The sequence below is a fragment of the Dermacentor variabilis genome, chromosome 11, assembly GCF_050947875.1.
Source record: "Dermacentor variabilis isolate Ectoservices chromosome 11, ASM5094787v1, whole genome shotgun sequence".
Classification (NCBI taxonomy): Eukaryota; Metazoa; Arthropoda; class Arachnida; order Ixodida; family Ixodidae; genus Dermacentor; species Dermacentor variabilis.
In genome coordinates this window covers 97,067,093-97,120,623 of record NC_134578.1, presented here as the reverse complement: position 1 = coordinate 97,120,623, position 53,531 = coordinate 97,067,093, and the positions used below count along the sequence as shown (strand labels likewise).

Genomic DNA, 53,531 nt, shown 5'->3' with positions numbered 1-53,531 from the left:
AGTGCGGGAAATTTACCGCAATGGTCGTAGTAGCGTTTATGATATGGTGCGGCGAAGCTTTAGTTGTGAATGTTTCAGAAAAGTAATTAATGTTTCATATTCATGTTTCAACTCAAGTTTATTCATGTTTTATATTCATGTTTCAGTTCATATATTGAAATTATGCATTTCGTTCCCCCCCTTTTTTTACGTTTGCTGTAACACGCTTGATGAATTGCGCACTTATTTATGCGCCATGCGCTTTTTGTGTTATCGTGTACTTTTAAACTATGTGCCATATTTCCTCTCGTTATTTCCGCATTTCGTAGTCCCCTCTTCTTTACTGCTGTTATGTGCCAAAACTTTATTTACCATGTATTGTACTTTTTTCTTCTGGTTGTGTATGCACAGTTGGGATATTTCGCCCCCCCCCCCTTACACAATGCTCTACGGGCCTGTAAGGTACCTGAACTAAATAAATAAATAAATAATATGTAATTAAACGCTATACTAATAATTTAACTCAAACAACATTTGATGATTTCGAATAATCATGAACAGCATTTTGATGAATAATAAAGCATACATATAATGAGAAATATGTTACCTAAAAGAGCACTAAAGAGCAGAACTAATTCTGCTTAGCCGGACTAGGCCTTCTCTCAAAAGTATTTTTTTTAATTCTTGGTAAAAGTTGAATTATTGCAAGCAAGAATGAAGGTCCAAATTTCACGCCGAAAGCCCAGCGTCAATACGTCAGTGTGACGTCATGAATTTCCAAGTATTTTCTTTTGTATTTGGGTCGGTAGTGGGTGCACGCTAAACGCTCTTGAAGTTTGCCAGGTTCACTCTTTTGGCTCTTGCAGAATACAATACTGTCCGTTTTTGGCGACAGGAAATTAACTACGCCCGAGCAGTCACCGCCAAAATCTCTGAGGTCACTGCCAGCTGGTGCGGGAACATCAAAGCGGCATCGCCCGCCATATTTCCTTCTTGAGTCTCTTCTGGTTTACTTAACCTCCTCTAACGCTTAGAGTTAATTGCTCTTTTGGTATCTTAGAACGGTAATGCACTCAAACGGCTACACATTCTTTTTTCAGCGCCCCTTTATTAGGCGCAATGCTGATATCGCCGTGTGTTGTCGGTTCGCAGGAATCGGAAGGCTTGCAGAGGGGCAACGCCGAGCTGCGCCGGGAGCTGCAGAGGCTACGTCTGGAGGTTCAGCATCTGACGTCACTCCTTCGACTACACGTCTGCATCGCCTCACCGGCAGTGTCGTCGGCGACAGAGGCCTTCCTCGGAGGTGGAGCAACCTGCCGTTGACGTCACCGAAAGCTTCGCTGCGCGTCGGCTGCTTCCGCGCCAATCAGCGTAGCGCGTTCGAGTCTCAATTCCCTAGGAATTTTGCTTACACTGGAAGATCGTTGTAAACGGTGCCGTGGGTGTTCTGCCAGATCAGGTGCTTCATTGACAGTGTACCGAGGCGGACTTCGAAAGGAACTGTTTCCGCATTATTAAGAGACCATACGTTTTTTGTTTTATTTTTGGTATGGCATGTCGGAGAACACTGTGAAAAACAACGTCTGACTTTTTCGAGTAGGCTTGACGGCCGCTTTTGTCCTACAGCTCAGCCCTGCACCAATATTCTGCAAGTGGAGACGCCATGGAGAGCAAGAGTCCGCTTTTGATGGCGTTGGCAACGAGTTGAGCATGAACTTTCGGCATTGCTCTGGTTTCACTCGTCTGGGTAACAGCTGCATGTGAGCTACGGTGGAACTCGCATAAGGGTGACTGTGTAATTGAAGTGGAGTAGGGCGCCACGTACAGTGCCGCTATATCAGAAATGCCGACATTGTCACATGTGTTTACTGTGTGATTTCATAACGTTGTAGCGGAAATAACTTTGTCGACGAATCCGCCTGGCTGCGGACTCCAAAACAAATTTGCCACTTGCCCCCACTTGAGCTCCTGCCCTGTACTTTGAAAAGATTATCTGATTCCTTGGAATGCCATTGCTCGGCTTTACGTGTGCATTGCTGCCAGCGCAAGGCTTCGCCTGGGCCTTACATTCCGTTTGAGGGATGTTCGTCTGTGCACTGAGCAAACAAAACTGAAAGTGAGCTTCCGGCGCTTAGTCCTTAGCTAGAATGAAATCCTGTCACCATCATCATTATAGTGCCTTCACGTGCCATCGCCATTATGGTTAGTCATACTGGCGGTGATACTAGCTCTACTCGCTTTTACAGGGGAGATTAAGGAGCGAATGCGTGACAGCGCCGATGATATTTCACCAAAAAAGAATGAGTATGCGAGCTAATTTCTGCAGCTACGTCATGAAAAAGTGTGCTTTTTCGGACAGAGGATGTTCAAGGGTGCAGGGTGACGATAGCGTACACGTGCCAGAATTAGTATCTCGCCACTTGTACTTCAGCAGAAGCCTACATGCACAGTACACCCTCTTTAGTGTCATCACTGACACTGTAGTGCCACTCCTGAGCTTTTGATTGCTATATGTATTTTAGACTTTCGGGTTAAGAAACGAGCTGAAAGATATGAAGAAAAAAATGCTGAGGGGAAGTTCGTACTGATTTGTGTACTACGAGTCTGTACGGTTGTGAAACGCAATGAACCAATTAAAATTGGATGACGGTATACGACTTCGCACCCCAGATTTTTCTGATCATCATTTGTATTGGCCGCTATCAGTAATCCTGGCCTCTGAAGTTGATAGATTGATTATACTGAATATCCGCTTCACTAGAGGTGGTCCACGCTGCTGATTACATCTGAGCTTTCGCTTGGCCATTCTAGGCGACGTCCGTTGGCTTGAATAAACACAGTGAAAATGATTGCTTTGAAACCTAGCAGATCAAGTATATTTGTGCAAATGAGAATGTCTCAGTTTCTTTGATATTCGAACCAGATTCTGCAGCAGTTGAAATATAGCAAATATAGCCTAACACCCAACACGTGCTAAAGAAAAGTTGTACAACTTCATAATCAGACAAGCCGATGCAACCTTAGCTTAAAATAGCAGGAATCTCTTTTTCACTCATAGCCATATCTAACTCAAAATCATAAAGACATAATTCAGAACGAGAGTGGTTGTTAAGTGCTAAGTAAAAGCTGTTAGCTCATACTTTTTTAGGAGTTACAGTTATTGAACACTTAAACCTGTGCGTACAGGCTTCACAGCTAGCGCAGTAGTAGGATGCTTGCAGTATCGCGAACACTAAAGTGAACTTATTCCTGCGAATGAAACCGAACGCACGCTATTCGATGCCATTTTAAGTGTGTTCTACAGGGCGTGGACAGAACCTACCACGCAATCCCATAGCGCACAAAAAGGCATAAAATACGGATTGCTAAATACATGAATTTAATTTCGAGCAAGTGGCGAAGTTTGGGACTCTGGTACTGAATTCGGTATGCATGGTTTCCAAGTTTCACCACAGAAGGTCAATTAGTAGCTATCGTTAAGTTCATCACATGAGACAAACATTTTGAGATACCATATTAACACAACATTCTTATCATGATGCGAGTCATCGGTACGCAAGTTTTGCCCTAAAAGTGGTCGGGGATAAGGGCATTATGGGCAGGAAGAGGGGAGGGGGCTCAATAATTTTAGAGGACACTCGAAATACACATTTCAATGCACCAAAAGAGTTAAATGCTGTTTCACATATTTATCTGGCTGCTTGAAATGCTGTTACTCAGTGGGGTTTCAATTAGAGTGAAACGGGAACAGAACCTTGAGATTAACTGAGTGCAGCAGACGAACACGATCCTAATTTGACCAAGTTGGATATCTTATTCTGTGTATGTGAAACAGCGTTTATTCACGAGGAAATCTTCACCTTCCTTCAATTTGACAGGAAGAAATGTGGAGACGTCGCGTCAGGAACTGCAGCTGCGGATCCTACAGCGTTCTTCTAAAGCGAGGCAGCCGCAGTGGCATGCTGTGAAACACTGTCACCTATAACCTGGAAAATGCTCGTGCTTTCTTTCTCAAGCACAAATTCTAGAAGCGTGAAGATGGGTAAAGACAGGTTTTTGCCGATCATGTGTACTGAGAAAATGGGCATATCGTACCGTTGGCATGTCGTATCGCTAGTAGTTGCAAGGCGCATAAAGAAACATAGCGGAGGTGGTCGTTTGCATTGTTCTTATTAGGAAACTGAAAAGACAATATGCCAGTGTTTTGGGTTTTTACAGAAGTGCCTTAAAACTGTGGTATGGTTAATAAATAATCCGGCTCAAGCGGGGTGCTTTTTACACCGCAAGCATTTACCTTTCAAGTTCATGTGCATGCGTGAACATTCATCAACTGTTACAGAGGCAAAACATTTAGTGTGATTGTTTCCTAAGCTTATGCCATTGATAATGTTGTTACAATGGAAAGCCACTTTTCTACTGTTTCTCCTGTTTTTTATTCGGAGATGCCTTTGCGCGCTATATGGACCGTTGTAGCCGTTAACTGTTCCTGTCAATTGTAGTCAATACTTATGTTTCTCTACAACGAAATGCTCAAATCACTGTTCAGTGCATGCCCATGCTTAAGATTTCGGGTGGCAAAAGAGAGATGCTCAATATCACAAAAGTTCTTGCACAAAAGTTCTTGCTGAAGGCCACTGCGTTTCACGCACCATCCTTTGACTACTTGTCCTTATTGCTCAAAACGCTGTTACAGTTTTCGACAAGGACACTTGTATAAAAAGCCTATTTCGTCGTAAGCTAGCACAAGAAAAACTTATTTAGTCATAACGGGCACTGCCACCCTGACTGTAAAGCATGATCCGAGACATGAGTAGACCAAGAAGTTGTATGTGATGCGGGTGTTCACATTTGGTTACCCCTTCCCTAAACTGTGTCTTGCTGGGCTGCGAGAAACAATAAGTTGCGCACTTTTGGCACATAAGCAGGTTGATGCTAAAGCTACGGTGTGTTTACTGCATTCTACTTAAATGCGTGTCTGTGAATCTTCTTTTCGAATCTCTCAAGACGTGATAATAACTTGTCGTATCTTCATTTCACTCCTCTTGTGTCCTCGAATCTCGTGCTAATGTCTTTCGCGCCTGAATTTATGTCGCCATTATTATTTTGTGCAGCTCAAGAATCCGATTGTTACACGAAATGAAGGCATCTTGCATAACTAGCGCGTGCAGCGCATCACAAGGCCTAGCAAGGTTTCAAGAGTAATTGCTCTTTTTTTATATACATCAATTTGGGATGTGTATCGGCCGCGCGCTGTACGAAGACCTCAATTTCTCTTACGCGCATGGCAAGATGTCACTTGTTATTATGTCAAAGTGTACCCTTCTTGTGCTTGTTATGTTTCAAATGTGCGACGTGAGGAAAAGCTGCGAATGTGAGAGTGTCTGTGGAACGAGCGGCATTCACACAGTTGCTGAGATTTGTATCTGCAAAGTTACTGTGATGTTTTAGCCCGAGGACTGTAGAGTGTGAATAGCATGAGCTCAAGTATTGATGAGAAATCAACATTCCAAAAGCCACTTTGTGATACAGTGCCACATGATGAAATATGTAAGAATTTAACATGTATTTATTTTGTGCTGTGTGCTATGTCCAGGCGTGTTTCCTTACACTGATGTTGAAGATGAAAGCGAGGCACAGAACATGTTCGAGAAACATTTGGTGGTGCAAGTCGTGCTGCTCAGTTTACACATGGACACTGACAACATAATACCAAATGGCTTGCTGACCACCTTCATAACTTTTGACGTGATGCTTGCACATAGGTCACAATTTCTTTTGGTAAGCCTAAGATTGTTTCGATTCTCTCAGCCAGGTGAAGAGGTAAGAGGACTTTTGGTGAACTCTTTCAGAAGTACTTTGAATCAGAGGTCTGTGTGAGCTTTGTGTTTATGTGTCTGCGTGTGTTATTGAGCTGCGAAACGTATCACTTCTAAACGTTAAGAAACAAGAATGCAAGCATGAAAGTGTGCTCATGTAAGCGTGATAAACTCTCAGTATAGATGATAGTTTCAAGATGTACGGTCGGTGAGAAAGGTGAATGAGCACGCAAGTAGCTCAAAACTGGTTGAAGATCCCGTTATGTTAGAGCAAAAAGCGGTTCTCCCAGCCCAATGTTGATCCCTCTCTCCGACTTTTCTTTTCAATATGTTATCCTTGTTTCATTGTGCTACAGTCGGAAGTCATGTGAATAAAGCTGTCGCTTGTGGTTTTGTGTATAAATTGGTGCGCTCGCTTTCAGAATATACATATATATATATTGAGCTTGCTGAGCAGTTAACCAAGACCTATAAAGTCATTAATGTGGGCTGTCGTGTTCTCCTTCCTTGTGCAGCCACATTGAAGGCCATTTTGAAGCGAAGCTTTAGGTTGTTAAACATAGTAATATAAATGCCCACCGTGATACTTATTATCAAGGCGGGCATTTTTCGTTGCTAAGATTGACAACCTTAACTGAGCTTCAGAATGGCTTAGAACAATGAATTTACGGCACACTATGTACATTCAGTATCAATGGCCTGTACTCTACCGAGAAAGTGGCCGTTAATAAACAAAGAACGTCCTGTACTGGCTATCGTAAAAATACTTGTCATGAGGGAAATAATTGCATTTCAGAAATCGTCTGGTAAAACTAAAATAACTGCAAACTTTATTCAATTTGTTTAGGAAAATAAAAAAGTAAGTTTTAGTGTATCGTCTCCCCTTAAAAAAACCCGGCGAAATAGCTTTATTAATAATGCCACATTTTCAGTGCCCAGCATGGCTGGGATTGGTCGTCCGGGTCACCAATTTGTTGGAGGCGGCGTGAAGAGCTAGCTGCCGTAGCCACGGTTTATTTCGGCAGGCCAACCGCGTGGTGCAGCGGGATCTCGGGAGCGGCCAACGCCATGGCCGCTCAGGTTGAGCGCGCAAGCATGTTCTAGGCCCAAACAACGAAACCTTCCTTTCCTTCAAGAGCTTCCGAACCTTACGCGAGGCCTCCTTACAGCGAAGGACCCGTGGAGGACGTAAGCGTACTCTGAAAGCTTCGTTCGCCCGTCCTCATGTTAGGAACACTTGCCGTACACCTGGGTTCGAGAGCATCTCGTAAGCTTTGCGTGAACACCTTTATTCAATAAAAGGAAAGTTGCAGGGTCACATAATCGTTAAATTGAATTGCTAATGTGGAGACGCGTGGACGCTTTCTTCCAGTTTTGTTTACGTGAGAAACCACCGCAGTCGAGCGCGAAGCTTGACATGTTCCCGCAAGACTAGCACGGCGGCGTTGCGAGACGCCACTGATGCCGAAAGTGCGACTGAAACGAACGGTCACGTCTGGCATCGTGCTCACGCTTCTCCGCAGGCGGGCGACAGCGCGCATGCGCAAGCAAACACCACGTGGGCCAGCAGTGAGGTGAAGGGCTCATTTAGGGCTAAGAGCAGCGTAAGGACGCATGAAGGTAGCTTCTGAGCAACCTTCGGCTGAGGAAGCGCCAAGGAAGCCTTCACCGCGGGCCCCCAGTAAGGAAGCTTTCAGAGTGACATAAGGTGGCCTCACAGCAGTGAAGGTTCCCTCACTGAGGTAAGGAGGATTTCATATTTTGGGCCCTATCACGTGAGCTCATCTACTTCTTCGCCTGCTTCGAGGGCGATAGTTGCGCCGCTACACTTCTATTCGCATTGAGTAAGAGTCTACAGAAGAAAGAAGTCGGAGCCACCTTTCATGGCGATGTCGACATGGACTCGCTGCCAAACACGAGCTAGATAATTCCATGGATGCAGTGGTCCTGACGCCTTTGCAGGCATGGTCGTTTTACACACTTTGGCGACAATGGCTTCAATGCCCTTGTCAATCAACGGCCTTCAAACAAACGACTTTGCGAGCATCCTCATTCTTTGCATTCCTGGGCGCCGTTCTTGCAGCAATATTAGCACTGCTGCTCGAAGTTCATCCGGGATGACTCGCAGGCCGCACGTGACGCAGCCTTGCAAGTACGATGGTTCGTTTCGACGAACGAAATCGCTCATCGTAGTGCGTCGGCCAGCCAGATGCGGTGAACTGCTCGACTTTGGAAATAATGCTGTCCCTTTTAGTCGCACCAGTCCCCTGGCTGTCGGTGAGAAGCGTTGAATCAAAAACTGCAAAGCATTCTACAGTGTCGTCATTATGCTCGACTAAATGTGGCAGCCTTGAAGGTGCATCGGCAACTTTCATGTTCTTACCGTTTCTGTACCCCAGTGCGTTCTGATGAGCTGCTAACGTGATGGTCCAACGCTAAATCCTTGCTACAGCCCGAGAAGGAATTGGTTTATCCGATGCCAAGATGACCAATAGTGGTTGGCGGTCTGTATGCATCGTGAATTTGTATCTATGAAGCCTGCTTAGACCGAAAGTTATGGCCAGGGCTTCCTTCTCGCCTTGCGCGTAGTTGCGCTCCGCTGTGCTCAATCTTCTGGAGGCGAAGGCGATGAGCCTTTCTGAACTGTCGGGATGACTGGAAAAACTTACGGCAGCGACACCGTAGGCGGACGACTCGCAGCTTAAGCCGATTGGCATTTTTACGTCGGAAAAAACTCGGGACTTGACCGTTGATGAGGCGTTGCTTGGATTCCACGAAAGTTCTTGAACATGCGTCCGTCCACAGCCAACTATTGCCCCTCTCGAGCAGGTCGTACATTTGTGCAGCAACTGTAGCCAGGTCTTTGATCAGTTCCCACCGTAGTTGCTTAGCGGCTTTGGTGTTGCGCTGCTAAGCACGAGGTTGCGGGACGGAAACCCGGCCACGGCGGTTGCATTTCCATGGGGCGCGAAACGCAAGAGACGCCCGTGTACCGTATATTGGGTGCACGTCAAAGAACCACAGGTGTCCAAAATTAATCTTGAGCCTCCAACTAGGGCGTGCCTTATAATCAGATCGTGGTCTTGGTACGTGAAACCCGCTAATTCAATTAAGGAAGAAGCTTCGATGGATCTTGAGTAGAAGTTCAAGAGGCTCAAGAAGGCTCGCAACTCAGTTAAGTTGCTTGGCTGAGGTGCTTCCATGATGGCGTTTACCTTTGTCGCGGTTAGAAAAAGTGCCATCGGCTGTCACTTGGTGCCCAAGATACATGGCATAGCTTGAAGATTTGACGCTTCTGTTCTTTTATGGTGATATTATTATTTGCAAGTCGTTGAAGCACTTATTCCACGGTTTCTACGTATAGTCACCTACGACGATGCCGTCATCAATATAGGAACCTAGTTTTGTAATCGTTTTGAAGACTTCGTCTATTAATGACTGAAAGATAGCGGGAGCTTAGAGATACCGCGAGGAAGCCGCTGAAAGTGAAATAATCCGAAATGCATATCCACCGTTAACGACGATTTGCTTTCTTCAGCAAGTGGAACCTGTTGATAGGCCCCAGGTGAAAATATCCCAAGTGGTCCCACTTGGTTCCAAACTGGTCCCTGTTGAACTGTCTTATGGTGAAACTCCCAATTGGTTGTGGTTCCAGCTGGAACCAGTTCAGCTGGAACCAGTGGGCAGTGAGATACAGCAACGTCATACATTCAAGGTGCGCGTTGGCAGTCGTGCTTGCAGAGCTGCTACTAAACAAGGGCAATTAGGCGACTTCATTATTAACGTCCTACGGACCGACCTTGTTTTCCATTCCTTTGGATAGCGCCAGTCGCTTGTGAGACTTCCTCACGTCGTGGATTTTCTCCGACAGGAGTTTTGTTATTGAGGTCGCAGTTGCAGTGATGTCTTTTTCCTATGTAAACAAATGTAAACATAGTTAAGCAGAAATGAAAAGCACGCTGGAATCAAAATGCAGACGACAGCAGGTTAAAGGAATTGAGCGCGTCTGCTACAAAATCAAGATTTACTAGTTATATGTTAGAGAACACATATGCATGTCAAAAGGTCAAGGATAGCTGCCTTTTGTTAATCTTAATAAAAAAATCTGGCCTCAGGAAACACGTCTGCATCCGCGAACTAACGCTAACCGCGCGCGCGCGCGGCAGCGAACATAGACTGCTGCTGTCTCCAAATGTCAGCTTTCGGCGTCCTACGATTTAAGCCTGAGATGCTTTTAGCTCCCGTTGACGGTGCGCCGCGGGTGACTTCGGCGCCAGTACGAAGGGAGAACACCGAACTGAACCTAACCGAAATTTGCCGAATTTTCTGCCTGCCGCATGGCGCCTATACATGGCAGTTCGCTCGGACCCTTACTGCCCAAATTGTCCCTGCTCCAACGCCAACGTAGAACATATCCTCTTCTGTTACCCCACAGCCACCACAGCCATCCGTTCCCTATACAACCCCACCCCCTCCTGTATTTGCTATCATTACCCGTATCAAATGCCGCCGTCGAATGAGTGTTCAGCCAGGTCTCGCTCATTAAAACCGACCTTCGAAATGTAATGTCGAACGAGACATTGGTAGCGCTCCTTCACGTGAAGTTTGGCCTGGCCAGAAACGGAGGCTACTGCAAGGATTTTAAACCGGGCCAAGAATTTTTGTCCCGTTCCAGCTCTGAGATTTTGTATGGACCAAGCAGCTCCACTTCGCAATAAGCTCGTGATGCTTAATCATAGCATATTTTTTTGTGTCTACATGTCGTACTACATTTTGTACCAACCGCCATCTATTGTGTTAGACTTTTGGCGCTATAACGTAAAACTATGCCAAGCTTTTCTATTGCAATTCTGCAATCAGCCCACCGCGATTGGTCAAAAACTTTTTTAGACCACCCCCACTTCACCTGTCTGTCACGCAACGTCACGAAAACCGCGATAGCTCCCCATTTGATATGACGTGTACACACTGATTACGCAGAATTTGACCGAACAAAAGAAAAAAAGTTATTTCTGATTCGACGCTTTTCGCCATTACCCCTTGGCTATTGGTCAAGTGTTTTCGGACTGCACCCACTTCACCTGCCTGTCACGCAACGTCACAAAACCGCGAAAGCTCACCGCGTCAAAGTGACGTGTACGCATTAACGATGCATTAATGTGCTGACCAAAACTGAATTTCCTTCTGAATAGCCGCTGGCTGCCCCGTTCCGAAAGGAATAAAAGATGGCTGCCACCAATCGCTCCGGCACCGGCTACTCGCACTTGCCGGAGAGCGTGGGTTTATTTGCGTGTAATGAAGCTTCTTGCGTGGCCGCGTAACGTTTTTGAGCACTTCCGGTACGTTTGCGCCCTCGTTCTAGTAACTCTTCTTTGCTGAGGATCCGTTTTAGCATCATTCTTAAGCTTCCGTTGCATGCCGCCGCGATTGTCGACGAGCCACCGCAAGCTAAGCAAGAGAAAGCGGACCAATAGCAGACGCCGGCACCACCCTCTTCATCCGGTTATCGATATTCAGTGCAGTGGCACGGCCCCATCGAATCGCTCTCGAGTTGACCATGCTCCTCGCCTCTTGTGAGCCAATTAGATAAGACAAGTCGCTCAGTGCAGACAATGTTATTCGTTTTTCAAGCAAACAAAAGTTACCTCCTATGAACGAGGGTGGCATTCCATTGGTTTGTTCAGACAACCCTGCGGGTGACCGCCCGATGCTTGCGTCGGTGGTTACGCAAATATGACGTTGGGAGATTGGAATAAAAACATGTTGGAATAGTTTTACGTTATACAGACCTTTGTCTTGCAATTTCTTGTAGTTTTCCGTTTAGTGCATTGTGTGGTGTTAGCGAAATTATCATGAGCTGTAAGTAATAATACTGAACGCCTGAATGCATGCCATTGCTTGGTGTGTTTAGTGCGCAGTGCTATTTTCGTATTGTTCTTCTCGTGATTTGTTGGTGCTCTGGGAAAAATAAAACAGTGCATTTGCACTGAAGACCGCATTTGCCTTATCATGAATTTGCCTGCACGCCTGCGTTTCTGCACATCTTGCGCTTGTGCAGCATCTGTTTGCCGTGCCGCATGGCTTCCGTGACGATGCGCGCGGAGGTCATGCGTGGTCAAGCGTGAGAAAACTAATATGTAGGTATTCTTGCTGAAAATCAATTCAATGTGCTTAAGAAATGACTTCACAAAAGGACAAAGCTTTTGGGCTACTTTTAGACTACCCAAAAAGTTTCGCTTTTGCCTACATTTTGGCTACTGCGGAGGCCAGTTTGGCTACCTGTGGTTGGAGCGATCTGGCAACCCTGCGCCTGACACCCGTGCCTCGCGCGATACTTGAGAGGGCGCACTTCCGGCCGGCCTTCCTCGCGAGATAGAGCCGCGTTCGACGGCTCATCCCCGCACACTTTCACTCGCACATACAGCATACGGCGTGCGGCGATGATTTTATTGCCCTTGGACTTTATATGGAACCGCACGGCGACGCCGACGCCAGAAGTGCACCTGGAGTGCGCAGATAATTGCTATCGCGATAAAAGTAACAGAGGCATGCCACTTTAAAAAAAAGCCGCGAAATGGCGCAAGAGCTCTTTTTTTTTTTAGGATTAAAATTTTCAGCAGAAAGAAAGGGAAAAGCATAAGACAAAATTGGAATTTGGAGACGTCGTTGTGGAAGCAAACCGAAACAGTTACAAATTCAATGCAGGTGTTTTGCGTGGCAAAACCACAATCTGATTATGAGAATTGCTGTAGTGGGGGATGCCGGAACGATTTTGATTGCCTGCGTTTTTCTAACGTGAACCTAAGTTTAAGTGCAGGAGGGTGTCTGGATTTTCATTCCATTGAAATGCAGCCGCTGCGGCCGGTATGAAACCTGCGACCTCGAGTATACAGCAGCGCAACGCGACATACAGCTGGCTACCACAGCGTGTAGAAAAAAAATTAAGAAAGAAAGGAGCCAGAAATGGACAAGCAATGCATTACAGAATCAGTGCCTTCACAATAAAACAGAATAGCAAGTGTGTTTCACAGCCACATAATGTATGCGGAATAGAAACCTTTTATATGGCCGGCGCTTCGGCGTCTAGGCCACAGGACCCGGTCCATGCACGGTCAGTGACCAGGCTTCATCTCGCTTTTCTTCTCCCTTCCACGGCGTCGATGTACTCACGCGCACAAAACCGTTTGCGGTGTGCAAGTCGGACATCGCGCGTCGGTGGTATAGTGGTTAGCATAGCTGCCTTCCAAGCAGTTGACCCGGGTTCGATTCCCGGCCGACGCAGATTTTTTTCTCGTTTTTCTTTTCTTATGAACATTTATTGGATGCGCATTTAAAGCGACCGTGGGCCCGAAGATTGATCATTAGGATTTTATTCAATGTCAGCGTAGCAATTGCCTTTGCGGTGCTGCTGCTCATATGGAAGCACAGATGTGGATTTGTATTTCTGTCTGCGCCAAGGAATGCACACTGATCGCCGATTGCAGCAGCACATCGTTGCAGTTCTTGGACAGTGCTTGCGACGCTACAGTGCTGTAAACTCTAGTTCGTTCACAACGCACTTGGTAACTTTTCGTTGTGCGCGTCGGGTAATGATGTCCCGAAGGATTTCTCGATAGCTCGCTATGTAAACATCTCCTCTTTCACCTACCCAGTTACCTCTGCTAGGCCGATGAGCCGACATTTTATTTAACATTTACCATCACCGCAACTAAGCCACTATCGCTGGCCCCATCTCCATCCTCCTCATCGTAATCATACGCGAAGAGCAAAAACAGAAAACAAATTAGCCCCATGTTGACAGCCTTTAATGCGATTAGCATTCTTATAACAATTCACGCAATTCCCGGTGCCAGTCTGCATCCAACTGTTCTCCCGCCACCTCGTGCTAGTGGGTATTCCATGGTCTTATGGCTACAGCATCGGGCTCTCGTGCCGAGGGAACCGGCTTCAAAACCATTCATCGGGTCAACGCGGGCTAGTGGGTATACACAGCGTTGACACCGAGTTAGGTGACTTGGTGTATGCCGCTCTTCAGTGAACCTGTTTGACAGCAACATGGGTCACTGAGTATGTGCCACTGAGTACGCCAATCGTATTAACCTCGACACTCATCTTGAGATAGGTTCTGTGAGAACTTCCATGTCTCTCACGGTTTTGCCGCCACCCGGGTCACTCAGTAGTCCATGGTCTAATGGGTCGAACATCTGACTGCTGCGCTGAGGGAACGAGGCGGAAAACCAACCGTCGGGCATGCTAGGCTTATGTGTATATGACATTGGGTCTGTCATTAGGTATGTGCAACTTGGCGTGTGTCTCTTTTAGATTAATTTCTTCACCCCCCAGCTTGGGTCACTGAATATGCGCGATCAGATATGTGCCACACATCAATGAACGTCTTTCACAACAACTTGGGATTACTGAGTTTGTACAGCTTTTCAATGAAATGCTTTGACGCCAACTTCGGTGACTGTGTACAGGCCACTATGTGCCACTGGGTGTGCACTGGTCTTCAATGAACCGGTTTGATACTAACTTTGGTCACTGGGTATGTCCCACTCTTCGAAATGAATTGCTTTGGCACCAAAATAGCTCATTGTCTATGCGCCGTTCTTCAATGAACCTCTTCGACGCCGACTTGAGCAATTGGGTATGCGTCGCTGCCTACGTTCACCTCTTGAACGGCAAAAAATAATTACAGATTTACCCTGTAATGGACAGAATTGAGCCCGTAGCACATAAGTTCCGACAATCTGGTCGGAACTTATGTGCTACGCCGGTGCGCCGGTCGTCGCTGAAGCTATATTTAAAGCTATTTAAATGCCGTTACTAATAAAATTAGATTATCATCTAGCCTCATAATGTCTTATACTACTCATCCCTGAACGAGAAGAAAGGGGGTTAACCGAGGGGCCCGATTTTATCCACGCGACAGAGACGCCTAGTTGCATTCAAGCGTCAAACAATTACGGGTTTTGGCGGGGGCAACACGGTGTTTCGCCACATTCTTAGGATGCTAATCGCATCAACATCGACATTAATCGTGTGATGGGTTCTACCGGAATTATTTCAGTCTAGAATACAAGCCTTATACACATGCTTCGTATAGTAAAAAAATTGTCTGTTCAAAGATTCAAATAAAATATCGTATTTTCTAAAAGCTCATTGTGCCAGAGTTTGCGACCACTGAGATCAGTGCTCGGCAGACTGCCTTGCTGTTCACAAAGACTACCTGACGACATTCAACACATCCTCTCATCACGCCGTCCCTCCCATCTCATGCTGCGATGTCAGTGCTCCTCAAGGAAAGGCAAGTGCTCGTAAATAATCTGTAGCCGTCCACTGCAGCTCGTCGGAGAGTTTGGGTGTTGCCTGTTATTCGGAAGTTAGCTTGAAAGACTGCACTTACCTTGAGGTGCTGTTGCATACTTGTACGTTTCTAATATATAACTATGTTGCGTGTTTATTATTTACTGTAGTTAAATTGTCCCTTCTTTGCAATGCTTAAAGGCCAAGTATGACTCCATTGAACTTCATTTATGACTCCAATAGCCTAGTTTCCGATAGTTTATAAGCGTATCATCTCCCATGCAATTTTTTTTAATAAAGGACGAGCGGATTCGATGCGAGACACTCTCAAAAGTCAAAGAAAGCTGAAAACAAGAAAGAAAACCGATGCTATCGCCTATAACTAAGAATGACGCAGTACACAGAACGTTGAGAATCAGCGCAGTACTTTGGCATGACCACCAAGATACGGCGGTGCGCGCATTGCGCTAAATGTCTCAGAGGCGACATGCTGGGATTTGCGCCATATCTTCTGAACTACTAGGTGTGCCGGTTGTCGCTGAAACTATATTTAAAGCTATTTAAGTGCCGTTACTAATAAAATTATATTATCTTCTAGCCTCACTATGTCTTATACTACTCATCCCTCAACGAGAAGAAAGGAGGTTAACCGAGGGGCCCGATTTTATTAGTCATATCATGAGAAACCAACAAACACTGACACCAAGGACAACATAGGGGAAATTACTTGTGTTTAATAAATAAAATAAAGAAACGATAAATTAATGGAAATTAAAGTGGATGAAAAAACAACTTGCCGCAGGTGGGGAACGATCTCACAACCTTCGCATAACGAGGGTCTCGAATTCGGCAGCATTGATGCCTTCAGGTAGCATGTGTGGGTTTATTGACCGGTTGCCTTCACCCAAAAAAGATCACGTACTCGTGACGCATGCGGCAGAAAGGATGTTCCACATCCGACGCCAAGGTCTCTGAGTGGTGGCGCTGGCTAACACTCCCAGCGTTTTACTAGGACACACAAATACAAAAAAAAAGTGGATGGGGAAACAGCGCCGTGGTAGCTCAATTGGTAGAGCATCGCACGCGAAATGCGAAGGTTGTGGGTTCGGTTCCCACCTGCGGCAAGTTGTTTTTTCATCCACTTTAACTTCCATTAATTCATCGTTTCTTTATTTCATTTATTAAGCACAAGTAATTTCCCCTATGTTGTCCTTGGTGTCAGTGTTTGTTGGCTTCTCATGATATTACTCCATCCCTCGCAATTTAGCTAAACTAAAATTTTGTCGCAGTTGGCGTGTATGCCACGAAGTTAATTATTTTCACATTACATCACTTCCAGCACATACCATAGTTCTACACTTACTTCAGTCTCTTGAACAAGCTTCCTTACACAATCTGTGAATATACAAATTAAGAAAATTGCAGCTGACAACTTGGCAGTTAGAACATCCTTATGTTGGATAACTGAAACACATTAAAGATGAAATAGAAGGAAATGATGCCTTGGAATATCCCTCTCATTTGATTCAATGTGCCGTTTCCTTGCTTTTCTAGCTCATATTTTCGCATCGATGGCCATAGCAAATTATTAGACAGGTATACTAGTCTTATCTGCCATATAAGCTTGTAAACTTTCGCTTACTAACTAAATTAATGAACATGGTGTCAGGAACGCACAGGCAAATATGAACACATTTCATTCGATGAGCGCGGGCACTCGCTGTCAGATCGCTGGCATGAAGAAGTGCGGCAGGAGCAGCGAGCGAATTTACCTTCGTGCTGCCTCTCGCTTCAACGCGAACTAAGCGGCGAGAACACAACGCACGTGAAGCTACCAGAACTCTGCGCACTCGGTCGCCATCCCAGATCGCTTTCAAGATGCATTGCCTCATGATGAATGTCGATGTTGATGCGATTAGCATTCAAGACGCATGGCGAAACACCGTGTTGCCCCCGCCAAAATGCGCCATGCTTGAGGCGTGAATGCAACTAGGCTCCTCGGTCGCGCTTCCTTCAGGACACGCTGTGCCATCTAGCGATGCCGTCATGAAGTCTGTGGGTGGCGCGTTGTGAATATATATTCCGACCAGATTCTATGATCTTGTGTGCTGTGAATTCGATTCCGTCCTGCACATAATAAATCTTAAATTATCCCTTGTCATTCAAGAGGTGAACATATGCAGCAGCACATGCCTAGTTACCCAAGTTTGCGTCAAGGAGGTTTCATTTAAGAACGCTGCATATCCTGGGGCACATACACAGTGACCAAATTTGGTGTCAAAGAGGTTCAAAGATTCCTTAATTTGGGCGAGTTGGTTCATTTTGAGTTTTCATAAAGAAGCGCTAAAGACGAAGTCGAAGGAACACATACAACAGGACTGGCACTACTTTCAACTGGCGTTTATTACAAACGGTCATCTATTTATGCTCTGCGCATAATATATCTATAGATGCGCATATATCTAGGCACTTTAACTGATTGACCAAACAATTGTGTCTATGATATGATCCATTTCAACCTTTGTGTGTACGATAATGAGTGCATGATGTACCTGATGCGGAGAAATATATAGATGACTGTTTGTAATAAACGCCAGTTGGGAGTAGCGCCAGTCCTGTCGTATGTGTCCCTTCGACTGCATATTCGTCGTTAGCGCTTTTTTATGAAAACTGTCAGCCTAAAAGAATGCTAATCGCATTAAAGGCTGTCAACGTTATGCAAATTTGTTTTGTTTTTGCTTCTCACGTATGATTATTATGATGATGATGATGTTGGCGGTAGTGGCAGTGCTGGTGACGGCGGTGTGGATTGGTTGCGGTGGTGGTAAAGGGTAGATAAAATGTGATTGGCTCATCAGCACACGCAGCAGGAATAAATCGGTAAGAGAAACAGGAGATGTTGACAGTGCGACCTACCGGGAAATGCTTCTGGACACGATTACCGCATGCGTGTAACGAAAGTTAACGCAAACTGCATTGGAAACCAATCAGACTTCATAGCCCCGTCACGTCGCAAGCACTAACGAAGAATTGACGCAATCGGGGGGCGAGCAGTGTGCATTCCCTCGCGCACCGCCAGAGCCACTGCTATTGCGACAGCGAATAAAATCTTAATTATAGGTCTTTGGGCCCACGGTCATCTTATATGGGTATCAAATAAATGTCCACAATTCAGTCTTCGGGCCCAAGGTCGCTTTAAGAGGAAGCTTTAGCTCGGTTCTCCTATCTAAATATATGTAAAACGAGAATTCGTCCTTCTCGGCGACCACAGCACCGAATTTGACGAGGTTTGTTGCATTTAAAAGAAAAGCTTAAACTCTAGTGACTGTTGGTTTCGAATTTTTGATTTAGGTGGTCATTTCTTTTTTAAAATGTGGAAGAAATATAACATTTTCAGAAAACAAAACTATTGAGTTTACAACTCTCTAACTAAACAAGGAAAAATGATATCACAATTCCGTAAATTGCATCTGATACTACCTCTAAAGCGGACAAAATTGATTTGTTACACATGAATCTAAAATGTAATCTGTAATGTAGAAATACAACTTTTGCATAACCCTTGTAGACAACCTAACAAATTCACGTAAGATGTAATTAACATATCGAATTTACCCGCTTTGAATGATCCAGTGCATGCCGTTTACAGAACTGCGATATCTGTTCTTGATGCAGAGCTATTAAATTATAAACTTCGTGCATCGATATTCTTCAAACATTCGAACTTTTCAAAACTCTTATTACAATATTCAAACCGTAAATAGAAATTCCGCTTGAAACAGTTACTAGAATTTAAATTTCTCTTTGAAATGAAACAAATTTTATTAAAACCGGTCCAAGGGTTATCTCAACAAAGCATTTCAGCTTTTTACACATATTTTAATAGGACGCGTCGGAATTGGGCCCGAGCTAAAACTTCCTCTTAAACGCGAATCTAATAAATGTCAGAAGAAAAAAACGTGCGTCGGCCGGGAATCGAACCCGGGTCAACTGCTTGGAAGGCAGCTATGCTAACCACTATACCACCGACGCGAGATGTTCGAGACAATCACCGCAAAGCCTTTTGTCCGCATCAGTACATCGACGGCGTGGAAGGGAGCTGGAAAGCGAGATGTAGCCGGGTCACTGACCCTGCGTGACCCGGCTCCCGTGGCTTAGACGTTGAAGTACTGGGTATGTAAATAATTTCCTTTTCGCATACATTGTGTGGCTTCTAAAACATATTTGTAATTATGTAGCATTGTGAGGGCATTGACATTCTTTATGCACTGCTTGTCCATTACTGACTTAATTTTTTTTTTTACCCGCGGCGGTAGCCCATTGTCTATGGCGTTGAGCTGCTTGCTGTACTCGAAGTCGCAGGTTTTGCAGCAGTTGCGACAGCTGCATTTCAATAGGTCCGAAATCCAAAAACGCTCGTTCACTTGTGTTTAGGTTAACGCTAAAGGTCCCCAGGCAATAAAAATTATTTCTGCATCCCCCACGACGGCAAGCCTCTAATTCAGACAGTGGTTTTGCACGTAAAACTCCCAAATATAATTTTAGCTGTTCTTGGCCTAATTCGACAACCATGCAGCTCCCCAAGTTGCAATTTTCTTTAAGGGTTTTCTCTTTCTTTTTGCTGACAACCTTAATCCTAAAAAAAGACTCTAACATTTGGCAGGTTCTTTATTGCGGCCTGCCTCTGTTAGTTATTGTCAGGGTAAACGCCGAAGCGGGTCGATTCGTTAACAGGTTGTGTGACCCAGCAAGCAAAGCCCTAGCAATACTGTTTATGAGAAAATGCGATCTGTGGTGAGCAGGAAGGAAACGTAATCTGTATATAATTTTGCGGCGATAAGCTTTGTAGAGTAGCGAGAAGTTCATTTCACGTAAGTGGGTCGCACGCTTCATAACGTTACTTTAGTGCAACAGGAATTGTTCTGAAAGACAGCAACATATGCTATCGCAGTTTTAACACTACAACATTCTTCAATGGCGCAGGAGTCGTCGTAACCACAAACGTTTAAGACAATAACACGACCACAGTTTCTTTTCTTAGATTTAAGAAATTAAGGCCGTCGAAACCTGCGTTACATATATATGGGGAAAACTTATCAATCTTTACGATGTTATCGTGGGGACTCGATTACTGATGCCTACATTTTTACAATTTTCCAGCTTTTGCGTTTAAAATTCGCGAATGCCATCAGTGTTCCCAAACTTTTGCACCTCGCCTATTCGTTGCGTCATGCTGGCAACACTGGATGCGCTGTCTTGGGGCTCTAGAGCTCTATTCACGATACGCATGGCGGCTTCACGGCCGCCATTATCCGCCATATTGAACATCTGATGAGCTGTCGAAAGCTCACGTGCACGCGTTGAAATTTGTGCCGGGAAACAGAAGTTCTGCAACATGCCATTTCACGTTTTCATCAAGATGACGAAACGTGTCGTGGAACTGCAAATTTTATCGACTAATAGATTTTTCTGGTCCTTGGCAGCTGTGTTGCGACGTTAGCGCTTCAAAAAGAAAGTGAGTGGTAGCGTGCAGAAGCCAGTGCATATGCATTTGCAATTTCGCGAATACGTGGTGGCGATCGAAGATAGCCGCCATGTCAGCTTGCTGTCTGGCTGAAGGAATATGCCGTGAGTAGCGCTCCAGAAAGAGCCGTTGCGTAACGATTTGAAGTTGCGTGACGTTGCGCTAGGTCGCCATTGCAGAAATTTAGCGCCACAATTTATGGTGCGACGAGCCGCGCGAATTATGCTAATGCGGGGTCATATGCGATTGCCTTCGAGAGGGATGCCTATCGCCGCATTCCCCCAGTCGTTTGTGGCCGGGAAAAACTTTTGTTCATAACGCATACTTATAGCATTTGCATCGCTCTCGCGTGGTGGTGGCATTTCCGCTTTTGGGCCATCATATTTCTTTAAAGACGCGTTTATTTGCAATAATATTGGTTGAACATTACAATACTTCTACAAGTTTTTCGCATGTTTCTCTGATGCGGTCGTATCCTAAACAAAATTAATGAGCTTTTGATCATCAGAGGTTATGACAACGGCGGATTTTTTTATTTAGAAAATAAAGTCGCAGTTTCGCACGCAAGGCAAATGATCGATTGCGATAGCCAATTAGTGGAAAGCTATACGAAATAAGGATAGCAGTTCTATCGGCCTTATAAACTTGTAAACGTACACATACTAACTAAATTAGCAAGCATGGTGTCACGCGCGCACAAGCAAACATAAACGCATCTCACTCGATCACCGCGAAAACTGACTGTCACAACGCTGGCGTGAGGATACGCGGCAGCAGCAGCGGGCGAAGCGACATTCGAGCTGTCTATAGCCTCAACGCAATGTGAGCGCCGAGAACAGACAGCACGCACAATGCTACGAGCCACCGACGCACCGAGACTCTGCCCCTAAAGCAAATCGCTCTCAAGACGCCGCCACGTGACCGTGCGCAACCGCCACATGCGCAGTTGCAGCCGGAGTAGAACCAGGCCCTGCACTCTCAAATTCCAGCGATCGCCACAGGGGGCGAAAGATCACCCGCGGCGCGGTTGATTTTTGGAGCTACTGGAGTGGAGTGGAGTGAAGCTACTGCAATTCGGTCGTGTACTTTAATTCGTAAGTTGTCTGCTAGGGGCGCTCAATGCGGCTAAATATTCGGCCTATAAATGTACATATAGTAACCGACTTAGTTAACATGTCATTGGTTTACAAAATAATGACAGCATTGTTTTATTGGACTTGTGTTATTAAAGTAGAGGCTGTATTACTTGAATAAAGGTTTTGAGACCTCACTGATGGGTGATAAGCAGCCGCCCCCTGGTATCGATTGCAGTCCTTACCGTTTATCGATTAAAATTGTACGGCGGTACTATTTGCGAATGGAGTAGTCATTTCCTTTGAGAAGCGTCACGCAGGTTTGTTTTAATTTGATAACAATAAAATTTCAACCAGTTTTTACGTCCAGCATTCGATAGCCGCCACCAAGCGAAACGGTTTAAAGGCGGTGAACTTCATCAGGTGGCGGGGGGGGGGGGCGGTGTTTTACTGGCATAACGGCTGCACGGCTTCCGTAGTTAGTGATCTGCCGCGTCTGGTAGCGTAATGACGTCTTGCTTTAAAGAATATGTGCTAGCCAGCGCGAAAATTCATCGCTGGAACCAAGTACAGTCTGCTTGGAGACTGCTCACGAATGTGTATTAACCTTTCGGCCTCTGGGCTTGTGCACTGGTGAGCAAAAAAGCATTGCTTCGCATTCTCAACTTTGAATTCCTTGGCGTGCGAGGCGGATAAAACAGATTGCTGTAGTCATTTCGTAAAAGTGGGAAATAATAATTAGTTATCGCTCTTCAAAGGCGACTCAAATGAGGCTCTTCTTATTTTGTCACGTTGCTAAAATTCCTAACACGGAGTATACAACATAAATAAGAAATAGTTTTGGCTGTTTCTGCATAAATGATACACTGCGATATGTTCACTACACATTAGTGGCAAGCGCGCTTCCTGTGATACAGTTGGATTAATTGCATTTGAGACATAATAAAATCACTAGTGTTTATTACCTAGTACCTGGCAGAAGGAAATGTCATCTAATCGAGGCTTCACTAAGCACAGCCCATACAAAGACGCCACTGAAAGAAATGCACACGCAAAACAGTGTTGTGTGTGTGCGCCTGTTTGCTTTGCTGTCTCGGAGCGTTTTGTGCCCTGTTCTTAGTGATACATGGGTCACAAGCTCACTCATACATACGCCAAATTAATTGAGTGTCTTTTTTCTTTCGACTCCAGCCTCCCAGACGCTGTTCACACTTGTTCACGCCTCTGGACTCTATTGTCTCTGGACGTACGAGTCAAAATTGAACCTGTCACCAGTGGCAGTAACATCAAGGGCCAAAATTCTCACAAGGTATGTTTCTGAACACGAACTAGAACCGTGATTTGTTCATTTATTGGACTAACGTTTGTTTCACCATATGTTTATCATGGCTTCATCATTTCTCTTTTCAGGAAGACGAACAAAAGAGAGATTATTGGTCTGCAAGATGCCCACGCCAAACCATAAGAAGCTCAACGGTCACTATAATGACAACAGGTCCTCTTGAACTATGTGCCTCACCATGAAACGTTAGCAAGTCTACCAGAGAGAGGAGCGTGAGCCCTATCAGGAAAGCAACAGTCTACAGTTTTGTATCGTACCGAGCGGGAACGCTAAAATTTTCCTCGCAAGTTTACTTGCCTTTAGGGGCGTTTTATGACAAACGGAGAAGTAACATGTTCAGCCCCAAGTTGTTCCTTTTCTAGTCATTATAGCCATGACGACGAGAACAAAAACAATATAGCAAGCTCGTACTTGCTTATGCACAAACTCTGTCATCTGCTCTTTGCAAATCAGCTTGATGGGCGTTAACACCAAGTACCACATGCTCCCTCACAACAATAATTTGTTACATGAAAATGCAAAGAATTTTAAAACAGTATGACGCGCTCAATGCAATCTTGAGGAAGTGATATTTTATGCTGACTGAAACTCTGGCAGTCACTGTCATTTTCTAATTTTATTTTTATTTGAAATATCCTTTTGGTCATATGGCATTAAAGAGGCAAATGGTTACAATGTGGTAAAGCCTACAAACAAACAAGTGCGGTGAGTTCTCGTAATTTAATAATTCTCCTGATTATACAATGTTAGCTAATGTTTGCGAAACAGTTTGTTATCAGTGATGGCAACGATACTTGAGAAAAGGCAGTTCCATTCTTGAGATGTTGGAGGATGGTGGGCAGATTGTTCTAGAGAAACTGGCCACCCTGTATACGCAATGCCTCATGACTTCGAGCGTACCAGAATCTTGGAAAAACGCTAACATAATCCTAATCCATAAGAAAGGGGACGCCAAAGACTTGAAAAATTATAGACCGATCAGTTTACTGTCCGTTGCCTAGAAAGTATTTACTAAGGTAATTGCAAATAGAATCAGGAACACCTTAGACTTCCGTCAACCAAAGGACCAGGCAGGATTCCGTAAAGGCTACTCAACAATAGACCATATTCACACTATCAATCAGGTGATAGAAAAATGTGCAGAATATAACCAACCTTTATATATAGCTTTCATTGATTACGAGAAAGCGTTTGATTCAGTCGAAAACTCAGCAGTCATAGAGACATTGCGCAATCAGGGTGTAGACGAGCCGTATGTAAAAATACTGCAAGATATCTATAGCGGGTCCACAGCCACCGTAGTTCTCCATAAAGAAAGCAACAAAATCCCCATAAAGAAAGGTGTCAGGCAGGGAGATACGATCTCTCCAATGCTGTTCACAGCGTGTTTACAGGAGGTATTCAGAGACCTGGATTGGGAAGAATTGGGGATAAGAGTTAAAAGAGAATACCTTAATAACTTGCGATTCGCTGATGATATTGCCTTGCTTAGTAACTCACGGAACCAAGTGCAATGCATGCTCACTGACCTGGAGAGGCAAAGCCGAAGGGTGGGTCTAAAAATTAATCTGCAGAAAACTAAAGTAATGTTTAACAGTCTTGGAAGAGAACAGCAGTTTACAATAGGTAGTGAGGCACTGAAAGTGGTAAAGGAATACATCTACTTAGGACAGGTAGTGACCGCGGATCCGGATCATGAGACTGAAATAATCAGAAGAATAAGAATGGGCTGGGGTGCGTTTGGGAGGCATTTTCAGTTCATGAACAGCAGGTTGCCGTTATCCCTCAAGAGAAAAGTATACAATAGCTGTGTCTTACCAGTACTCACCTACGGGGCAGAAACCTGGAGGCTTACGAAAAGGGTTCTACTCAAATTGAGGACGACACAACGAGCTATGGAAAGAAGAATGATAGGTGTAACATTAAGGGATAAGAAAAGAGCAGATTGGGTGAGGGAACAAACGCGAGGTAATGATATCTTAGTTGAAATCAAGAAAAATAAATGGGGCATGGGCAGGACACGTAATGAGGAGGGAAAATAACCGATGGTCATTAAGAGTTACGGAATGGATCCCAAGGGAAGGGAAGCGTAGCAGAGGGCGGCAGAAAGTTAGGTGGGCGGATGAGATTAAGAAGTTTGCAGGTATAACATGGCCACAATTAGTACATGACCGGGGTAGTTGGAGAAGTATGGGAGAGGCCTTTGCCCTGCAGTGGGCATAACCAGGCTGAGGATGATGAGATATACGGTGGATCAAAGGTTGAACGAAAGACGTCTTAGGGGGGGGGGGGGGGGGCTAACATGAAGCAATTCCTACCTTACTGCGATGATTGAGACGTTTTGAAATGTACTGAGGCCGCGGTATGAAGTCAAAAACCTTGTCGCGTACCTCGTCGGAGCACAGGATGGTTGAAGTTGTCAGGTAAGTTGATGACTATTTAGTTCTTTTCGAACCAGACGCGTGTTTCGACTGTAGGCAAGTTTTACGAAGTTTTGTCTGCAGGCCTTAGCCCACTTACTCTCACGCTAGAAGAGCCGACTGATAACATGCTGCGTTTCTTAGATATTCACCTCCAGTTCATGGAACGGCACACGTGTTGCGAGTATAAACCCAGGGCTAATAAGCCCGTGTGGCCGTATCGGTCCGCCCACTCGAAGCTCGTCAAGAGGAGCATTGCGGACTTGTGCTTTGGAAATGCATTAAAGAAATCTTGCCACCATGATGTCTATACGAGTCTTATGGATCAGTCGGGAAGGTTATCAGCAGCAGGGTTTCCGGAGTCAGTTCAGGTTTCGGTCGTAGACGGGCTGCTAAAAAGATGCGGGTCAGACAGCACAACTTGGGCGACAGATCAACGGACGGAACGTAGATGGAAGGTAGTACGTGGTAGTGCCTTATCTGCATAGAGCAGCATACAGTCTTAAGAAAGTGGCTAGCCGGGTGGACACAAAAGTGGTATTTTCAGCGCCAGAAAAACTTGCGAAAATATGTCAGTTAACGGAGGCGTATACATAGTGGGTTGCGTAGAAGCTGTTGTTTATGAGCTTCCACCGTCCTGTGGAAAAAAAAATCGCCGTACAGACCGGAAGGTGTCGTAATGACCGGTTACGAGAACAAAGTGTAAACGTAAGAAATAAGCAATACTGTCATCTGTCAACTCACTGTCAGGAATGCGGCTGTGCGCCGGTGTATGGGTCATGCCGGGTTCTTGCGAAGCACAAAGATAAAGATGTGCAAGAGATTATTGAGGCTCAGGATATCTGTCGGAATAGTGATAAGTGTGTTAGTGCCCCTTCGGTTGACTTGTTAGATAAGGAAACAGCTTTTTTCGATGGTTAAAATTTGGATGAGGTGGCGCCACTACGCCATTGTTTGGGTTTTATGTTAATTTGAGAATTTTTACTTTTTTTTCGTCAGAACCTAAACCACAGAAGGCGGAGAATCCCCTCGAGTTGCTCACACTGTGCAGTGGTAATCGTGATCGGGTGTAGCGGCGGCGAGGTTCTGTGCGACTAAACAACGTGTACTGCAAGGACAAAAATGTGCAGAAGCATGATAGTGGTTGTTATTAATCTGTTATCAGACGCGACGCACGCAGCTGATCGGCCGCCTAGAGAAATTACGGAAGCTGTGGATCTAGAAATGCTGGGTTAATCTTGTCAGCACGGCCTCCGTTAGAAATGGATGCATTTTCTGTCAGGAAACGCACTTGAATTTTTGCTTCTCCTTTTTGTGTATGTTCAGTCTATTGCTTGTGAGCGAGCATTTACTCGGTGTGTACATTAAACTTTTGGTTGTTAGATCATCTCGGTTTTCTTGTTTGTCCTATGTTTCTCTGGTGCCATTTGCAGCCAGGCTATTCGCTTCTTTTTAGACTACAACAAGTCACTTTAATGGCCCTCATGATACCTTATAAAATTTTTTATTTGGCCAATGTAGCAAGAATGTACAGTGTGAAGCAGTAAGAACAGGGTATGCTAATTTCTAATTAAAAGGTTTATTGTGAAAATGCAGTGATCTATAAAGTTACCACAAAGTAGTACAGCAATAAAACCTGATAAAGACTAGTGCTTAATGAAACCAAACATAAAAGCAGGAAAGGGAGAAAATACGTATATATACAAGTCCAGGGAAGAAAACATTGTGATCACCAAGTGTGCATGTGGCTACCTTCCAGGAAATTCATTTTTTCCCCAATGGCATGGAACTGGAAGAATGTGCTTGCACAAGCAAGCTGTCAGTCTGTCTATTGGAATAACAACAGTGTTTCTTGAAAGGTGCTGGCATGCAGGATTCGCAATTGTAGTGATTTTTTCCTGCACTTGGAATTTCTCTCTATTTTCTTTCTGTAGCATTTTTATTTATGTTTGGCTGCATCAAACACTAATTTTCATCTATCCTTCAAAGATGTCTTTCCTTTTCTGGGGAAAACTCGGGGAAGGCAGGAGATGGAAATTCCAGACGATGAGCAACATGAGGACAAGGTGAAAGTAGGAGCCAACGTTTCCACACGTGGACCTTGAAGAAGACAAGTCCACTTGTCGAAACGTTGGCTCCTGCTTTCACCTTGTTCTCGTTTTGCTCATCGTCCTTTTTTTTTCTGGTAATTTATATAACTCGCCATATTTTTTACAAGTGAACCTCAGTTGAAAGTTAGTGCTCATCCATATCTAGTGTCATCCTGTTGATACTGCTTCATGGTATGCACTCTTGGAGCATTTGTGTCTGTGTGTGTTTGCATACGCGTGGATTTGGATGTGAGATCGGGCCCTTGGGCAGAGGTATCATTCTTCTCCTGTCCAGCCTTATGAATTAATTAATTATAGTGCAACAGAAATGCGATGGACAGGAACGAAGTAAACACACAGAGCGCTTCGTTCTTGTCTGTTGTCTATCTGTTGTCTGTTGTCTATCGACGGAAAATCGCAGCAATTGGTGCGACAGTGCGATTGTGCGACCAACCGGTTGGTCGCAGCCGAAAATCGCGGGGTCGGCACTGCGACTGCGATTTTCATCGCAAACGACGGAAATCGCACTTCCGGTGCGACGAAAATCGCATCATGTGACACAGGCTATAGAGCCGCGTTCGCCGGCTCATCCCCGCACACTTTCACTCGCACATACAGCATATGGCGTGCGTCGAGGATTTTATTGCCCTTGGACTTTATATGGAACCGCACGGCGACGCCGACGCCAGAAATGCACCTGGAGTGCGCAGATAATTGCTATTGCGATAAAAGTAACATAGGCAGGCCACATAAAAAACAGCCACGAAATGGCGCAAGAACTCTTTCTTTTTTTAGGATTAGAATTTTCAGCAGAAAGAAAGGGAAAAGCATAAGACAAAATTGGAATTTGGAGACGTCGTTGTGGAAGCAAACCGAAACAGTTAAAAATTCAATGCAAGTGTTTTGCGTGGCAAAACCACAATCTAATTATGAGAATTGCTGTAGTGGGGCATGCCGGAATAATTTTGATTGCCTGCGTTTTTCTAACGTGAACCTAAGTTTAAGTGCAGGAGGGTGTCTGCATTTTCATTCCATTGAAATGCAGCCGCCGCGGCGGTATGAAACCTGCGACCTCGATAAAGCAGCGCAACGCGACATACCACAGCGTGGTATGTCGCGTCCCAGGTAGCACAAAAGAGATACGTAACGTTTTTGTAGCGTTTATCCAAGACGATAAAAACGGCTTAAAGAAGACACGAATGAGAGAACTTCGGCGGGAAAACGTCGTATATCTCTGCTAATGTCCGGCTTAATTACTTTCTTGAGACGATCTAGAACAGGTCTGCAAGACGTATTCGAATAGCTGGTCTAGAAGTAGGATTGGGAAAGACACAAGTAATCCCTTTGCCAAAACTATTCGTAACCAATTTCTAAACGTTTTTAGGACGTTATCAAAAAGCTGGTCTAGAAGCAGTCTTGAAAGGTTTACGATCATCTGAAGCTAATTTTCGCGGGTGACGGGCGCGATCAGACATCGTTGTTCAAAAGACGCGTTTAGTTTCGCCTCACGCGAAACAAACCTCATTGGCCTAGGCCGTTGGCACGGCCTAGGCCAATCGTGTGAGGTGAAACTGATCGGGCGTTTCGAATAACGATCTCCAATCGCGCCCCCGATGAGTAGAAGCGTCGGTGTTGACTGTAAGAGCCATGGCGCAGTGCCAAGCACTGTTCCCCGCATGACCGGCGCATCCTTTACCAAGTTGCACGAAAATGAGCCTGTTAGGAATAATGAATCCTTAATACCGCCTTTAGTAAGCTACGATGCTTACAACCACAATGGGAATGACATCCTGCAATGAACAACTGGCCACGTCTTGGCAGGTGGCCAGACCAAGCCCTTCATGCCAAGAGTGCATGAAATGAGAACATTGTGACAAAGCAAAAACACTTTATTAAAATGTAATGCTTATGCAAGGTTCGAACAAACTGTGTGAGAAATGCAAATAGAAGTAAAAGTACATCAACAATGACAAAAGTCGCAGAAAGGATTCGTAATGAACTCGAAAGTGAACATTCACTAGCACATAAACAAACTTCCAAGTACACATACAAAAATGAACAGAAAAACCTGGAGTGTAATAAAGTTCCTAATTTATTATAGTAAAGTGCACGTGCTATTAGATGGACTAGAGTAATGCAGAAGTGACATCGGAGCGAATGGAAGAAGTAGATTGAAAAATGCAAGAGTATGAATCGGATGGTAACTGCCTCCAAGGAATGTTACCAATCAGCTAGAAGCTTTAAAAGAGCACAAAAAGCTATACCACCGCATACCGTCATAAAACAATCCTGTGGCAGAAATAAAAAAATGGGAACAATGCGAAATTGGAAATAATGCCTTTAGGATATATCAAAGAAGGTAATGGCGAGAAAAAATAACCATACATTATAAAGCAATAAAGTGAAATTAGTGCAGAATACTTAAACGTGTAACAAGCGTAACAAGTGAACACTACTGTAGTACAGCGAACGATGAGACAGTAATGCTGCATCTTGCCACTCCAGAACGTGAGAAATGAATATGCAAGCCTCATATTAGAAACTTACGTAAACATGGAAATAAACTGGAATGCACTGGAAGCTGCATTTGTGTAACAAAGGAAGCAATGGTCATAATAAATCGTAAGTGTTTTATCTAAAAAGCCCTTTACAAGAGGCAAAGTTGTACCTCTCTGGCAAAAACAAAGTTGCAACGATTAATTTGCAAACCAGCAAATACATTAATTAGCATACTGACATGTCACACTTTGAGCACATCTCCAGTCTCCTAAAGTAAAATAAAAACACTCTGAATGAGAAAAACGTTTAACATATGTAGCCCAGAGCAAATTCTTTGCCAGTTCACTCACACTTTCACATCCAAAAACATTTGCCAGAAAGTCCAGGCACAGTTCCACTGATGTTTACCAATTCACCCCCACTTTCACGTCCAAAAATATTTGGCACACAGTCCAGGCAGAGTTTCATAGATAAACAGCTTGAGAGCACCCTACTGATTATTGTGCAGTCCCGCTGCTGGAAATAGAACTGCCGCACATGCTGGTAGTGGTTTCAATCTAGACACAATTGCTGCCCTGGACAGGTATGTTCAGATATCTGCACTGGTGCTCCATTTTGTCGAAGTAGACACATTGATGCACTACGCTGGTAATTGAAATGTTTTGAATGCACAAGTATTGGCTTCACCAGAGAGACTTGCCCACATACCACCACTGGCATATATATGCACTTGCTCTTCACTGAGTAGCATTGAACTTAAAGTGTTCCCTATGTGGGAGCCATGTGTAAAACCGGTGTCACACGACCACTCTCGATCGCGATCAAGCCCGATCCGGATCGAAATTATCGATGCGACTGGCTCACTCTCGTAGATTGCGCTTATATATATATATATATAAACTGCCAGAGCGCTTCGCGAACTCCATGCGCACACATGGCACCCGCACGAACTCGGCAGGCCGCCGTAAAGCGCGAAGGGCGCACAGCGTACATTCCGACACATGTCCCAAACTGCAAACAATCGTACCACCTAAAGCATACAAGTTATTTTATACCAAGGGCATACTCGACTCACGTATGCAGTATCCACAAGCGAGTTATGCAGCGTACATGCTGTATCCATTCGCCAAATAGTAAAATTGATAACAAGCACAAAGCCACAAGGGACTTAATACATTACTACCATTTGAGGCGTCAAATAAAATCGAATTTGGCCGTTTCATATATTGGACATAATATATGGACACATGTGGTACCCCGTAAGACCACGAAATACCCATCACGCGGGTAAAGGGGGCGAAAACACAATCGAGAACCTGAATCGCAAACGATAAAAGCACGGTATGGTGCACGCAAAATTCTGTCAGTGCGCTGTAGCGCGAGGAAAGAAAATAGGGCGAACACTTGACCTCACCTTTTGGGATACCGCACTAGTAGTGAATCATTAAAAAAAGCCTGTTTGAACCAGTTACCTTGTCTGCAACACTCTTGCTAAACGGGAGACTAAAATACCACGATGACGGCTCTATTGCGGAGATCGGCAAGGTGCGCACAGACAGAAATTTTGCCGCCTTTCTTCGCATTTTGCAAAATGCTTTCTTGTTAGGATCACGCATAGCGGCCGATCACGACGCTAGGGACACACAGGCACGATTTCGTCCCTCTAACTTTCGTCCTTATACTGCCCTTAACGCCTTAATTACAGCGTCAGTGAAAAGGCGCCTCACATAACATGACAATGAACTTGAAGAGCTGATTAGTGCCCTCCACTCCGCGCCCTCCAATTGAAAACAATACTGATTTCCAAATTAAACTACACAAACAGATCTCACAACCCAAACTAATCACAGAACGTCGTTTTCTTGACGGCAAAACCCTGCAACACTTACATGACAAAGGGCAGCGGCAGCACATCAGTCGCAAACAGACCATAGTGCCATGCGAGTGCGATAACGCAACTATGCCCGGCTTCACGAATAACGTGGCCGCCTTGGTAACATAACAATTGAAAACACTACTGATTTCCAAATTAAAACCACACAAACATATCGCACAACCCAAAGTGATCACATAATATCGTTTCCTTGACAGCAAAACTGCAACACTTACATTGCATAGGGCAGCGGCAGCACATTCAGAACAGCCGCAAACACACCACAGCGCGATGCGAGTGCGGTGACGCGACGACGCCATGACGAGGCGACTATGCCCGGCTCGCCCGGCTACGCCCGGCTGCCCGGCATCACGAATCACGTGGCCACCTTGGTCATATGATTTGACGACGGTATCGCCACCTCGCGCAAAGTTGGATCACGTTGATGGGTTGTTGAATATTGTAGAAGCCGCTAAAGAGGCTGACGCGCCGTGGCGTGGCGGTGGCGCCTTGAGTCGTTTTCAAAACGTATTCACCCCTCGTTTTTAAGCTGCCTGGCTTCCAACGTTATCGAAACGTATTCAGCCCTCGTTTTTAAGCTATCTTGTTTGGAACGTCTTTGATGCGCTGATTTTGGTCAAAAATCCGTTTCAGACGTTGAATCCCTTAATACGACGTTATCAAGACTTTTAGTGCTACCTGGGGTTGTATGTCGTCGTGGCTACCACAGCGTGTAGAAAAAAAATTAAGAAAGAAAGGAGCCAGAAATGGACAAGCAATGCATTACAGAATCAGTGCCCTCACAATACCACAGAATAGCAAGTGTGTTTCACAGCCACACAATGTATACGGAATAGAAACCTTTTATATGGCCGGCGCTTCGGCGTCTATGCTACAGGAGCCGGTCCATGCACGGTCAGTGACCAGGCTACATCTCGATTTACTTCTCCCTTCCACGGCGTCGATGTACTAACGTGGACAAAAAGCTTTGTGGTAAGCGCCTGGATCACCTCGCGTCGGTGGTATAGTGGTTAGCATAGCTGCCTTCCAAGCAGTTGACCCGGGTTCGATTCCCGGCCGACGCAGAATCTTTTTTTCGTTTTTCTTTTGTTATGAACATTTATTGGATGCGCGTGTAAACCGACCGTGGGCCCGAAGATTGATCATTAGGATTGTATTCAATGCCAGCGTAGCAAATGCCTTTACGGCGCTGCTGCTCGTATGGAAGCACAGATGTGGGTTTGTATTTTTGTCTGCGCCAAGGAATGCACACTGCTCGCCGATTGCAGCATCACATCGCTGCAGTTCTTTGACAGTGCTTGCGACGCTACAGTGCTTTAAACTCTAGTTCGTTGGCAACACACTTGGTAACTTTTCGTTGCGCGCGTCGGGTAATGATGTCCCGAAGGATTTCTCAATAGTCGCTCTGTAAACATCTCCTGTTTCACCCCCCCCCCCTCCCAATTACCTCTGCTTGGCCGAGGAGCCAACATTTTATTTAACCTTTACCATCACCGCAACCAATCCACTATCGCTGGGCCCATCTCGATCCTCCTCCTCATCATCGTAATCATATGGCAAAAGCAAAAACAGAAAACAAATTTGCCCCATGTTGACAGCCTTTAATGCGATTAGGATTCTATAACAATTCACGCAATTCCAGCCGGGTGTCTGTCTGCATCCAACAGTTCTTCCGCCACCTTGTGTTAGTGGGTATTCCACGGTCTTATGGCTAGAGCATCGGGCTCTCGTGCCGGGGGAACCGGCTTCAAAAGCATTCATCGGGTCAACGGGGGCTAGTAGGTATACACAGCGTTGACACAGAGTTAGGTGACTTGGTGTATGCCGCTCTTCAGTGAACCTGTTTGACAGCGACATGGGTCACTGAGTATGTGCCACTGAGTATGCCAATCGTATTAACCTCGACACTCATCTTGAGATGGGTTCTGTGAGAACTTCCATGTCTCTCACGGATTTACCGCCACCCGGGTCACTGAGTAGTCCATGGTCTAATGGGTCGAACATCTGACTGCTGTGCTGAGGGAACGAGGTGGAAAACCAACCGTCGGGCATGCTAGGCTTATGTGTATATGACATTGGGTCTGTCATTCGGTATGTGCAACCTGGCGTGTGTCTCTTTTAGATTAATTTCTTCCCCCCCAGCTTGGGTCACTAAATATGCGCGATCAGATATGTGCCACACATCAATGAATGTCTTTCACAACAACTTGGGATTACTGAGTTTGTACCGCTCTTCAATGAAACGCTTTGACGCCAACTTCGGTGACTGTGTACAGGCCACTATGTGCCACTGGGTGGGTCTTCAATGAACCTGTTTGATACTAACTTTGGTCACTGGGTATGTCCCACTCTTCGAAATGAACTGCTTTGGCACCAAAATGGCTCATTGTCTATGCGCCGTTCTTCAATGAACCTCTTTGACGCCAACTTGAGCAATTGTGCATGTGCCGCTGTGTACGTTCACCTCTTGAACGGCAAAAAATAATTACAGATTTACCCTGTAATGGACAGAATTGAACCCGTGACATATAAGTTCAGACCATCTGGTCAGAATATATATTCACACATGCTCCAAGCGACAGAGACGCCTAGTTGCATTCAAGCCTCAAACATGACGAGTTTTGGCGGAAGCAACATGGTGTTTCGCCACATTGTTAGGATGCTGATCGCATCAACATCGGCATTAATCGTGTGACGGTTTCTAGCGGACTTCTTTCAGACTAGAATACAAGCCTCCTACACTTGCTTTGTAGAGTAAAAAATGTCTTCAAACATTCGAATAAAATGTCATATGGTCAAATTGAAGCTTATTGTGTCAGCGTTTGGGACCACTGAGATCAGTGCTCGGCAGACTGCCTGGCAGTTCAGAAAGAAGAGTACCTTACGACATTCTCTAAACACATCCTCTCATTACGCCATCCTTCCAATCTCATGCTACGATGTCAGTGCTCCTCAAGGAAACACAAGTGCTCCTAAATAATCTGTAGCCGTCGACTGCAGCTCGTCGGAGAGTTAGGGTGTTGCCTGTTATTCGAAAGTTAGCTTGAAAGATTGCACCTATCTTGGGGCCCTGTTGCATACTTGTACGGTTCTAATATATAACAATGTGCGCGTATATTCTTTACTGTAGTTAAATTGTTCCTTCTTTGCAGTGATTAAAGGCCAACTATGACTCCATTGAACTCCATTTATGACTCCAACAGCCTAGTTTCCGATAGTTTATAAGCGTGTCATCTCCCATACAGTTTTTTTTTAATAAAGGACAAGCGGATTCGATGCGAGAAGTCAAAACTGAAAGAAAACTGAAAACAAGAAGGAAAACCGATGCTATCGCCTATCACTAAAATGACGCAGTGAACAGAACGTTGAGAATCAGCGTAGTACTTCGGCATGACCACCAAGATACGGCGGTTCCCGCATTGCGTTAATGTATCAGAGGCGACATGCTGGGATTTGCGTCACATCTACTGTACCACTAGGTGCGCCGGTCGTCGCTGAAGCTCAATTTAAAGCTATTTAAATGCCGTTACTAATAAAATTAGATTATCATCTAGCCTTACTATGTCTTATACTACTCCCCCCCCCCATCCCTAGCATTTTAGCTAACTAAAATTTTGTTGCAGTTGGCGTGTATGCCACAAATTTAATTATTTTCACATAACATCACTTTCAGCACATACCATAGTTCCACGCTTACTTCAGTGTCTTGACCAAGCTTCCTTACACCAATCTGTGAATACATACATACATATATATATATATATATATATATATATATATATATATATATATATATATATATATATATATATATATATATATATATAGATTAAGAAAATTGCAGCTGATAACTTGGCAGTTAGAACGTCCTTGTGTTGAATAACTGAAACACATTAAAGGTGAAATAGAAGGAAATGATGCCTTGGAATATCCCTCTCATTTGATTCAATGTGCCGTTTCCTTGCTTTTCTAGCTCATATTTTTGCATCGATGGCCATAGCAAATTATTAGACAGGTGTACCAATTAAGTATACTGGTCTTATCTGCCATATAAGCTCGTAAACATTCGCTTACTATCTAAATTAATGAACATGGTGTCAGCAACGCATAGGCAAATATGAACACATTTCATTCGATGAACGCGGGCACTCGCTGTCAGAACGCTGGCATGAAGAAGTGCGGCAGGAGCAGCGAGCGAATTTACCTTCGTGCTGCCTCTCGCTTCAACGCGAACTAAGCGGCAAGAACACAACGCACGTGAAGCTACCAGAACTCTGCGCATTCGGTCACCATCCCAGATCGCTTTCAAGATGCATTGTCTCATGATGAATGTCGATGTTGATGCGATTAGCATTCAAGACCCGTGGCGAAACACCGTGTTGCCCCCGCCACAATGCGCCATGCTTGAGGCGCGAATGCAACTAGGCTCCTCGGTCGCGCTTCCTTCAGGACACGCTGTGCCATCTAGCGATGCCGCCATGAAGTCTGTGGGTGGCGCGTTGTGAATATATATTCCGACCAGATTGTATGATCCTGTGTTCTGTGAATTCGATTCCGTCCAGCACATAATAAATCTTAAATTATCCCTTGTCATTCAAGAGGTGAACATACGCAGCAGCACATGCCTAGTTACCCAAGTTTGCGTCAAGGAGGTTCATTTAAAAACGCTACATATCCTGGGGCACATACGCAGGGACCAAATTTGGTGTCAAAGAGGTTCAAAGATACCTTAATTTTGGCGAGTTGGTTCATTGTGACAGTTTTCATAAGAAAGCGCTAAAGACGAAGTCGAAGGAACACATACGACAGGACTGGCGCTTTTAGTAAAGCAATGAAGGGGGCTAGCTGGTGAACGTTCATGGTTATATTGCGCTCAGTTTTACAAACACGATATTAAGGAAGGACATGACGTGGACGGACGGACGCTACTTTCAACTGGCTTTTATTACAAACGGTCATCTATTTATGCTCTGCGCATAATATATCTAGATGCGCATATATCTAGGCACTTGAACTTATTGACCATACAATCGTGTCTATGATATGATCCATTTCAATCTTTGTGTGTATGATAATGAGTGCATGATGTACCTGATGCGCAGAGATAAATAGATGATCGTTTGTAATAAGCGCCAGTTGGAAGTAGCACCAGTCCTGTCGTATGTGTTCCTTCGACTTCGTATTTAGCGCTTTTTATGAAAACTGTCAGGCTCAAAGAATGCTAATCGCATTAAAGGCTGTCGGCGTTATGCAAATTGGTTTTGTTTTCGCTTCTCACGTATGATTATTATTATGATGATGATGTTGGCGGTAGTGGCAGTGCTGGTGACGGCAGTGGTAAATTGGTTGCGGTGGTGGTAAGTGGTAGATAAAATGTGATTGGCTCATCGGCCCAGCAGGAATAAATCGGTAAGAGAAACAGGAGATGTTGACAGTGCGACCTATCGGGAAATGCTTCTGGACACGATTACCGCATTCGTGTAACGAAAATTAACGCAAACTGCATTGGCAATTAATCAGACTTGATAGCCCCGTAACGTCGCAAGCCCTAACAAAGAAGGGCCGCGATCTACTGCTGCAATCGGCGAGCAGTATGCATTCCCTCTCGCACCGCAAAAGACATTGCTACTGTGACAGCGAATAAAATCCTAATGATAGGTCTTCGGGCCCACGGTCATATTATATGGGGATCGAATAAATGTCAACAATTCAGTCTTCGGGCCCAAGGTCGCTTTAAAAGGAAGCTTTAGCTCGGATGCTCTTATTTAAATATATGTAAAACGAGAACTCGCCGTTCTCGGCAACCACTGCACCAAATTTGACAAGATTTGTTGCATTTAAAAGAAAAACTTAAAATGTAGTGACTGTTGGTTTCGAATTTTCGATTTAGACGGCCAATTATTTATTAAAAACGAAAAATATAGAAAAAATTCAGAAAACGAGATTATCACATTTACAATTAACTAAACAAGGAAATATTATATCACCATTATGTGAATTGCATCTAATGGTACCTCTAAAGCGGACAAAATTTATATGTTACATATGAATGCAAAAAATTTAGTAATATGGAAATACAACTTTTGCAGAACCCTTGTACACAACGTAACAAACTAACGTAAGATATAAATTGACATATCGAATATTTCCGCTTTGAATGATCTAATCGATGCTGTTTACAGAACTGCGATATCTGTTCTGAATGCAGAGCTAATAGTTTATAAACTTCGTGCGTTTATATTTTTCAAACTTACGTATTGCTGAAAATTCTTTTCACGAAATTCAGGCGCTAAATAGAAATTCCGCTTCCAACAGTCACTAGAATTTAAAACTTTCTCTCAAATGGAACAACTTTCATTAAAATCGGTACAAGGGTTATCTGACTGACTGACTGAATAAACTTTATTGAAACCTGGAAGAGATGGTCGCTGGGCCTAGGTTATCTCAGATAAATACTTCTGCGTTTTACATGTGTTTGAATAGGCCGCGTCGGAGTTCGGCCCGAGCTAAAGCTTCCTCTTAAATGGGCATGTAATAAATGTTCAAGAAAAAAAAAAAACATGCGTCGGCCGGGAATCGAACCCGGGTCAACTGCTTGGAAGGCAGCTATGCTAACCACTATACCACCGACGCGAGATGCGTTACAAGCTCACCACAAAGCCTTTTGTCCGCGCCAGTACATCGATGGCATGGAAGGGGGCAGGAAAGCGAGATGTAGCCTGGTCACTGACCCTGCATGGACCGGCTCCCGTGGCCTAGACTTCGAATCGCCGGTCTTATAAATAATTTCCTTTTCGCGTACATTGTATGGCCTCTGCCACATTTCCAACTATGTGGCATTGTGAGGGGATTGATTTTGTTTTGGCACTGCTTGTCCGTTCCGGACTTCTGTTTTTTTTTTCGTTTTTTTTTTCTACCCGCGGCGGTAGCCCATTGTCTATCGCGTTGTGCTGCTATACCCGAGGCCGCAGGTGTCGCAGCAGCCGCGACGGCTGCATTTCAATAGGTTCGAAATACGAAAACACTCGTTCATTTAGGTTTAGGTGAACGGTAAAGAGCCCCAGGCAATCAAGATTATTTCTACATCCCCCGCGACGGCAAGTCTCAAATTCAGATTTCGGTTTTGCACATAAAGCTGCCAAATATAATTTTAGCTGTTTCTGACTTTATTCCACGACCATGCAGCTCTCCAAATCGCTATTTTCTTTTATGGTTTTCTCTTTCTTTTTCTTGACCAGCTTAAGCCTAAAAAAAGCTCCTGCAGCATTTGGCAGCTTCTTTATTGCGGCCTGCCTGTGTTAGTTATTGTCATGGTAACCGCCAAAGAGGGTCGATTCTCTAACAAATTGTGTGGCCCAGCAAGGAAGGCCCAAGCAGTACTGTTTATGAGAAAATGCGATGTGTGGGGAGCATGAAGTAAACGTAATCTGTATATAATTTGCGGCGATAAGCTTTGTAGTGCAGCGAGAAGTTATATACACATATGTGGGGCGCACGCTTCATAACTATACTTTAGTGCAACAGGGATTGTTCTGAAATAGAACAACATGCCTATCGCAGCTTTAACACTACAACATTCTTCAATGGTGCAGGAGTTGACGTAACCACAAGCGTTTAAGACAATAACATGCCCGCAGTTTGTTCTCTTAGATTTAAAGAGTTAGGGCCATCGAAACCTGCGCCGCATATATGTGGGACAAACCTATCAAGCTTTACGATTTTATCGTAGGGGTCCGATTACTGGCATCTACATTTTTATAATTTTACATGTTTTGCGTTCAAAATTCGCGAACGCCATCAGCGTTCCCAAACTTTTGCACCTCGCCTATTCGCGGTGTCATGTTGGGAACACTGAATGTGTGGTCGTGGGGCTCTAGGGCTCAATTCTCGACATGCATGGCGGCTGCACGGCCGCCATTATCCGCCATGTTGACTCTCTGATGGGCTGTCGAGAGCTCACGTGCGTTGAAATTTGTGCCGGGAAACGGAAGTTTTGCAAAATGCCATTTTGCGTTTTCATCAAGACGACGAAACGTGACCAGGACTGCAAATTTTATCGACTAATGCATGTCTTCTGGTTCTTATCAGCTATATTGTGATGTTAGCGCTTGAAAAAGAAAGTGAGCGGTAGTGTACGAAAGCCAGCGCAATGTATCTGCAATGTATCTGCAAGATAGCCGCCGGTCAGCTTGCCGATTGGCCGAAGGAATATGCCGTGAGTAGCGCGACTGGCAACGTCGATTTGACGTTGCCTGACGTCGCGCTGAATCGCCATTTGCAGAAATTTAACGCCGCTATTGGTGCGACGAGCAGCTCGAATTGTTCTAATGAGCGGTCATATGCAATTGCCTTCGAGAAGGATGAATATCGCTGCATTTATCCCCGTCGTTTGGGGCCATGAAAATATTTTGTTCATAACGCGTACTTAGAGCATTTGCATCGCTCTCGGGTAGTGGTGGCATTTGTGCTTTTGGGCCATCATTTTTTTTAAAGACGCGTTTATTTGTAGTAATATTGGTTGAACATTACAATCCTTCTACAGGTATTTTGCACCTTTCTCTTCTGTGGTCGTATCGTAATCAAGATTAATTACTTTTTATATCATCGGAGGTTATGACAATGGCGACTTCATAATTTATATAATAATGTCGCAGTCGCGCACGAAAGGCAAATGATCGGTTGCGATAGCCAATAGTGGAAAGCTATACGAAATAAGGATAGCAGCTTTATCGGCCTTATAGACTTCTAAGCGTACACATATAACTAAGTTAACAAGCATGGTGTCACGCACGCACAAGCAAACATAAACTTATCTCACTCGATCACCGAGGATACTGGCTGTCAAAACGCTGGGGTGAGGATATGCGGCAGCAGCAGCGAGCGAAGTGACACTCGTGCTATCCATCGCTTGAACGCAATGTAAACGCCGAGAACACACAGCATGCACAATGCTACGAGCCACCGACGCACCTAGACTCTGCCTCCAAGCAGATCGCTCTCAAGATGCTGCCACGTGACCGTGCGCAACCACCACATGCGCAGTTGCAGCCGGAGTAGAACCAGGCTCCGCACACTCTCAAATTCCAGTGATTGCCACAGAGGGCGAAAAATCAACCGCGGCGCGTTACAGCATGAAGCACGTAAGTGGAGCTACTGCACTTTGGTCGTATACTTTAATTGGTAAGTTGTCTGCTAGGGGCGCTCAACACCTCTAAATATTCGTTCTATATATGTACGTAAAGTAACAGACAAACATAGTTAACACGTCATTGTTTTACAAAATAAGAACAGCATTCCTTTATTGGATTGCAGTGCTGCATTACTGGAATAAAGGTTTTGAGACCTCACTGACGTGTGATAAGCAGCAGCCCACTGGCATTGATTGCAGTCCGCACCGTTTATCGATTCAAATTGTACGGCGGTAATGTTTGCGAACGGAGTATAGTCATTTCCTTCGAGAAGCGCCACGCAGGTTTGTTTTAACTTGATAACAATAAAAACTCAACCAATTTTTACGCGCAACATTTGATAGCCGCCACCAAGCGAACCGGTTTAAAGGCGGTGAACTTCAGCCGGGGGGGGGGTGGGAGGCGGTGTTTCACTGGCATAACGGCTGCACGGCTTCCGTCGTTAGTGACCTGCCGCGTCTGGCAGCGTAATGACGTCTTGCTTTAAAAAATATGTGCTAGCCAGCGCGAAAATTCATCGCTGGAACCAAGTATAGTGTGCTTGGAGACTGCTCACGAATGCGTATTAACCTTTCAGCCACTGGGCTTGTGCACTGGTGAGTAAAAAGGCATTGCTTCGCATTCTCAACTTTGAGTTCCTTTGCGTGCGAGGCGGATAAAACAGATTCCTGTAGTCATTTCGTAAAAGTGGAAAATAAGAATTAGTTATCGCTCTTCAAAGGCGATTCAAATGAGGCTCTTGTTATTTTCTCACGTTGCTAAAATTCCTAACACGGAGTATACAGCATAAATAAGAAATAGTTTTGGCTGTTTCTGCATAAATGATACACTGCGATATGTTCACTACACATTACTGGCAAACGTGCTTCCTGTGATACAGCTAGATTAATTGCATTTGAGACATAATAAAATGACTAGTGTTTATTACCTAGTACCTGGCAGAAAGAAATGTCATCTGATCGAGGCTTCACTAAGAACAGCCCATACAAAGACACCACTGAAAGAAATGCACACTCAAAACAGTGTTGTGTGTGTGCGCGTGTTTACTTTGCTGTCTCGGAGCGTTTTGTGCCCTGTTCTTAGTGATACATGGGTCACAAGCTCACTCATACATACGCCAAAGTAATTGAGGGTCTTTTTTCTTTGGACTCGGGCCTCCAAGACGTTGCTCACACTTGTTCACGCCTTTGGACTCTATCGTTTCTGGGCGTACGAGTCAACAGCGAATCTGTCACCAGTGGCAGTAACATCAAGGGCCAAAATCCTCAAAAGGTATGTTTCTGAACACCACCTAGAACAGTGATTTGTTCATTTATTGGACTAATGTTTGTTTCACCATCTTTTGTTTGAATGTTTGTCATGGCTTCATCATTTCTCTTTTCAGGAAGACGGACAAAAGAGAGATTGATGGTCTGCAAGATGCCCACGCCAAGCCATAAGAAGCTCAATGGTCACCATAATGACAACAGGTCCTCTTGAACTATGTGCCTTCCCATGAAAATGTTTGCAAGTTTACCAGATAGAGGGGCGTGAGCCCTATCAGGAAAGCAACAGTCTACAGTTTTGTATCGTACCGAGCGGGAACGCTAAAATTTTGCTTACAAGCTTGTTTGATTTTAGGGTGTTTTATGACAAACGGAGAAGTAACATGTTCGATCCCAAGTTGTTTCTTTTCTAGTCATTATAGCCATGACGACGAGAACAAAAGCAATATAGCAAGCTCCTACTTGCTTATGCACAAACTCTGTCATCTGTTCTTTGCAAAGCGGCTTGATGGGCATTACCACCAAGTATCACATGCTCCCTCACAACAATAATTTGTTACATGAAAATGCAAAGAATTTTAAAACGGTCAAACGCGCTCAATGCAATCTTGAGGAAGTGATACTTCATGCTGACTTAAACTCTGGCAGTCACTGTTCATTTTATTATTTTATTTTTATTTTAAGATACCCTCTGGGCCATATGGCATTAAAGAGGCAAGTGGCTACAAAGCAGTAAAGCAAACAAACACACAAGTGCGGTGAGTTCTGGAAATTTAATAATTCACCTGATTATACAAGGTTAGCTAATGTTTTGCGAAAAAAGTTTTTTAGTGGTGATGGCTACGGTACTTGAGAAAAAGGTAGTTCCATTCATGAAATGTACGGGGGGATGAAAGACTGAAAGAAAGACGTCGTGGAACATGAATCAATTCCTACCTTACTGCGATGATTGACGCGTTTGGAAATCTACTGAGGCCGTGGTATGAAGTCGTCGTGAAGTATGGTGTGGTGCAAAATTTCCTGAAATAGCGATAGACGGTGTTGTGGTCGTACCGGTGGCACGAGTTGTTGGGAACTCGGCGCTGACGCCCGTAGTTGCACCTGGGTCGCAAGCCCCAAGGGTAGCGTTGGCCTGGCGGCCTGGGGTACAACTGGAAGCATCCGAAGGTCCCGGCAAAGCATGAGTCGACTGGTAACAACAAAACAACTTGTTTATTCTAACATCGCAAAGAGTTGGCGGTCAGGTTGACCGAAGTAGAGAGACGGGAGTGCACTTTACTCAACAGAAGAAATCGGAGCCCTCCTTGGCGTCCGGGGGCAGCTGCTTTTATACTCTCGCAGTTGAGGGCAAAAAGGAACCCCTCTATAGACGAGCACGTGCCTATGCCGCTCGGGCACAATGGGATAAGGTGACGCATACTGTCGTGTCGCCGCCGGTCGAGCACAATGGGGAGGAGAAGGTGGCTCACACTGTCGTGTCGCCGCCGGTCGGGCACAATGGGGAGGAGAAGGTGACTCCTACTGTCGTGTCGCCGCCGGTCGGGCACAATGGGGAGGAGAAGGTGACTCCTACTGTCGTGTCGCCGCCGGTCGGGCACAATATGCACATACACTCACACACGCACATGAAGACACGTGGCATCGGAACATGCCTGGACGCGCTTGGCGGGGAGGCGTAGCGGCGACGCCGAACGGGCCAAAATGTCTGCCGCTTTGTTGCAGTCGCGCCGGCTAAACCGCGCGTCGTAGGCGAAACGTAACAGACCGCCCCGCCGGGGGAAGGAGATCCCGATGGACAGGGGACTGCATCCGCTTTCCGGAGGGATGTCGCTCGATGATGCTCATAACCGAAGTCGGGCGTCCCTCGACGTTTCTTGAGCGCAGCGCACAGAGAAGGCCTCGTTCTCTCGTTCAGGTTCGCACAGGACACTGCAAAGTGACTTCGCGAGAGTTCACATTTTTGTTCTCGTTCCCGGCAAGCGTTAGAACTACGCTGAAACTCAACCGCTCAGTCAGCAAGCACGGCACAACCCTCACTAAGCCCTGCCAGGCTCTTTCCCCTTCTATATCACTGCCTAGTTCCTTACAGTAGTCTAGCAGCACTTAGAACGCGTCCACAAATTGGAAAATTGCACTAGAAAGCATGTCATCACTTTGAAACACTAAACAAAAGCAATATGTTAAAAATCCTGCCTCAGGAAGAAAAATATCAGTAACAAACAATTTTGAGGCTGATTCCTACGTTAGGGGCTTCGACTTAAGCCATCGGCGTTACCGTTGAGACTCCCCTTTTTGTAACGCACCTCAAAGGAATATTGTTGCAAAGCGAGGCTCCAGCGCAGGAGGCGGCCATTTTTGGGAGAGATGGTCTGCAGCCATTGGAGAGGGCAGTGATCCGTCTCAATGATAAACCTCGAGCCGGCTAGATAGCATGACAATTTCTGAACGGCCCACACGAGACATGCACACTCTTTCTCGTTGGCGCTATACGCCTGCTCACGACTGGTCAGCTTACGACTAGCATACAGGACGGGGTGTTCTACTTCTCCATTTTCCCGTTGGCACAGTACAACGCCCATGCCTCGCTCACTAGGATCGCACTGAACAACGAACCCTTTTGTATAGTCTGGCGATCGTAGCACAGGCTGGCTTGTTAGGGCACTCTTTAGGGCGCTAAAAGCTCTTTCCTTTGTGTCGTCCCAGACGACTGTTTGAGGCTCTGTTTTTCTTAGAGCATCCGTCAGGGGAGCCGCGATATCAGAGTACCTGGGGATGTACCTCTGATAGTAGCCGGCGACACCTAAGAACGACCGAATATCGGTCTTCGTGCGCGGTTGCGGGAAGTCTCGCACAGCGGCCACCTTTATTTCAGAGGGGCGGCGACGACCCTGACCAATCACGTGATCGAGGTAGACAACCTCGGCCTGTGCTAACTGGCACTTAGGAGCCTTGACTGTCAAGCCCGCTTCGCGCAGGCGGGTTAGCACTGCCCGCAAGTGTGCCATATGCTCAGACCAGGATGCGGAGAATATCGCTACGTCGTCTAGATACGGTAAAGCGAATTCTTGCTGTCCCCGCAACACTTTATCCATGAGGCTTGAAAAACAGTATGGCGCGTTCTTCAAACCAAAACTCAACACTTTAGGACGGAATGTTCCCATTGGTGAAATGAACGCCGCATACCTACTAGCCTCTTCTGTAAGTGGAACCTGCCAATAACCCCTGACAAGATCTAGGGTGGAAATAAACTGAGCGCTACTAACTTTCTCAAGGCGCTCCTCGATGTTAGGGATCGGATAAATTTGATCCTTAGTGATGGAATTAAGCCTGCGGTAGTCGACGCAAGGACGAGGTTCCTTGCCCGGTACCTCAACTAAAATCAAAGGGGAGGTATAATCACTCTCACCTGCCTCAATAACACCGAGCTGTAGCATTTTCTTTACCTCAGCCTCCATAATATCGTTCTGGCGGGGTGACACCCGATACGCCTTGGATCGTACTGGCTCAGGGGAGGTAAGTTCTATGTCATGAGTAAGGACAGAAGTCCTACCAGGCCTCTCAGAGAACAGACCTTGAAACTCTTGTAAGAGCTGGTGTAGTTCGGTTTTCTGCTCACGCGACAGCGATGCTCCACTGACTAAGTCACTAATGACTTGACCGGTGTCTTCCCTGTTCGTCACTGAGCCTAGTCCCGGAAGCTCGACCGGAAGCTCTTCAGGAACGTTTACCATCATGCACACCACCGCTTCCCTTTGTCTATAAGGTTTGAGCAGATTACAGTGGTAAACTTGCTGTGCTTTCCGCTTTCCTGGCAGACTTACCACGTAGTTAACGTCCGACAGTTTCTGAACAATTCGTGCTGGGCCCTCCCACTGCACGTCTAGTTTGTTGTTTAGCGATGTGCGCAATATCATGACCTCATTGCCCACCTCAAAACGACGGGCCCTGGCGGTCCGATCATAATAAACCTTGGCCCTCTGCTGGGCCTTTGTCATTGCTTCACCTGACAACTCCTGTGCCCTTCTTAAGCGTTCGAGGAGCTTAAGCACGTACTCCACCACGACTGGGTCGTCGCCCCTGCATTCCCACGATTCTCGAAGCATGCGAAGCGGAGACCGAAGCGAGCGACCGTACACCAGCTCAGCTGGCGAAAACCCCGTAGCCGCATGCGGCGCGGTCCTTAATGCAAACATCACCCCAGGCAGACACAGCTCCCAGTCAGTTTGATGTTCAAAACACAATGCTCTCAACACGCGCTTCATGACGGAGTGGAGCTTCTCAACGGAATTCGACTGTGGGTGGTACACTGAGCTGTGTAACAGCTTTACCCCACACCTTTCGAGAAAAGTTGTCGTCAAAGCGCTAGTAAACACTGTGCCCTGATCTGATTGGATTTCCGCAGGGAAACCAACTCGCGCAAATATGGACAGTAGTGCATTGACTATCTCAACTGAGCTGAGTTCTTTAAGCGGCACTGCTTCAGGGAACTTTGTCGCTGGGCAGATCACAGTCAAAATGTGTCTGTACCCCGTGGCTGTTACCGGCAGAGGTCCCACTGTAGCAATAACGAGCCGTCTAAAAGGCTCCGTAATGATAGGTACCAACTTCAACGGCGCCCTCGATTTGTCCCCTGGTTTGCCCACCCGCTGACAGGTGTCACATGTCCTCACGAAATGGTCTGCGTCCCGAAAACACCCTGGCCAATAGTACTCTTGCAAGAGACGGTCCTTAGTTTTCTTAACTCCAAGGTGTCCGGACCACGAACCCCCATGCGACAAGCGCAACAGATCCTGACGATAGCATTGAGGAACGATCAGCTGATCGAACTCCACTCCCCTGCGGTCTAGATACTTCCGGTACAGGACTCCACCTCTTTCCACAAAACGCGCATTTTTCCTGGCGATACCTTCCTTGACATTGCAGCGCACGTTTTCTAGGCTGCCATCCTTCTTTTGCTCGGCTATCAAAGCCGACCGGCTGACTTTTAGCAACCTATTAAGTCCGTCTGACGTAGGCGCGATGAGCAAATCTGCAGATAGCTCTTCTAACTTTCCCGCATCGGGATTTTCCTCTCCGGTATCTGGTGCCTTTAACGTTACAGACTCAAGTTTATTCAGTTCGGGCGTGCTCTGAATATCAGCTTGCTGCGCCTCTGACCCTTTCTCATTGTTCGATAACGTCGGCCCCGCAACTACCGCCTTTGCAGCGAGCTCCCGAACCTTCGACCTGGTTAAGGCCTGAACGCTAGCCTCACCAAACAAAAGCCCCTTCTCGCGCAGGAGGTGATCGGACCTGTTTGAAAATAGGTACGGGTACTGGGGGGGCAGCATAGATGACACTGCCGCCTCCGTCTCAAGCCCTCCGAAAGGTCCTTCAATAAGCACTTTTGCTACCGGCAGACACACGCTATGAGCTTCCACGGCTTGCTTGATCCATGCGCACTCGCCCGTGAACATATGGGGTTCTACGTAAGCGGGGTGAACTACATCCATCGTAGCTGCGGAATCGCGAAGCACTCGGCACTCTTTCCCGTTCACGAGGAGGTCTCGCATGTAAGGCTCGAGAAGCTTCATGTTCTCGTCAGTGCTGCATAATGAAAAAAACACAACTTTTGGTGTTGTTTCCGGACACTGCGCCGAAAAGTGACCCGGCTTCTGGCACGTATAACAAACGCGCGCTTGCCTCATCTCGAACCGCTTTCTGCGTTCGGCTTCGGCTGCCGCCGTCTCCTTAGGTTCGGTCGCACTGCTTTCACTCGCATCCGCACTACGTGTTGCTCTCATGGGTGTGAACTTCGGCCTCTCAAACTTCGAGCCAAATTCACCCTTTTGACCGTCCTTAGCTCCGCGAGCCCGACGCGTCACAAACTCCTCGGCTAGCTCAGCGGCTTTAGCCACCGTACAAACGTCTGGCCTATCCAAGACCCAGTACCGCACCTTCTCAGGTAACCGACTATAAAACTGTTCCAGCCCGAAGCACTGCAGAACTTTATCGTGGTCACCAAACGCTTTCTCTTCTTTGAGCCACTCCTGCATGTTTGACATTAGCCTGTACGCAAACTCTGTGTATGACTCACTTCTGCCTTTCTCATTTTCCCGAAACTTCCGACGGAACGCCTCCGCTGACAGCCTGTACTTTTTTAGCAGACTCGATTTCACTTTGTCGAAATCCTCTGCCTCCTCTCTATCCAAGCGAGCGACTACGTCGGCCGCCTCGCCGGGTAACAAAGTGAGCAAGCGCTGTGGCCACGTTTCCCGAGAGAACCCCTGCTTCTCGCACGTTCGCTCAAAGTTAACCAGGAACAAACCAATGTCCTCTCCAAGCTTAAACGGCCGCATCAGGTCAGTCATTTTGAACAATACGCGTTCTCCTGCACCGTGTGCCTGACTTCCATTACGAGCGCGTTCCATCTCTATCTCGAGACGCTTCATTTCCAAAGCGTGTTGACGGTCGCGCTCGTGTTGCTCTCGCTCTTTCTGTTCTTTACGTTCACGCTCTTCTTTTTCTTTCTGTTCTTTAAGTTCGCGCTCCTGTCTTTTTGCAGTCTCCCTCTCCTCAATGGTCTCAAGGCATTCCGACAGCTCGTCATCCTCAGCTTCTAACTCAAGAATAGCCTTTAGCAGTTCAGGTTTTCTGAGTTTGTCTGAGACATCCAGACCCAACTCTCTTGCAAGCTCCAGCAATTTCGGTTTGCGCAACGACTTCAAATCCATGGCTGCTCTGAAGGCTGCTTTCTCTACTGCTTACTATTGTCTTGCCGCAAACTAACCCGGCAGCAACGACAACCACAATTACCAGCTCTGTTTCTGACACTAACAAAAGCCTGGCAAAGCTCAGAAGAAGAAAGTCCCGCACTCACCAAACCTCGCAGCCAAGAGTTCAGCGCAGTCGTTCCGCTGCAGGCAACCAGTCATCACACAGGGCTCGATGCACTGCTCCCGGATCGTCGTTGAGCTGCTCAGCATACAGTCAACTGCATATCTTCGCTGCTGGCCTCCGTTGTCGCGATCTCACCGCTGGCAGACAGTTGTTGTGGTCGTACCGGTGACACGAGTTGTTGGGAACTCGGCGCTGACGCCCGTAGTTGCACCTGGGTCGCAAGCCCCAAGGGTAACGTTGGCCTGGCGGCCTGGGGTACAACTGGAAGCATCCGAAGGTCCCGGCAAAGCATGAGTCGACTGGTAACAACAAAACAACTTGTTTATTCTAACATCGCAAAGAGTTGGCGGTCAGGTTGACCGAAGTAGAGAGACGGGAGTGCACTTTACTCAACAGAAGAAATCGGAGCCCTCCTTGGCGTCCGGGGGCAGCTGCTTTTATACTCTCGCAGTTGAGGGCAAGAAGGAACCCCTCTATAGACGAGCACGTGCCTATGCCGCTCGGGCACAATGGGATAAGGTGACGCATACTGTCGTGTCGCCGCCGGTCGGGCACAATGGGGAGGAGAAGGTGGCTCACACTGTCGTGTCGCCGCCGGTCGGGCACAATGGGGAGGAGAAGGTGGCTCACACTGTCGTGTCGCCGCCGGTCGGGCACAATGGGGAGGAGAAGGTGGCTCACACTGTCGTGTCGCCGCCGGTCGGGCACAATGGGGAGGAGAAGGTGACTCCTACTGTCGTGTCGCCGCCGGTCGGGCACAATGGGGAGGAGAAGGTGACTCCTACTGTCGTGTCGCCGCCGGTCGGGCACAATATGCACATACACTCACACACGCACATGAAGACACGTGGCATCGGAACATGCCTGGACGCGCTTGGCGGGGAGGCGTAGCGGCGACGCCGAACGGGCCAAAATGTCTGCCGCTTTGTTGCAGTCGCGCCGGCTAAACCGCGCGTCGTAGGCGAAACGTAACAACGGGCGACATTGCGGAGATTAGCTAGTAGAATAAGTGCTAGGGTAGTTTTATTTGAGGTTATATTCGCAGTACGGTTATAACTTGAAAGAATGAAGAGATTAGACCACTAGGTTGAGTATTGGGCGAGTTGTTATTGCATTCTAGAACTGATACAGAGCAACATACAAAGGAAGAAACAATTCGAGCCGGCCAGATAAAGGAACAGAGTGCTGCTCGGCTTGTTTCTTCCTTTGTATGTTGCGCTATATCAATTCTAGAAGAGATTAGTTTTATTTTACTAGCTCAAGTGAAGTAATAAGATAAACACCACAGGGATCGCATATTGCAGGTGCATGTTGAAGTTTTGAGCGTATTGGAGTCTTGTAAAGCTGTACTTTTAACGTAGACGGTGCTTTAGAAAAGTTGCGCCGTAAGTACCCGAGGATATGATTGGCATCGTTAATGACGCGCTTTATATTGATGGTCCACCTTTAGTTATTTGTAATGCGTGCAGCAAGATATCTATATGATACGACGAAATCTAAGGGAATGTTGTTAACATGACAAATGCTATTACTGAAATTAGATATGAATACGTGCATTATTTTACATTTGTTAATTGCAAATTGTTCATGTACAGTTTGCATGAAGTCAATAAATAGGCTAGCCCTGCACCATAAGAGATAGCTAGAAAAGGTATGTTCACACAATCGGCCTACTCCACACTTCTCAAACAGACAAATCACTGAAAATAATTTTGTTTCTCTTCAAATACCAGGTGACAAACCTGAGCACAGTGTCTTCACAAGAAGTTTTTGATATATTCTGGGGGTAAGTTTGACTTAACATTCAGCCAATCAACAGCGGACGAGCAAGGGACGCCTCAGCGTGGGAACTTGTCTTCGTCATGGCCCTCACAAATATGTTTTCTTGTTGAAACGTTGGATCCAGGCTGAGGTTTCCCTCGCTCACCTCTGTTACTCACTTGAAGTGTTCATCTCCTTGCAAGCTCTTTGCCTTGTTTGAATACATGAAACAAGGATCCGTGAGCATACTTATATGTTTATTTAATGTCCCTGTTTATTCACACAATATTCGTTCTTGAGACAGAACCGACTGTCTGTTTTGCCAGCGGACAACGAAGGTGGCCTTGTAGTCCTCAAGAAAAGTGATTTTAATAAGAAAGCCTGCTCTGCGATTGCCTCTGCATTCGACCAGTGTCGTAATGTATCTCTTCGAAAGATCAAGCTAGAAACAAAGCGTCTTTGCAAGAAGGCAGACCTTAGTGAATTGGTTCGTGAAATTGACACCGCGAAGGCTGTTTGCCTTCGAATCATGTTTAGTGCGAAGACGCACAAACCCCAGTGCCCATTAAGGGTAATAGTTTCAGAAACCGGGTCATGGCCTAAAAAGTTTGCTCTTTTTTTGCAAGAAAAACTCGGCATTCTTAATATGGACAACCCATTTTTGGTGAAATGCTCTGCAGAAATCGTGGATTTCTTGAAAGAAAGTTCTGACAAAAGCTTATCAGCTTGCGTCTTTGACATAAAGGACTTGTACTACTCCTTCCCTCAAAATAATCTAATAGCATGCGTAGAAGTAGCGAGTATGGCGTGGTTGCATTTCAAAATTCAGCCGGTTTATTCGTTCAGAGCTTTTTAGATATGCTTAGTTGCTACCTTCACTCGATGTATGCAGCATGCAATGACGAAATATTCATTCAAAAGCAGGGTGTCTGCATCGGTTCATGTTTAGCGCCTATACTAAGCGACATTTTTCTCGCCCACCATAAGAAAAACCTGTTTCGTACATTGTCGGAGCACAGGGTGGTTAAAGTTGTCAGGTAAGTTGATGACTATCTAGTCTTTTTTGAATCTGACGCATGTTCTACAGTAGGCAAGGATTACGAAGTTTTTTCTGCACACCATAGCCCACTTACTCTCACTCTTGATGAGCCGACTGATAACGTGCTGCGTTTCTTAGATATTAAGCTCCAGTTCATGGAAAGGCACACGTGTTGGGAGTATACACCTAGGGCTAATAAGCCCCTGTTGCCGTGTCGGTCCGCCCACTCGAAGCTCGTCAAGAGGAGCATTGCCGACTTGTGCTTTGGAAATGCATTAAAGAAATCTTGTCACCATGGTATCTATACGACTCTTATGGTTCAGTCGAGAAGGTTATCAGCAGCAGGGTTTCCGGAGTCAGTGCAGGTTTCGGTCGTAGAGGGGCAGCTAAAAAGTTGCTTGTCTGACAGCACAACTCAGGCGGCAGATCAACCGACCGAACGCAGAGGGAAGATAGCGGTAGTGCCCTATCTGCACAGAGTGGCACATAACTTAAGAAAATGGCTAGCCGGGTGGACACAAAAGTGGTCTTTTCAGCGCCAGAAAAACTCGCGAAAATATGTCGGTTAACGGACCCGTATAGTGGGTTGCGTAGAAGCTGTTGTTTATGAGCTTCCGCTGTCCTATGCGAAAAAAATTCATCGAACACACTGGAAGGTGTCGTAATGACCGGTTACGAGAACATAGTCTAAACGTGAGAAATAAGCAATACGGTCATCCGTCACCTCACTGTCAGGAATGCGGCTGGACGCCGGTGTATGGGTCCTGCCAGTATCTCGCGAAGCACAAAGATAAAGATGTACGAGAGATTATTGAGGCTCAGGCTATCTGTCAGGATAGTGATACATGTGTTAGTGCCCCTTCGGTTGACTTGTTAGATAAGGAAACGGCTTTTTTTGGTGGTTAAAATTTGGATGAGGTGGGGGGCGCCACTACTCCATTGTTTGGGTTTCATGTTAATTTGAGAACTTTGTTTCGACAGAACCTAAACCACAGAAGGCGGACAATTCGCTCGAGTTGCTCACACTGTGGAGTGGTAATCGTGGTCGGGTTCAGCGGTGGCGACGTTCTGTGCGACTAAAGAACGTGTACTGCAAGGACAAAAAAAGTGTAGTAACATGAGAACGGCTGTTATTAATCTGTTATCATACGCGACGCGCGCAGCTTTCCTGGCCATACTAATTTTACGGCTAGGCGTGTCAAGTTTTGGCGGCCGGAAGTCGGATGCTGTCGAGCCCTGACTGGTCTTTTCTGCCCGCCTACGTTCGCCGCTTCAGGCGGGCGGCTGGCCGCCGTAGGGTGGGTGATATCGATGAATGATTAAACGATAAAAGGTATCCCACAAAACGATTCATCGTCATCCATGTACGGTTTTCATTTAATCGACTTAATCAAATAGACACGTTCGATTAATCGTTTCCTAAAGTGTCACAGAAGTGGCGTAAAAACTTGAAATC

At 45.7% G+C, this 53,531-nt stretch overlaps 1 protein-coding gene, 1 long non-coding RNA gene and 4 other non-coding genes across 9 annotated transcripts in view; 4 read left to right on the top strand and 2 right to left on the bottom strand.

The window, feature by feature from the left end:
* Positions 1–6,184, top strand: part of LOC142563902 (cyclic AMP-dependent transcription factor ATF-3-like) — an 85,341-nt gene extending 79,157 nt beyond the window's left edge. For all 4 annotated transcript variants that reach the window (XM_075674601.1, XM_075674602.1, XM_075674604.1 and 1 more), the window contains exon 5: positions 1,132–6,184. In XM_075674601.1, coding sequence (XP_075530716.1) covers positions 1,132–1,409 — 278 coding nt within the window. In that variant the 3' untranslated portion in view covers positions 1,410–6,184. The remainder of the gene's footprint in view (positions 1–1,131) is intronic.
* A 6,820-nt stretch (positions 6,185–13,004) lies between these two features.
* TRNAG-UCC (transfer RNA glycine (anticodon UCC)) lies at positions 13,005–13,076 on the top strand. The gene has a single exon. It is a non-coding gene; the product is annotated as a tRNA-Gly (tRNA).
* A 5,985-nt stretch (positions 13,077–19,061) lies between these two features.
* Positions 19,062–19,133, bottom strand: TRNAG-UCC (transfer RNA glycine (anticodon UCC)). The gene has a single exon. It is a non-coding gene; the product is annotated as a tRNA-Gly (tRNA).
* Positions 19,134–32,935: 13,802 nt separating this feature from the next.
* TRNAG-UCC (transfer RNA glycine (anticodon UCC)) lies at positions 32,936–33,007 on the top strand. Its single transcript has one exon. It is a non-coding gene; the product is annotated as a tRNA-Gly (tRNA).
* Positions 33,008–38,504: 5,497 nt separating this feature from the next.
* TRNAG-UCC (transfer RNA glycine (anticodon UCC)) lies at positions 38,505–38,576 on the bottom strand. Its single transcript has one exon. It is a non-coding gene; the product is annotated as a tRNA-Gly (tRNA).
* Positions 38,577–42,377: 3,801 nt separating this feature from the next.
* On the top strand, positions 42,378–43,119 carry LOC142564081 (uncharacterized). Its single transcript, XR_012824478.1, has 3 exons — positions 42,378–42,403; positions 42,516–42,600; positions 43,081–43,119. It is a non-coding gene; the product is annotated as an uncharacterized LOC142564081 (long non-coding RNA).
* Positions 43,120–53,531: the final 10,412 nt, after the last annotated feature.